Source organism: Bactrocera dorsalis, chromosome 5 (genome assembly GCF_023373825.1).
Source record: "Bactrocera dorsalis isolate Fly_Bdor chromosome 5, ASM2337382v1, whole genome shotgun sequence".
Classification (NCBI taxonomy): Eukaryota; Metazoa; Arthropoda; class Insecta; order Diptera; family Tephritidae; genus Bactrocera; species Bactrocera dorsalis.
The window spans coordinates 17,299,014-17,371,102 of NC_064307.1; the positions used below are offsets into that span (position 1 = coordinate 17,299,014).

Genomic DNA, 72,089 nt, shown 5'->3' on the forward strand with positions numbered 1-72,089 from the left:
AACAGGATAAATTAAGTTTGACACGAAGCTTGTAAGACTCAGAAATAAGCGTTGGGAATCGCTTAAAGTATACATATATTTATGTATGTATATATATCGATGATCATCGTGACGAGCTGAACCAGTTTAGCGAACTGACTGCTTGTATATACGCGAACTAGTGGCTCAGTTTTTAAGATATCGCTCTGAAATTTTACGTACGTGTTTTCCTCTTCAAACAGACGCTCATTTGTGGGAATCGCCGATATCGGATTATTATAGCGTATAGCTGTCATACAAACTGAACGAGCGGAAAGATGACCTTGTATGGAGAATTTTATAATTTGATGAGATATCTCCACGAAATTTGGTACAGATTATTGTGCAAAACAGTGGTATAATTTGTGAAGAAATTGCGTAGATCAAATAACTAGAGCATATCGCTGTCATACAAACTGAACGAACGGGAAGTAGTCTTTGTATGAAAAACTTTTTTAGTTGAGAAAATATCTGAACGAAATTTGGTATGGATTATTGCGCAAAGTAGTGGTATAATCTCCGAAGAAATAGTTTAGATCGGATTACTATAGCATATAGCTGTCATACAAATTTTATACAAATATATTTTGCAAGCTATCGCCTCGAAACTTATGTTCGAAGAATATTAAATATCTATCGAGACTAAAATCGATTACTTGCTGACAGATTTCGATAAAACTCGTACATTTTGCATCTTCGATTACTTAGAAAAGAAATTTACTAGGCAAACCGTGAAAAATAAAGACTTTCAATCAGGTTGGAAATGAAATTGGTTGCCAAAATTCTACGACCTCTGTTTATTGATATATAAAAATATGTAAATGTATTTTTAGATATTTATTAAAAATTGTAAATATTTTCCTTATCCACTTTACATATCATAAAAAAAATAATTTTTTTATTAATGAGCTTAAAAATACCGAAAACTTATATAAATAATTCTAAATATTTTTTTCCAAGGTATTTCCATAAGAAAAAACTTGCCTCTCCAAATTTTTATTAAAAAAAAATTAAAAAACTGACAAAAATATTTTTTTCTAATAATAAAGAGCTTAAAAAATCTTAAAAATAAAATATAAATATTTTTTTTAATTTTTTTGTAATTTAATTTCCAAAAAAATTTCAACAAATTCAAATTACCTCACCCAATTCAAGCAAAAGCTTCCGTACAACAAAATCTTACACTGGGCTACGCCAACATACAAACGCATACACTCACACAGCGGCGACCGAAGTGCTGACCGTAGTCACGATTGTTGGCTGCCAAAACTGCTAATGTGCAAAGGAGGATGATGCTACTTGCCCGCCAGCCAAGACCAGTTCATGCAAGCGCGCACAAGACGCGCTGCTAAAAACAATATAACAACAACAATAGCAATAACAAATCATAAAAATTAAAAATGAAGAGTTAAAAGGACGCGAGAAATCTGCAGACGATGATCGCAACGGCATGGTGGATTGGCAATTTGAACGCTTTTGTCTGGCCCAGCGGACAGCAGGAACCCTTAGCATACATAGTTACATAGTTTTCGACTTTTCGTTTTGATTGCGGTGATAAAGTGGCAACAAAGCATGAAAGAACAGATAGAAAAAGTGAAAAAAGTGAAAAAGCATGGAAAACAAATGAAAAAAAAAATAATAAAATAAAATAAACCCTTTATTTCATTGCTGGCAGCAAACTGGTTGGTAGAGATTTATGCAGCAATGTGTCTGTCTGTCTGTGTGTGTGTGTCCAGCACTTTTACTTGCTGAAGTGCTTGAGTTGTACTTGATTCTTTGTGGGACATAAAATTCTTCAGCTATGTTGTTTTTGTAATTTTTGTTGTTGTTGTTGTTGCAGGTAAAGCATGGTTCTTGGCGAGGCATATAATTCTACTTCTTTATTTTTGTTGTTGTTTTTGCTATTGTTGTTGTTGTTATTGTCTTTGTTGTTACTGTTGTTGTTGTTGCTTATGGTTCTCACGTTGTGTCGCGCTAAAATTAATGTAGCCACTTTGGCTAACTTATCGACTGGCAGCAATTTACAAGCTTCGCCAAGCGGCCGGCACATAAAGGCCAAGTTTGTGTCTTAAGTCTTTTGTTATGCTGTGCTGTGTGCTTGTAAGCATGTAAATTGCTCGGTATTTTTACACAGAATTGCGCACAATTGCTAAATTAAGCGCTGAAACCCTGTAACTGCCACTCAATCAAGCAATATGCGGCAAAACAAAAAAGTCAAGAATTCCAAAAAAAGTCAAAAATTCCAACAAAAAAAAATCAAAACACAAAAATATTTCATTTCACTTCAAATAAAGGTGAAATAAAAAATAAAATAAAAATTTGAAAAAAAAAATGTTAACAAAATTATTAGTGACTTTCGATTGTAATTTTTTGGCAAAACGTGCTGCAGCAAAATTGAACTTCCCCTCCAGCGCCGGCGTTTTGCACCGCCCCACGCGATGCGCTTTTCACGCTTGTCAGCGCTCGCGTCTAAAAACGGTCGGCAATGCTGCGGCTCTTGCTAAAAATAGCGCTTGCATTCGTTCGTACGTGAATAATTGGCAGAAGAACTTCAATCGCAACAATGAACAGCGCAAGACCATACCGAAGCTGGTCTACTTGCATAATCCCTGGAAATACTTTGTCACCAAGTTTAATTTGTTGAAGTTTCGTTTGCTATGGGATCGCAGTTTCACCGAGAAGGACTTCATACGTGGCTCGAAGCAGGTAATAGGCGAAATTCTAAACCTGAAAGTGCTGAAGGGGATTTTGGTTAGTTTTTAGTTTGGATTACTAAATTTAGTACGTATATATGCCTAAGGTTTTACTTGTGAATCCAACTCCTCTCCCAACTATGTATATGTTCTCAACTTCTATTCATCGAAAGTTGTACACTTCTACTCTCTTTCTCAAAACTCTTGTTTCTAATTTTCCTTATAATCGCTGTAACCTCCTGACCTAGGTCGAATAAAAGAAACACATTGAACTAGTTGCTCTTAGCAAGGTTCATCTTCTTATAAACGTAAGAGTTTTTATGAGTCATTGTCCCTGGGATGTCGATTGGGTCAACATTTCATATGACAAAAATTGGCAAAGTTGTATGGAGCAAGGTGCGTTAGACACATCCAAGCATTTTCTTCTCCATTATCATACTTTTGTAAGACTGAGACTGAAACATCTCGACAATCATACCTTCGGCGAACTAGGATTGAAAGCCGAAACTGATATTAGTCGCTTTAAGAAATCTGCCATAGGCTAAAAGCGCTTCATCGAATTATGTGAGCCTTTACGATCATCATATGGGAGTTTTAGGTAGCACAATGGACTGGCGTTCTTGACTATCCAATAGAGATTACAACAGGATTGGCCTTTTAATCTAATCCAGCGTAGAATCAGCGAATTCACGTTTTTTCATTTCAAATCTGGTCCTCGACCATTAACTTCGGATGAAAGCATAATAATTTTATTATCAAAATGTATGGTATCCTTCGGCTTAAAGATGGATATCGGCTTCACTGAAGTAAACTGAGTAAAATACTAGAATTTTCTAAAACTTGTTTAATGGTTGATTCAATTATAGACTATTAAGATCAAAAGATCTACGACAGTAAGGAAGAAAATAATACCAAAACTGATAAATGAGTTTTTTAGAGTCCCTAGGACCAATATTTTGGGAATAGGAAGAGACAAGCCAGGCTATCAATGAGTTCATTTCAATGTTATATCTGATTAATTCTAGCGATAATCCATCGATGCAAGAATCCTTTCTCTTTTGATCAAGTGTATTCTATTCGACTGTCAATATAATCAAAGGAATATACTCAGTTTTATTCCTTTATCAAATTGGCGAAATGGACACTCTTTATTTAAAGAAATTATTCTATAGTACCTTAAATGGAAGTGTAAATCTACGTTTCTTTGTTTTCCTACAGCTATTTCTTCAGCAATCGGGTTGTGAAGTCTGCTGGAAGTTACAGACACGCTTAATGGCGGAAAACCGAGTATTTTGGTATTTTATTAGATCCCAAAATGTGTTTTACTTACTTTATCGATAATACTCACAAATTATTCTGCACCTTTAATAGGTCTTCATGATCACTTCTCTCTGGAACCCTACCATCCCAACGTTAATATTCGTTATCAGTATTTTTTTTCGATTAACTAGCTATGGGAAACATCAAAATGGAATTTTTTGGATTGTTTTCTTGATAAATTTTACTAAGAAAGTTATGAATTATCGGTAAAAGCGTAACTTCAATAGATTCAAGCAAAAAGCTCTTTACTACAAAGCCCAACATAGTCGTGACTACGTACCTGAAACGAAGCCAGATCTACAACTGTCAACTCGGCAGCCTTTTCCCAAATGACTTGAGGTAACTTCTGCCGCTACAACGACAGCTACAAAGCCATACATATTAATAATCTTTGTTGCGATACAAAAAAACAGCATATCTGTGTTCCTGGTAGACTTTAAAGAAGCTACATCAAACATATCAATATGGAAATATATGGTTCATCTTTATATGCATTTAACTCTTTCTTGGTTGCTTTGTTTAATATTTTAATTTTCATCTACAATTACCTAATAAAATAATAATTACTGAATAATAGAATCAGACAAACGAACTTCAACGGATACTGAAAATAGTTTGACTATCAGTGAATCAATCGCCTGGTGTACAAAATTTCGCGATGTGTCGGCTATATGGTGCATGTCCATGCTTACAAGCCAAATGTCTCCGAAGAGGAGTAGGAAAATGATAATTAGCTCAGACACAAACCACTTGGATTGTGTTGAGGCTCTAAACCCACCACAAATATTAGGTGAATAAATAAAAGGTAGATTGGAGATAGCAGATATTCTTTCATGTGATATTAGCCCTTCGCAATATTTATTCATACAAGTAAATAGATCATCATTGAATTCATTCGAAGACATTGATTTTGTGGGCCATTTCTGATGAGTGATGTTGAATAATAGTGCTGAAAGTAACGATACTAATTGTAGGTTCTCAGCCCAGCCCAAGTCGGACCTTAAAAAGCCCGGAAAGTCAGTGGAAGAATGAAAAGTTTGTCGAAAAAGTTATTAGCTGGCAATAAAGCTTGTCAAGGTTACATCATTTTCAAAAAGAGAACTGCAGTTGATTCAATAACGGCACATTCATTTAAGTTGTTCTCAAATAAATTGTGTCCGCTTTTATCAAAATATAATTTATGAAAAACACCAAACTGAGCTAATGGTTAAAAAAAGCTTTTGTTCCCTCCTGTCTACTGATTGTTACTAAAAGTTACCGTCTGAGCTTCGGTTTAAAATTTCTTAGTCAATTATTATACAGAGTTGCTTCTCTTTGCCTCCATTTCAACAACCAGTAACGAAAGGCTGTCTTGTTATAGAAAGTTTGAACTAATGCGACTTGCAAGGTCAACTTGAAGGAACTCCTCTCGGTATTTAAGTGAACTTGTTGCTAATATAAAACATTCTTCAACTTTTCTGAGAATCTTAAAAGCAATTTTTTAAATTTTAATTTTTCACAGGCAGCCATTGTGCTCACCGATATCATACGCACACAGAATACCGGGAGAATTAGTAAATTCACCACACCAGTTGGATTTCAACAAATCACACGTGATATGTTGCTTTCACGAAACGATTCACGACTCAAATTGGTGAAATTCGACACGGAGCACATACGCAAGGCGATACCAATGAAAGTGGCAACGCGAAAGAATTTCGGTAAGCAAACATACAAGTTAACTTTAAGGGAAACCCACCACTGATTTCTTGAAAATCACAACATTTAGGGCGCCGTTATTGCTTCATAGATATGCTCTTTGTCGGCATGCGTAATACGAAGGACTTCGATTCGGCGGAAGAGTTAGTGGAAATAAACGATGTTTTGCGCAAGTTGGACCAAGACTTGCGCACACCCATTGAGGTTACCTCGGTGCCACATCGCATTGTCTTTGCCGAGATTTTCATGCGTTTTCGGCGCGACTACACGCGCCAAACCAAGGATTCATCGAATAATGTGCGGGATCCCGATTGGTCGGTGTCGTTTTACAAAATACTCACATTCGATGTGCTCAACTACGATCCGCGACCATGACGCTAGCAGAGAGTGGGAAGGAGTTAAATAATGAAAGGGAAATCAGCTGCATCGAAATTAAAATATGTGTATATGTATGTTTCCGATTTTTATGAAATATTATATCCGAAGCTAAGCCAAAATTACAATTAAAGTACAAATGTAGTTAAGAAAGTTCATTTGATTTTGTTGTCTCATAATTTCTTGTAAATCATTTATTATTTCAATTTGTTTTTCTTGTAGCAATCCTGCTCCTTCGGAACTAACAGCGGCGTCACTGTGAAAGTTTTCAGCATATCATCGATATTCTCTCGTTTGCTCATGAGCTTTATGAAATCCTTATATTTCTGATTCTCTTCCAATAGTTCACGTTTCTCTTTGGCTAAGAGCAGATTTTGTGTAGAAGCGAGCGCTTGACGATGCCAAAAGTTTTTCATTAAATGCATGTGCTTCGAAAGCTCCTAGGATATGATATGGAAAAATAATGAAAGTTTACTTTTTTCTTTAAAAAAACCTGCGAAAAGCTTTAAGCTTGGGTAAAAGCTTTCAAGGTTTTTTAGTTGTAGAAAGTGTAAAAATTCGACTTCAAAAGCTCCTGTAATGTTTGAAGCTTTGAGTTTTTGTGAAAGCCTTAAAAGTTTAAATTTCGGAAAATTACTTGTAAAGTTCATTAAAAAACTCACGGTTCAAAAGTTAAGGATAGCCAACATGGTAATGTCCACATCGCCGGCATAAAGCTTGGCTCTTTTCTGGATCAGTGCAGTTAAAAAGGTTTTGAAAGCAAGCACAAGTTTTAAAGAAGCTTACATAAAGAAGAAATTACTCTATGAAAGCACTGAGAAGACTGCAGGGTGTCTTCAGAACCTATTAAAGCCCTCGGCATTGAAGCTAAGAAAATTTTGTTCATGGCAAAGCCTAAAAAGAATTTTCTGCTGCCATATTAAGATTTAAAATGATTGATGGGTGATGCCCGGAATTTAGAAGCGAGAAACTTTTCCTGACATTTTCTCAAAAAAGTAGCAGCGTTCGAAAGCTTTGAAAAAACTAAAAAATTTTGAGGCAGACAGTAGCATATTGAGGAATGGATGGATACGGTAAAAGTAGATACTTACAAAAAGCTCTACGACTAGTTTGTGCTATTCCTATGAACTAGCACATCGTACAGCTTTTAAGCTTTCAATGCTTCTTCACTTTCCTCTGGCTACCAACGAACAGGGCTGCTCTATGCTAACTAGAAACTAAACTAACCTCAAACTCTAAGCAAACCCGATCTAAAAGACTTACTGAAAATTATTCATTGGTGACTCACCTCTTCGGATATATCAATATGTGCCTTCAAGTTCAAGGCTTCAAGTTGAAATGTTGCATCATCGACGGAAGCCTCATCTTCGTTCTTGGGAGCAACAACCTTTTCCGATTCTGTCTGTAATTTCCGGCAATTGGCGGCATGTGAGAGCAGCAGCTCGCCGTATTTCAGCAGTTTTTGATAATCCTGTGCCATATACAAAAACATAACCTAAAAATTATATTAAAAAGTGATTCTAACCAGAACACACCTTCAGCATGCCATAACATTCGCCAGAGAGCGTTTGCAGCTTCTCAAACGTGACATTCCGATCGTAATTAATGTTTCGTTCGATACCCTTGCGCACCTGCAAGAAATACTCCTGCTCCAGCCGCAAGTCCGCGAGCTTGCGTTGCGCCTCCACTTCATTATGCACCAAATCACGTTGCAATTCGCCGGCTGTGCGCGTCAGTCGAAATTCTATATCATTCAGACGTCGTGATTCGATGACGAAGTTTCGCTGACGGTCCATCAGCATGTGTATGTGTTCGTATTTCTTCGTGTCCAACGAGACATTCACCAATGAGTTAATAAAGTCGATGAGTTGTTTGTGTAGCGTTTTCATTTTGGCGATTACCGCGTCGCGTATGCAAAAACGCTTCTCAATCTCCGTGTTCACTTCGTTGTCTTGCTTCTCCACGAAGATCTCGTAGTCGGTAAGCATTTGATTTTCCACCACCAAATTCGTGGCGTGCATAATGTTTTCACAGTTGACTCGGAAGCCATCCTGTATCTTCTGATGTGCGTTCAATTCGTCCTTGAACTCCTCGATAAGCTGTTGGGCCTCGCTTTCGTAGAGTTGTTTGGAAACTTCGAGCAAGGTGTTGTAGCAACCTGGATTTTGGAGCGGAAATTTTATTAATTTTATATTTTAAAATATTCAGAAATAAGAAAATAGACACTAAGGTGGTTTCAGGGCTTTTTTGAAACTATATTGGATCCACAGCTCCATTGAGTCCAACAATCAAAAATTTAAATAATATTTTTAATTTGAGTTGATTCAATTGGATTGTTTCTGATTGCTGGCGAATTCCTTGTAAGCGGAAACAAATGCAATGAAAACTTTGCCTACATTTAGATGCATATTTATCAAAGTCGCAAACCTTTTTGAGTGAACACTAAGAGAAATAAGAGAAGTAAGATCGTGAGCTCTATTTAATTAGCATTTTTAAACTCTTCATCAGAGGTTTAAGGCTTAAGAGTACCATCAAGGCCCAATCCCTGAAGTGAACTAAGCTTCCACCTTATAAAATAGAAACAGATCCACCGGAACACCTCTATGACTTACTGATGGCAAAATCCAACACCTGTAAATGACGTTCAAAGTTCCGTTTGTGCAACTCCTGTGTGGACTCGATATCTGCAAGTAGGCTTTGGACTTTTTCATCTTTTTGTTGCATTACACGTTGCGTCTTCTTCGACCATTCCTGCGCAGAACCACATAATAAAGCACAAATAAAGTTTAGAGTCTTTCAATATATATATGGCTTATGCAATTATTTCTCACATACCAAAACCTCGGTTTTCAATTCCTCAATTTTAATCTCTCGACATATTTCCTCCCAATCTTCTTTACCTCTTTTCGCCGAACGCTTGGATAACTCGAGCTCGCGTTTGAGATGTTCCTAAGTAAGAAAAAGTGTATGAGCATGTCTGCAACCGAAAATGTGAGTTTCAACATACCGTTATCTCCAATTTCTTAAACTCTAGCTCTCTTTGTAGTCGCAATTCACGCTTTTGTGCTTTGGTTAGCTTCTTTTTCTTCTTTTTGACTGGCGCCACTTCTGGTTGTGGTTGCTCATCTGCATAATTCACACTTTTCAATTCTGTGGCTCTTTTCGCCATATCTATAAGCTCAGCGGGATCCATTTTTATTATATTTTTTCAAATTGTTTTGGCTTTCTAAAATGAAAATTTTCAAAAAATATATTTTCCTATTTGGTTGTCCGCTTGAAAATTAATGCGAGAAAGAATATTTTATTTCCATATTTCAAATTTTTTTTATAAATATATCAATACATTTGTTTTTTTGAAATTTGAAAAGTACAGAAGATTGAGGAGTTCTTACATTTATTTGGAATCAATGAGAGTTCTTAGAACCAAGCATTTAAAATTTCATTAAAACTCAAAGAGAAAACATAATTGAACTCTTCTAACTCGAAAATAAAATGTTCCGGGGAAGAGATTTTCAGAATATTTTTAACATTATATACTAAATCTTTATTTGATAACATTTTTCCAAGAAGTTCTGGAAATATGTATTGCTTAGGGTTTCAATTCTATTCCATTCGCGGGAATTAAACCAGCCGTGGGACCACCGCTAGAGACCTTAACTTCAAAAATAACGATATCATATTAAGACAAAGCGCACAGTAGTGCTATGAAGGTATCGGATCTCTTAGCTAAAAACGATTGAAATCGGACTTTAGCTTTTCCCCCGGATACCAAATATGAAGACCTTTCGCAAATATCTGTCAATCTGAAATATATCTTAATGAAAAAGAGTAGTCACCTTTTCCAGGTAAAAATGAAGCCTGGAGCTAAAAATTAATAGAATCAGTTTAGTACTTACACAAGACCATATATGCCTAATAAAAGAACTTTCGCACTTCCGGGTCACTATAATATCCATTGAGCGATAAAATCTCTAACATGTTGGATATACTATCTAAACTTTCGAGTTGAAAATGGGTGAAATCGGCCTTCATATACCACATTAATGACTTGGCTGGCTCGAATAAATTCCAGCCGAGATGTCCGATTTTACAGCAATTGCGGCTGGGTCTCAGCAATAAAGCATCGAATACTCGTGCTTAGGAAATTAAGTCACTTGAATGATGCAGAAGTGTTTTGGAGAGTCTACTTTTCACGAAAACATGGGCCACAGAGCGTAAAGCATTCAGTGAAGAGCAAAAAGTCATCGAAAACTTGTCTTATGTGATTCGTTCATCCATTTTTATTAATGGCGATAAAATTGAAAGAGTTAAAGAAAGAGAAAGAGATACATTTTGAGAATTTTCAACATCTCTTAGGGATCAACTCAACAAATTTCAGTTAATATTTTGGGTATAAAGGGGGTCAATGATAGATTCGTACCAAAAGCCATGAATCCTTTGCAAAAACGATCTCAGGTAAATATTGCAAACTTGATGCTTGAAAACGTAGCTGAATACCCTTCTCGTATCAAACGCACAATTTCTGGTGATGGGATGTGGATTTATGAGCATGATGTCGAAACGGTTCAACAATTTAGTGAATGGCGCCCTACAAATGAGCCGAAACCCCAACAAAAAAAAAAATCGCTGTAACCACAGAAGGCCATCCCAGCCGAGCCCTATAGCAAGTGTATGGAAAATTGTATTTGGCATGATTGTATTTGCTCAAGAGGGCGATCATAAAGAGTTTTATTAAAATACCAGAAAATGTAGTTTTTTTTGTAAATCCGGGTAAAATTTGATCAGATGGTATAACAGGTTATTTGAAAAGTCACAACCTACCATAGTAAAACACATCTTTTGGCCTTACTGAAGGCAAAGAGATCGCTAGATTTCCTGCGATCAATCTTGGGCCTCGTAGGTACATGGGCAGAGCAGGCGCCACAGCACCATTTATGTGTTAGGTCAGCACTTTTCAACTGACTAATAACATATAATAAAATGTTTGCTCAAGCTTACGTTAACTTGGCACTCAAAGTAAGGCCGGGCTGACTCTTACTCAACATTACTTGTTTAGTTATATAATACTGTATGTTCTGCTATGTCATGAATGAAATCAAGCAAATAAAGGAAATCATTACCGGATAAACTCGGATTGTTAACAAATTGTTTAGCCTAGATAACGGTTTAACTTAAGGTTATAAACTTGACTTTTCTCCTCGACGATATTTCGCCTGACATGTGAGTTCTATAAAGCAATAAATATTTTATCAAAACACACGCTGATTTGTAGCTATCACCCCATAAAAAGATATCATTAAATAGTAAAAACAGCAGGGGGTAAATATTTAGATAGATATTTACAACTCGCATGCGCCGTGTCTGCAAATGTGTGTATGTGTGTGACTTTATATGGAGCTGTTTATATGCTTATTCGTGCTTTTTATTATTATGGTAGGGATTTGAACTTCAAAATCGACACTTTCACTATCTTCATATTATCTTTATGAGATAACCAGTAATTACTTAACAACCGTATTTTTCTTTAGGAAAGTACATATATGGTCGAATACGAGCAAGGATTGATAAGGCTCATACGCCGTGGCGTTCTTAAGGCACTAAAAGTTGGCAATGCGATTGTGTTTGCATTTTTAGGTTTCTGTATTTCTATGTATGTGTGCGTTTACTACTAGTCGCCACGGTAAGTTTTGATAAGACAAGCATTAATGCCTGCTTTATTTTCCTTTATAGTGGCTTGTAAAACCAGTTGGTAGAGATTAATTACGCCAATGCCATCGTGTGCTCATAACTGAGTATCAATAAACGACACGATCAAGCGGCTGAAAGCGACTTGCGTCGAGACGCAGTCAAAAGCGTCGCCCGACTTTTGCGAAAAGAAAGTTGGAAGGTAATAGTTCGAGACGCTCGTCAGTCGCTTTTTGAGACTCGTACGCTGAAGGCGGCATAACGCGGCTGTGGCTTTGCGCACTGCACTAGTTGTTGTTGTACAAAATTACTGTATAGTAATCATAACTTCGAAGTTGTAACAACAAGTCGACTAATAATCAATTGAAAGTGCGGCTAAGAGCAAGTGAACGCAGGCGGAATTTCAAATTAAACAAAAATATTTATATATTAACGGTAACTGAGCCGCGAGTATACGAGTATACGGAACGCAGACCGACAGTTATCAGGTAATTTAGGCAAGTTGTTACTGGAAATATAATAATATGTGTGTTTGTAGCCAAGCTTGTTCGGCTTGAAATGCCTGTGGCGTTTTGACACACTATACGCTTGCATATATATATTATATATGTGTATATATATTTATATATATACCTATATACTTCCAAGTGTATATCGCGAGCGTGGCTTGCTTGGTAGCTTCGGCTCGAAGCCGACTTTTTCAGCAAACAGTGCACTTGCACAGCTGAGCCGCGACAAACGTGTTTCATTTCGGGCGTTCAGCGCGGTTCCGTCTACGCACAGCGCAAAAACGATCGCGTCCAATTTGACTCAGTGTTACAGTACCCGGTTTGGTTTGGCTTTCGTTTGTGTCGGTTTTGCGGAAAATTACCCTGCGCCCGGTTCTGCGCGTGTGCAATTCTAACTACTGTCTCAAGCGTGTGTCGCAGATAAAGGAAAATTATATTTACAAGTGAAGGTCATTAATTAATTCTTAAGTATGCAAATCTGTTTCTTTTAATCGAGAAGAAGAAGGCAATAAAAGTGTGCTTAATTTTTGTTTGTGGACTGTGAGAAAGAGTGCAAAGAGTGACTTGTTATCTTATTATTCAAAGTAAAAAATGAATTGTGCCTACATCTCCAAATTCAGTGCCGAAAAAACATTTTAAATTCACAAAATTAGTTGCACGTTACTAAATAATAATTACAGGTTTCCAAAATAGTAACAACAAAGCGTTATTACTGTTAGAGTTAGCGAAAGTTATATTAAGTGGCTTCGAATAGACTCATAAAGCCACAAGTTACGAGTATAACGAACTGAAAACAGAACGTTGATAATTGTAATTGCGTAAACTCATTAGCTTATTTTAAACTTAAGAATAATTATTTTTAACCAAGCCTGCACAGAATCTAAACTACTCTTCAGAAGTGTATAGGAAATCGTTATCTTGTGTGGTTGGCAGTAGTTTGAACTGAACATTTGTCTCGCCAATAACAATGGCTCACTTCTTTGAAGTTTGATAAGCAAACCACAGTTGTTAATGTAATGAAGTCAATAATTTTCGCCATGCCTGGACTGCATATTTACCCTTTTGATAGCAAAACAGTAAAATATGTCGAAAATGCTGTTTTCGATTTTTCAACATCTATATGGCAACAAACAGAAACTATTCCAAACAAGTAAGGAAGGGCTAAATTCGGGGTAACCGAACATTTTATACTCTCGTAACTTGCAGGAATCAAAGCCGACGAAATTCCTTTAGGTGTTGGCAATATTAGAAAATGTAGCGAAAGGGTCAGTATTGTCAGAAAAAGATTCCATCTGAATTCCAATTGTATATCCCATACATTGGCCGATATTTTCGGTCAATAGTCAACTTTAGAAACTGGAATCCACAGATTTGGTACCCAGGGGCACACTTTAAAGGAATTGTTAGTTCAAATTTGTATCCCGTTATATTTATTACTTCTTGATTTGTATATTGGAAAGTGAAGGAATCAAATGGAATTTAAAATTGTGTTATATGGAAAGTGGGCGTGGTTTCATAGGAATATAAAAGGAATGTTACGTGCCAAATTTGGTCGGAATTGGTCTGTGTCGAATTTTCCAATTTGGTGACAATTAAGTAATCAGACTGATTCCATAAAAACCATATATTTTAAAATTATTCTACAACTCTGCCATCCCCTTCGCTTCGACTGCGATGTCCGCGAGTACCCTCGTCACGGCCGCCTGGATGTCCGTAATCGACTTAAAATGGGTTCCTTTGACCACCGATTTTGTTTTAGGAAACAAAAAAAGTCACAGGGTGACATGTCGGGCGAATAAGGCGGCTGTTGCAACACGGCGATCCTTTTAGAGGCCAAATACTGGGACACGCTGAGGGCGGTGTGGCACGGCGCGTTGTCGTGATGAAGGATCCAGTTACGAGCGATGTCTGGGCGCACCCTGTTGACTCGTTTTCGCAATCTTTCGAGTACTTGGCAATAGTAGACTTGATTCACAGTTTTCCCCGGTGGAACGAATTCTTTGTGGACGATTCCACGGCTATCAAAAAAGGCAATAATCATCGTTTTCACCTTCGACTTGCTCATGCGAGCTTTTTTCGGGCGGGGGGCGCGCGGAGACAACCATTGTGACCTGGGCACGACTAAGAGCACTATCACCATACACTCTTACAATTTTAGCGTACGTTGCCGAAGCTGTTTCGCCCAATCTGGCGGAAAATTTTATCGCGACGCGTTGCTCTTGATTTTGTTTTTCCATATTCGTGACGAGCACTACAAACACACGTCTACTCAACTTGACGCAGCAGGCGAACTAAACAAGCTAACAAACCTCGTAAATCCTTCTCATACCATCTCGGAGGTAAATTTTAACATCTTTGGCGTGTAGTTGTAGTTTTACACATTTCCGATTTCAGTCATTTTTATTTTGTCGGCAGGAGTTCTTATATTATTTGGGCCCCGCGAATTTGGTTGTTGTAGCCTTAGTGGTTTAGTATATGTATATGTATGTATATATATCAAACTTATTAGAGAGCGGAGCCACGCCCACTTTTTAAAATTTCTTTGTCCACATATGCCCTTGCTACTGCGATTTTATGTGCCAAATTAGAATTTTTTAGCTTAATTTAGTGCTTAGTTATAGCACTTTATAGGTTTTCAGCTGTTCAAATATTAAACAGTAAAGCAGTTAAGTGTGAAATTGACTGGGAAAAAAATTCCACAAGATCAGTCTTTGCCATCAAACGAAATTACTTAGTAAATAAATGAGCTCACCAACTGATCCAAAGAAATTAAATTTGGAATCAGCCGAAAAGAATGCGGTCTGCAACTCTACTAACAACAAATTTTAATTATTACCCATATTTACTAAGGGAACTTGGCTGCTAAGGCCTTCGTCCCAAATGAGAATTTAAATTTCCAATACTCAAACAATCTCCAACTGACAACGAAAGCGATAAAAAGTATTTGTTTTACGTATATGTCTTGAGTATGTATATGAGTATAGTTAACCTAACTTCGGCTTCAACAAAAATTCGACTTCATTTAATTATCACACACACATATGAGTTAATTTTAAGTTTCACTTTCTTCAATTTATGTAACAAATTCAACTATTGCATTAAAGGTCTTTTTGCCTTGTAAGCATAACCTTCATTATTTTCGAACATTCACTAGGCTTGTTTTAAGTGCTTTTGATTCCGTTACTTTGCTAATTACCTTTATTCTCTGCTTTATATGACGGGAACAGCTGAGTTATTCAGTTGAACTCAATACTAGAGCGTGAGAGGATAACTCATTAGTATTTAATGAACGTTTAGCAAGCTGAGTCTACAAATTTGATTATGCCAGTCTCTTTGATTAACACCGTTTGTATATTCGATTCACAATTTGGTAAAGTTTGACAAATTGCACAATAGAGAGCTCAATATGATTGTATAGGATTTTTTAAGAAATTTAATCATAATAAATTCTAACAAAAATAACTTGAGTTAGTTTCTTACATTTTTGTGAGATGAAACTAAAGAGAATGACATGTTTTTCTAATAAATCCCTACAATTCTCTTTCTTTTATACTTCATTCATATTTTTTAAGAAAGGGAATAGGTCAACTAAGAGCTGGACTTCTTCTAACAAGTGTAAGTTGGGGGTATTTGGTATATCAGAAATACATTATCTCTGTTTTTTTTTCTTTGGAACACAAAAAAAAAATGATTTACTAATAAATTGGTCAAAAAAAATATTGGAAATATATTAGTTGTTAATTGTACAGACAAAAATTAGTAAGACTGTGTTCATTGTTTTAAAAATCTTAATCTATTGTATGCCTTCCCCCTCAAACTGGGATTAGTTGGTCTCAATACACTTATGCCAACGTTTTCTTGAACACTCGAAAGAGTTGTTAAAGTCAATTTTCCACTTGACTCAAAACGGTTTCCTCGGAGCTTTCGTTTGAATCGAATCGCTTATGATGCCGTGATGCTCTCAGTATTTAAAATACAAAAGAAAAGAAAGGTTTCCGTAAATGATAAAGTGCGAAGGATAATATGACGCTAACTAATAAGAAAAGTTTCATTTTAGAGCAATCGACATAAGAATAACGTTCCCTATTCAACTTTCTATAAGTTCAGAGATAGAAGGTAAATGATCTCACACATGTTAGAAGTAAGAGCCACGCATATCAACTGTGAAAGTTTGCGGAAAATAATTAAATGTTTATGTGTTCGAAAATGTGACAAAAAAATGTTTAAAAATGCCAAAATTACGGTGTTTTTGAAAAAATTCTAATTTATCCAAAATGTTGTTAATTTTTGCCCAAAATGTATTTTGGATGAGAAAAACTGGTATGCCATTGTTTGAGAACTGTATACAGAACACGCAGAAAAAATTTGATAGGGATCGAATCATAGCCTCCGAGTAATTGTTTTGAAATATCGATTTACAATTCTATGCCATTATTTTTGGAGGCATAACATATCGAAATAAGAAATATAAAATACATATGTATGTATATATATTTTTTTTATTCACACTGGTTAAGCGCCTGAAGCATCAGCATTCAAGCCATAGAGTCGGGTGGCTACCGGATATAAAGTGATAAAGGAGATAAAACAGAAACTGCAAAAAGAAAACCGGTTTCAACGAAATGCATTTTCAGCCTCTGATTCGGATATGGATGTATATATATAGATATCTGCATACTTCAAAATTTATTGTATTATAATTAATGGTTTTGCCTTTGGCTTAGTAAAACAAACCGAGTTACATACACATGCATGTATACCGCTTTTAAATATATTTTTATATATACTTATGAAGCTGTGTGTTATATATGTATTGTTGAAACTTTTTCCGAAGCACGAAACATGTTTAGCAAAATAATAAATCATTTTAGAATTGTTAATAAGAAATATTAGTTTTTTTGTAATGAAAATGTTTCTGAAAAAGTAAAGTATTTTGAAACAGAATTTTTGCACTTCAATAAATGATTGTTATTTCTTAGATCAAAAATGAAAACTACTTACAAATTTACCAAGAAATTTGTATTTAAATAAAAAAGTCTCACAGTGGTACTCCCTCGTAAGACAAGGCCATAATTTATCTCTTCCACTGAAGAGCTTCTCATGCAATTCTTAGAGCCTGTGTACTTTTGTTTTTATTAAAAAAATATAGTAACGATTTTCATGTTTATATAACTGCATCCAATTAACACCAAATGTGTGACGTACGCAAGTCTGTATGTATGTGTGTTTATTTGGTAGCAACAATTGCAGTTGTTGACATTTATCTTGAGGCGATGAACTTTATTGCAAGTGCATAACTGTTTGCGTATGTAAATGAATTTTTAACTTCTTTTATGTGTATATACATACATATGTAAATAAATATATATATATATATATATATATATATATTTCTTTATGTAAATGTGTTAAAAAAGCAAAAAAATATAAAATTTGAATTCTCAGAAGTAACGCGTTAAATGCAAGCAGTGCAACGAGTAATAGCAAATTTCAAGTCGAGAAATGAAAAATCCCCCTTAAACGAGTTTATTTTTCAGCAGTAGATCTATGAAATATTAAAGAGCACTGCCTATAGAAGCTTGATATTGATGGCTAGATCCCCTGAAATGATTTGCAATAAAAAATAAAATATTAACACTGACTAAAAAAATATTTCGCCTATGCATTAATCGTCATATTCCTAGAAAAAGTAATTAAAAATTAGTCAATCTGCTTTAGATTGAGCTTAGAGCTTAACTTGTCTTAACTTATTAAAAACTCTAAACATTTTGGAGCTTGAGACAGCAGACGAAGCTTTACATAAAATATACTTCAGCTCGAAATTCGTACAAAGTTCATCAATCGTCGCTGGCTTGTTGGCATAGACTTGGTCTAGCCCCACAAGAAATAGTCTAACGGCGTCAAATCGCACGACCGAGGCGGCCAATTAACTGAGCCATTTCGTAAGATAACAAGTTCACCAAATTTGGTTTTCAATAAATCGGTTGTGATACGTATATTCGCTGTGTAGCTTATGGCGCATCCTATTGGAACCACATATTGTCCAAGTCCATATCATCCAATACCAGCCAAAATTGTTGGGCTATCATTGAGCGGTAGTGATTCTAATTCACAGGAACGTGACGGACTTGATCATCGCGGAAGAAGTACGACCCAATGACGCCGCCGGCTCATAAACTGCAACGAACCTTAATTTTTTCAGGATGCAACGGTGACTCATGGAGTACGTGTGGATTGCTGTCTGACCAATAACTCATATTTTGCTTATTTACGAAGCCATTCAGCTAGAAATTAGACTCATCGTTGAAGATGAATTTTTGATGAAAATCCGGATCATTTTCAAGTTGTTTCTCAGCCCTATTCACGAACATAAGACGATTCTGGTGGTCAAGCGGTTTCAGTTCTGTGGCAATTTAATCTTGTAAGGATCTAGGCTACAATCTTTTCGCAAAATTCGCCACAACGACATCACAGAGATGCCCAACGCTTGAGAACGATGTGTGAGAGACTGATTTGGGTCTTCTGTCTTTAAATTTGGTTTAGCGAAGCTTGAACAGTCACCGCGACTTCTGGCGAGCCATTTTGACTATTGGTCTTGGTCAAAATCTTTGGTTTCACCTATCTAAAAGCAAGTAGTTCAAAACACTTTTCGCTCGCATATTTCAAGCAAGATTTATGGAGTGTTTGACTTCAAGATAATTGAAATGAAAAATGATGAAAATTATTTCAGTAGACTAATAACAGTTAATGAGAAATAGAGCCTAAAATCTTCTGTGTACATTGAGCTTTTCGTAAAAAAAGATTTGTACTGAGATTTGTTACAAATATTAACAAGGCCTTAGCATCCCTAAGACGCATGCATCGAATTTAAGTATCTCATTATTAATTTAAGTTGAATAGATTTACAATTAAAATCCACTTTTTCACACCAGAAAAATCAATAATATGTATAATGAAGGAACGATAACAAATTATAAACTTACCTCAGTTAATATTAAATACTCTGAGCTGCATCATACATCTACATCGCTATAATAAAACGTTATCAAGTCTATTTTTTATTGATAACAAAAAATTTAGTATTGAAAATAACTTAAAAATTCTTCCATGAAGCGTGCAAGAGCATACAAATTGGCACGAGTTAAATGTCGCATTGAAAAAAGTTCTAAACTTTATAAATTATCCATAAAAAAAACTCATAAATTAGCAGGTCCCTGCTTATTACTGTTATTATGTTTTTCTCATACCAATTAACTGCTCTCCACTTTATTTTCTCTATCGAACTAATTGATTTTATGGGCAGTAAATTAAAATATGTTACTTTAGACGGTAATATATTTTCGATTTCTTGTTTTGGCTTAATATGATTTATAGATTTGCTTCGCTTATTGGCCATGCGATAAGCCTATTGCATTTGATGACAGACCAAGAATTCCCACCATTTACCAACGAAAGAGTTATCAAGAGTTGTTGATAAAGTTTATGACGTTAGACGAACATGCCATTATAAACATATGATTTTACAATATATCGCTACCTAAAATTCAAAATAACGTAACATCACTTTTCATAAGTTTGCAGGCGAAGGAAAAACGATACAATAGAAGCCAGTCATATTTTGTGCTAAATTTTCAAGTTGAGCTAGGTAATAGTTGCCGAAATACAGCATTGAGAACTTGTGCATTCAAGCTTACGATACATGAAGGGTTTAATCATAACCACATCATGAAGTTGTTAAACTTTATTAAAAAGCTCGAGCATATTGAATACTTTTTAGTAAATCTGACAACTATTGAGTTAGCTTTCACTTGAAAAATTTGTTTGTTAGTTTTATGTAAGTTGCCTTCGATTCGCCAAACAAATGAAGCGAAGCGAGTCGAACAAAAAACTAGTATAAATCGCATAAACTGGCCTAAATGAATAGTCACAGATTGCTAAGAGGTTATAAAACTCTTATTTGTTATACACTTACTATCTTTGAACGAAGTCAAGCTGATAACTTTATTGTGATTTTCCCTTATAACTTTCGCCTACATAGCAGAGTTAAGACGTATCCAATATGTCTATAAGTATTATACAAGTTAAGTGAAGAAGTTGTAAAAATCGCACGTGTTACATTTCCTACAGGTAACCCGGCATTTATGATTTTATTTAGTACAATTTGACTGTGATTATATTTATTATATTTAATTTTCCAGAACACGCTACTTTTGTAGCATCACCCACTGTGTCTCTATTTGTTTTAACGGTGGTTTGATTTCATAGTTATACCCTGAATATGTTTAATGAGTTTGGCACGAAGTTTTTAACAACCAGAGGGAAGAATCGGAACTCCTACATAACTATATGAGTAGGGTAACAACTTAAGTCGATTTAGTCACACCCGTCTGTCTGTCTCTATAGTTAGTCGCATAGTTTTTGAAATGTTGCAGCGTCATTTTCTCCCTAAAAAGCAGCCTAGTTTTCGGATTTGCTGATATCGAAGCACTACTGGATATAGCTCTTATACAAACTAAACGATCGGAATCAAGTCCCTGTATGAAAAACTTTTTGATTTGAAGAGATATTTTCAAGAAATTTGGCACTGATTATTATCCTGGGCAAGGCAACAGTTTTCAAAAATATTGTTCAGATCAGACCACTATAGCATATAGCTGTCGTACAACTAACCGATATACTAACCTATATACTAACCTATATACTAACCGATAAAAATCTAGAAAATGATCCTTTCATACTCTTTTATACTACAAGAAATTAACTGTGAAGGGTATTATAGTTGCGATGCAGTCGTAGTTAACTTTTTTTTTAATAATTTTTTGTTGACATTGCATGCTGGCGCAATTTAAAGAAAAGCTGTAAAGGTTGCAAAGTGGATTAAGCAACAGATGAAAACAACTACATGCGTTACAGCTATTTCCACACACCCACACACACATTGAAATACACTTATTTGCATGCAATGCATTTCATTGATGATCCACTGTTCCGTTGTTACTGTGGTTTGCTTTTGTAGTAGTTGGCAGCCACTTAATGAAATTGCCTGCTGGCAGCGCAGGCGCGAGTTAATGACTTTGTATACGTGTGTGTAGTGTGCAATAAACTGACTGCTCTGGCGGACGTAATCGCTCACATCATTACAATATTTATCTACATTTTTGTGATTTGCAAGCGAAATGTCAATAGCAATGTCATAATTTCTAAAAAACATGCAAAGTTTCTGGCGTTTCACGTGTGCCGCCGTTTTATGGCTATTTGCTTAGTTCTGTTATTGGCTTTTTTATTGTTGTTGTTGGGTTGTTTTTATTATCTTTTGTTGCGCTTTCTTTCTGCATGATAAATTTCGTTTGTTCGCTGATAAGTGCCCGACAGATTAAGTTAATCGCAATTGACTGAGGGAAATTATTAATATGTACATATGTATATGCCTTTAGATTGACGGAAAGATTTGCGTAATTTAGAGATTTCGTAATCGACATAAGGCTTAAAGTCATACAAATATAAAAAAGTCTATATAAATATGTATGTATATACATGTTAGTGTATAAGTCCATAGACAGTTTTACAATTTTTGCTAATAGCTCTCAAGGACAGTAAAGGTTGTAAAGATTAGTCAGCGGCGCATATATAGAAAAAGATTTGGCAAAAAATACGCCTCGAAAGATTATGCTGAATATTTGGTGAGATTGGAGAGGAATCATCCACTATGAGCTGCTCCAGCCTAGTCAAACGATTGATTCTACATTTTATCGCCAACAACTGATGAGATTGAACCAATCGAAAAAAAAAATAGCCAGAACTCATCAACAGAAAGTGTTTCGTCTTCCATTAGGACAACGCTAGACCACACACATTTTTGATAACTCGGCAAAAATAGAAAGAGAGCTTGGCTGGGAAGTTTTGAAGGATCCACCTCTACCCTGATCTTACACCATCGGACTACCATTTGTTTCGGTCCCTTAATAGAGGAAAGTTTGCTTCAAGAGAAGCCTGTGAAAATTATTTGTCGCAGTTTTTCGCCGAGAAACTATAAAAATTTTACACTGATGGAATATTACCCCGGCGGAAAAATGGCAAAAAGTGGTAGACCAAAATGGTACATATTTGATTCATTGACGTTCATTATAAATATAAAAAAAATATATTGAAGTTTGATTGGAAAAACGACAAGACTCTTTCGCCTACCCAATATTATGAGATTTAATGGCTTAAAGAATTCTTCTTTACTGGCGTAGACACCGCTTACGCGATTATAGCCGAGGTAACAACAGCGTACCAGTCGTTTCTTCTTTTCGCCACGTGGCACCAATTGGATATTCCAAGCGAAGCCAGGTCCTTTTCCACTTGGTCCTTCCAACGGTACTGCGTCGAATACTTTCAGAGCTGGAGTGTTTTCGTCCATCCGGACAACATGACCTAGCTTACAGAATTACTTTATATTATAAAAGTTAAAAAAACGGGAGATTGAAGCACGACTCGTTCCCTTTGTACTGATAGCAGGGTTAGAGTACTTTCCTTGCCACCTCAACAGGTTTACAGCTGGAATTCCGCTGTGGCCTGACACGATACTAGGTCTTCGCAGAAAGTGACGCGATGCCATTGATAACGAAGTTTGGCATTCTTTAATCATCCCTGAACACCCGGTTAGTGATATCAAAGCTAGTATTTGCGCCCTGCTATCAGTGTGGAGAGTTACTTCTCTGAAGGAGGCGACAGTTAATCTACCACTACCTTAATAGAAGCATTTTTAAAACTGAAGTTGATTGAGAGTTTTTGATAATATATATATCCTTCCACCAATCTTCTCATCAAGTTTTAAACTGTCCGTACATAAGATCATTGCTCTTCACTGGCAGGTATGTAGACAGAGAAAAAACCGCCAGTGTTTCGTTTGGCGACTCTTTTTACCAAAAGATCCAGTTTGAACCCAGAGCAGGCGAAGAGTACCGAATGTTCAGACACGTGCTTGAAGAAATGCTTATACAACCTATAAATATATATTCAATGATAAAATAGTGCAATTTTAAAGACCTCATAAATCATTTAAGCGTAAATATTGACCAAGATATATAAGATAAAGTTATATATATATAACTATAGCTGTTGTTTAGGTGGTTATTATTGTAGAACGAGTTGTATCAGTATACAACAAAGGTATTCCTCCTTCAATGCACTCACCTAACTGTTTTATAAGCAAATACAATTTATACGCGATATAAAAGAGAAAATAAAGTGCCGCCCTCCCCTTTTAAGTACTTTAAAGTCCATTTATCCACACGGTTTTTGTTCAATATTTTGCAGCACGAGTTGTCACAAATAATCACCCTTTCTCTAATTTTAGATTGCATTAAAATCTATTTCTGCTCGGATTTTATTTTCATTTTCAATTACCAACTTGATCTGTAATCACACATTTATCCAGACACGCGCTTGCCAACAATCTTATAATATATGTTTATTATACAAGTTCACAAACGTCTCTAAATATTATCCAACTCAGTAGCAGTTTTTTCATAATTTTCGTGCAAATTGTGCTGGGGAAATATTTGCATTATTAATAAAAACAAATCTTTATATGTGAGTGATGAATTTGTTACCGAAAAACAGCTGTGCTAAAAAGTGGTGACACGCTTCGTAGTAACATATTAAATATTTTAAACTTATTTTAGCAAACTATTAGCAAACATATGCTTTATATAATGTAAACTTAATTGCCTGCGTCAATATAAAAACTACGAAACCTAGGCTTAGCTTAAAGGGTTACATGGCCTCATATGAAAAATTAGTATTTTTTAACAGATATCGCTGCAGTCGAATACTCATATCTCCAGTGCTACCAATCACATTGTTTCATACCGTATAGCGTTAGAAAGGTGAAATTTTAAGCTTCATTTAACCAAAAAAAGTTAAATTCGAGTAAAGTGAAGAAAAAAGTTCCAGCTGTTCAAAAAGTATTGAAAATAATGAAGAAATTGTCTATATGTATATTGTGATATTTTTGTAGAACAAAGGGAAGAATGCCACGCATGCCACCATTATATTAAAAAATTATATTAAAATGATACTAAAGCTTATCGGGAAACCAAGTTAGTCTAGAACATTCAGTGGAGAGATATACAGTAGTAACTTTGCTACCGAATTTTATAATTTTTTGACGCCTAAGGGCATTTCATACCCTGAAAAGTGTAGTAACACCCAGAAGGCAACGTCGAAGGTTCTATGATCGTTAAAATTGTACCAATAAATTTAAAAGTCCTTCCAGAAGCCTGTTCGTGAAATAAAATTCATATACATTAGACTCATGTTGAACTAAAAATATATATATTTATTTGCAATTTGTCTTTCATTACAGGAAAAGCAGTTCGTATGACTTAACCAGAACTTCAAATTTTATTCCAAATAATCGAAACGACAATCACAAAGCGGCGAATTGCTCAACAATTTCTGGTTTGCAGCGCAATTATAAAATCAGCAATACTTTTGCAATAAATCAGTCGTAAGCCACGGGGTTCGAAGCCACCAAACCGCAATGGAGGACGTTGTGAAAAGCGAAAAATTCAATGGGCATAAAATGGAAATTGCGCACCATGATCCGTAAGTCTAAGCAGCAAATGCAAAATTCGTATGCAAAGTACTTTATACCAGCAATTAGTGGCACCAATTATCGATTAACACATTATGTATAAATATATAAATGCATATGTATATAAGTTGGTATATATTATTTGTAGCTGTATGTGTCCATTTTTCATTATCTTTTGTCTACCCTCGTAAACATTTTATTATTACTTAATATCTGCATATTTGAATTCCGCCACTTCGTCATTAACTCTCCGTTTCGATGAAAAGTTGTTTGACCAGAAAGCCAAGACACTGCAGATCGCCTTCTGAATAGACAAATGTTCCGCATGTCTAATGCATAAACCGCAAGATAATAGGCACATACTTATGTGAACCAGTAAATATTGGTACATTGCTGGGTACAGTGGGTCGTATAAGAAAAATGTGTACATAAAAATCTATAGATGATGGCTTTTATCAAACAAATGTCAAATGAATGGCAGATAAGTCCTGTCAGTTTAATGATCGATGGCTATTAATAAACAGATGCCATATATAAATAGTTTCTGTCAGCTGTCAGTCACATAACTGCTGTCAAAGTTAAGTTAAATATAGTTGTCAAACGGATGTCTTATGGTCGGATAGCTCTTGTCAAAGGAATGTCAGTGAGCTGCTGTCAAAAATATGACTTATTGTTATGAAAAGTTTTCTGTCAAAAACATATTTGAATGGATGTAATACATGTGAGGAGGCATAGCATCTATCAAAGGGACCTCAGATGGTTTCTGTCATTTGGATGATTATTTTTTTTATTTGACGGAAGAATCAAGAATTTATAATTGCCGTAAAAGTCGTTTCTCCATACTGAAATCGAATATCAAGAGGATATAAAATTATTTAGGTATGTGAAAGCCTCTTTCATGATATCTTTAATGTCAGAGTACCAAGTACCAAGTTTCTCAAACACTTCTTCAATGGGCATATTTCAATATTTTATTTTAGGAGATTAACTTCATTTTTTAATGTAGTAAGCTTTTTAAAATTTTGCTCTGAATTAAATATTTCTGGTAATCTAATACTGCATTTATATAATTAAATAAAAAAATTGGAAAAGGTGGCAACACTTACAGAATTCTTTCTAATTTAGGTGTTATAAGATGTTTTAACATTTATAGTGTAATAAATTATTTATTTTATCAATTTAATTTGATATAAAATTTTGAACAGATGGTAACACTTCTTAAAAATACTTTTACTTTTAAGACTACGTAAAGAGCTTTGGAAATCAATAATAAAAAAATTTGTAGATTTCATGAAGTTAATTTAAAACAAATTTTTAAACAGCTGGCAACTCTTTTCAAAAATAATTTCAACTATAAACTTTTCAAAACACCTTTATTTGAATAATTTTATTTTATAATAAATCCTTCATCTTATTAATTTTATGGAATAAAAATTCCAAGCAGGTGGCAACTCACCAAAACTTTTAATAAGAATTTTCCAAAAAAAAATGTTTAATTTTATTAAAGATTATGACAAGTTAAACAAATACATATTTTTGCTTTGATACTTTTTTATAAAAAGATGGCAACCCTCTAAACAACTTTTTGAAAATAATTCAATTTTATAAAAAAATATTACAAAATCAATATTTTTCTACAAAAAAAAAATTTTTGTATAAACATGTGGCAACCCTCTAAACATCTTTTTCAAAAAAATTAATTTTACGGCAATTAATTTTATAAAAAATTGTTACAAAATCAATATTTTTCTACAGAAAAAAATTTTTGTATAAACATGTGGCAACACTCCTAAATTTTTAATGTCGGATTTTCAAAAAAAGATTTATATTTTTATAAATGATTGACAAAGTTGAAAATTTTTTGAGTTTTTTTCTATAAATACGTACCACTGTGCGGTATAATCTCAAACAAAAATTCGCCATACAAAAAAAATATTTGCCTCCAACAAACAATTTCAAATTGCTTGCGAGCATAAACTACATATTTTGCAATATTTCTTACTAATAACTCATTCATACTAGATATGTTAATATATAGAGCATTTATACATATACATATACATATGTATATAAGTAAATATAGAACTAAACAGTATTACAAAAAACCAATCCATGGAAACCGGTCGCTTAACTAAGCAAAAGCAACAACAATGATAACAATGCGCTAACACTTTCCTGTTCACCCGTTCATTAAACCCGCCGCCAAAGCGGGTAAACATAACCGAGTAACTTCGAGCAACATTGTTGTCTTAACGAAAGCGAAAGCTAGACAGAATTGTCTAGCAATTAGAACTGTTGACTGAAGCCCAGAATTGTCTAGTCGAGTTGTTGACTTGAGCCCAGTAATTTGTAGGTTCCGCAGGCATTCATAAGTGTGCATACAAATCTACATACATATATGTATATGATTGTAATTTGAAGGTGTGCGGCATGCAGTCGGCCTTGAATGCCGTTGCAGCTGATCAAACATGGTGGTTTTGGTATGTGTGCCACCCACAACGCTTTGTTTCTTTCAGCGACATACCACAAAATCGCTAATAATATTTACAAAGTCATTCTTTTACTCAGCTGTTTTATTAAGGGCTTTGAGCAAATTTTGCAAAAGAACATAAGTTGAAATCATGCATTTGAACAAAGATTTAGATAACATAAGTTTAAATTATTTATCTTTTGTATACAGTTATATAAAGACAGCTAATTTCTTCACCAAGTATCATAATTGTCCCTAAGTAGCCTTTTAGAAAAGATTTCGATGTAATAGTTAGGCTAAGTCAGGTCATAAGGTTGATACAAATTTAATGAATCCTTGTTTGTTCTTTGTGTTACCCATAAACTCCCGAAAGTAATCCCCTGATCCTCATAGGTGGATGATGCGTTTCGACCTTCCCCCGAAATTACTAAGGCGGTTATCAACCCCAGAAACTACGCTAGATTCGCCTAAAGATTCAATCTCAGTCTGACAAAAGCCGGTTAATAGAGAAGAAAGTGACAAGACTATTTCATATCGCTTTCATCCACACAGCTTTGGCAAAAAGCCGACAAAATATTTAGCCGCACTGTGAGCGAACCTATTGAATAGTGTTCAATCAGAACACCTATAATTACAGCGAAATTGACTTCGCTAAGATTTAGTAGTTCGAGTAACCTCTTACGATTTACTCTGAACCAGAATGATCTTTGCTGACCAGAAATTGTGGAAAGAGTGCGTTCATGTCCATCGACTTTGCAGTTTTCGGCTATAAGTAAATAATGGAAGAAACGTGAAGCTGTTGCATATGAGGAGCTTTGCCTACAATATTGGGTTCCATTTGATCTAATTAAATCAGATTTTTGAATTAGCTAACGAGTCAAAAAGGAAAAATCAAATAATAATTTAATAAGGCAATTAAGACAAATTACGATTAAATAAAGGAAAAACGGATGTGTTTGGATTTAGAATTCACTTAAATTAATTTCTTATATAATTTTGGCCTTTCTTCCTTTGTATGATTTCAGTTTTGAATTTCTCATATATAATACTCACCTTAATTTAGCAACAATTTTTGAATTATTTAACACACTCTCTCCTTCTTTCAACAGCAACGAAATAGTCGAAGCTGAACCGCTCTCATGGAAATTTTGGAAGAAGCGTCGCTATGTTGTCGTCTTCTTGGCATTCCTCGGATTCTTCAATGTTTACTCGCTGCGCGTTAACCTCAGTGTGGCCATAGTGGCAATGACTGAGAATCGCACAGTGATCGATGATGCTGGCAATATTTCGTATGAACAAGATTTTCCTTGGGATTCGAAGCAGCGGGGGCTGATATTGAGTTCATTCTTCTACGGTTACATAACAACACAATTTATTGGCGGTTTTATTGGCGCCAAAATCGGTGGCAACATTGTGAGTGAATGCACATGAGCTTCGAGTTTATGTTAACATGATTGTCAATCTTAATGTATTTCTTTTTATATTTGCTGCTTTTAGGTATTTGGCTTGGGTATCGGTACCACTGCGCTGCTGACGCTACTCACACCCTTGGCCGCTAAGCATAGCTTGGAAATGTTTCTTGCTGTGCGCATCATTGAAGGTGTTTTTGAGGTGAACTTCTAAGAATTTTTTTTTGACTACGAAGAATCGCAGAGGTTTCTTGGGGTGTGACCATGTTTGAGTACCCAAGCTTATAAAAAATTATATAATTTTTAATATCGTCCATATTTTGTAAGAAAAGCTCCAATTAGATACGTGTATAAACCTTAAAGCTCACGGACTTTAAGCGAACTCCAGAGTTTACCGACTTGAAAACTCTATCATGCTCTGTTCACTTGTTATAGATATCATCTAATACACTTAGATGAAAATTTTTGCCAGAAAGGTCGAGGTAACACCTGGGTCTACTTCATCAAAATGTTCAATTAGCGTCGAACTTTAGAGCAACCAGCTATAAAAGCTCATTTATATCAGACAAAAAAAGTCTAGGCTCCAACCGAACCATTTTTCAAATGTCTCTACCATTTCTAGAACCAAGTCCATCTCTTATTTGTGAATTACTAAACTGGTTCCCATTTCTCAAGATAGAAACCTGCCCACTCTACATTCTGAAGAATAAAGATTTTAAGATAAGCTTACCTAACTTACTTCTCATTTAAGTAGCCTGAAATTCGCAGTCTACCGATCATTAGTTCTATCAAACAAACATTAGGATTATATTACACGAGTTCTACAACCTTCTAACCTTACTAACTTCCCTCGTATTCTTTCAAGGGCGTCACCTTCCCCTGCATACACGCTGTCTGGTCGCGTTGGTCACCACCGCTGGAACGTTCGCGCATGGCCTCCATTGCCTTTGCGGGCAATTACGCCGGCACCGTTATAGCTATGCCTTCGTCGGGTCTTTTAGCCTCGGCTTACGGCTGGGAGAGTGTCTTCTACGTATTCGGCACAATAGGTTTAATATGGTTCTTCATATGGATTGTGGTGGTGCGTTCGGGTCCAGATCGTGATCGTTTCTGTTCGGACGACGAACGTGAATTTATACAAAAGAAAATCGGTTATGGCGGCAATAAGCAAATTAAACATCCCTGGAAGGCGATATTCACCTCGAAACCATTCTATGCTATTGTTGCTTCACATTTCTCCGAAAATTGGGGTTTCTACACGCTGCTCACGCAACTGCCCACATTTTTGAAAGGTTTGCGTAGATTAGTTTGATACAAATAGTTTTGTGATCGCAACTTTTCCAACATTTTAGATACACTCAACTTCAATCTGGATAAGACTGGCTTCGTTTCGGCTGTACCCTACCTGGCTATGGGCATACTGCTCGGTGTCTCCGGCTACTTGGCTGATTGGTTGCAGATTAAGAAGATCTTGACCACCACGCAAGTGCGTCGCTACTTCAATTGCGCTGCCTTCCTCGCTCAGACCATTTTTATGATACTCACGGCCTACCTCTCGGATCCAACATGGTCGGTGGTTTGCATTACCATAGCTGTGGGATTGGGTGCTTTCGCGTGGTCGGGTTTCGCGTGAGTGTCTTAAAAGTTGCTCTATTAAATTCATCAAACTCATTGAACTTTTCGTGTGTTTTAGTGTCAACCATCTGGATATCGCACCACAACACGCCAGCGTTTTGATGGGCATCGGCAACACGTTCGCCACCATTCCCGGCATTGTCAGCCCCCTGTTGACTGGCTACTTGGTCACGGAAAAAACGGCTGAAGAGTGGAAAGCGGTGTTCTTCATTTCGGCCGGTATCTATCTCATCGGTTGTATCATCTATTGGTTATGGGCTTCGGGTGAACTGCAAGAATGGGCGAAGACACCCGAACAGAAGGCGTCAGAGGCTGAGGAACGTCAACGTGCTGTGTTGGCTAAGAGCAATGGCAAGGAGGGTTATGTGAATGCCGCAGCTGAGCTCAAGGAGCAATAATTCATTTTTACATACACACGAACATACATACATACATTACCACATATATTCATAGATGTGTGTACATACGGAAAAGTTGTGATACAGAGTGTAAGAAGCAGCGTAGAGGCGAATCTTGTGCATATCCCTATAAATTTGTCCTAATGACGTAATAACTAGTTAAGTGAAAATGTTTGTAGATATACGCCTAGCTTTAGTGTAAGTGTTGAGTGAACAAATCATATTTGAACGACAATCGAAAGTAAATATATCAAGTATTTTTAAAGAAGAATGTTGACTTGTTTATTTCAAGGCCTAAAAGTATGCAATATAATAAAGTATTTCTTATAGTGCAAAGATATTGCCCCGTAGGAAATTGGAAAGCGTAGTGATTATGTAGGTTATATATGCACATATATTCCTTATTATAAATATATAACATTCTGAAATCTCACTTGCAAAAATGTAAAAAAATTACTAAACTTCAAAACAATTTGATTGATTGCTTTCTAAAAGCAGCTCTCTACTGCGTTCGAGTACACTCTCAGCTATGGCTGCTATGTCTTCTTTACTGCGTTCATTCAGTCGAATATTATCCAATAATGAATTCGAAAATTCGAAATACTGTTTTCAGAGTCACTGAAGACATTTTGTCCGAAACCGATGGACCGGTCGACCTAAAATTTTTTCACAAGCTTCTTACCTATATTTTAAGATAGTAACAGAAAGAATAAAATTTTAAAATTTTTTTTGCGGTTAATGAAGTCTAAGCAGAGACTAAACTCAAATGTTTCTCAAGTAGGGTGAAAAGGAAGGCATTAGATTTATATCAATTTACCCTGATTTATTTAGTGTGAGTCCATTTAGTCATGCCCGTCTCTTTGTTCATTTGTATGTACTATATTTCAACTAGTCCCTCTGGTTTTGTTCTCAGAGAAAATAGCATAGTGTGTCAAATTTGGTCTTAAATTCCTGACGAAAAAATATTTCACAAAGAGAGAAATGAAATGATGTCTAAAAAAACTACATAAAATCATACTGTATGATCGAAATATGCAAAACCGTAATATAACTAAGGGAAATTTTCCATGAAGTGCTTTCAAGTTACCACTTGATACCCCTACAAAACAGTTCTAAGCGCTCTACACAGCGCACTGCAGGCTCAAGCAACACTTGTTCAACATGGCCATGGTGTCTGCCGGTTTTGCGATATGCAACAGGAAACTCGAGATCACCTGCTTCTAGACTGCCCAGCCATTTGCAGAACCAGGCTCAAATCCCTAGAATCCATCTACGTGGACCAGGATCACATCACCTCAGCCGCGCCCAGTAAGCTCCAGGAATTATTCGCAGTAATGGACCTTTGTGACCATATATGATATAGAGGAAGCCACAATAGGCCATAGGTCGCAGTGCAAAACCTCAATTATTTTCTATCTATCAAGTTCTTAGGTCATTAGTGTACTCCTAATGGCAAGAACATCATAATGTCTGCTAATGAAAAAACCCAGCATTTAAAGAGTTAGCACCGGCGTTGACAAATCGGTAATTCAGTACGGCTTGACTAAACACAATGCTTGCAGACATTCTCAATATATTTAAGCCATTATAATCAATAATATATCAATAATATTGAAGAACTATCAAATCATGGAACACCTCATTTCAAAAATCCCCAAAAAAAAGTCAAAAAACCCACCAAATGGCAAACAAAAATACAAACAAAATAATTGAAAAACCTCAACAACAACAACAGCAACAATTGAAAAATCTTAACACCAGCAACAACAATAAAATTGTATAACAACAAATCACAAAGGCCAATACACTCGGTTGGCGTGAAAAATGCCACGCAAAAGAGTTCATATTTACAAATGCGCGAAAATTTAAGCGCAGCTAATAAAATACACGCACACAAACAGACACACATACATGCGCTTGAGAGTATGAAATATGCAAATCCATACGCGTGTGTGTGTGTGTTGAAATGAAAAATACTACACACCTTTATAAATACAAATGTAAGCCCAAAACAATTCACAAGATGCGGCTGAATTTGGCACACCGCCAGCCCGTAACAACAACAACACAAACACTGCAACAACAACGAGCACGAATTTTATTGAAATTAATTGGCAAATTTTTGGAATTCCAACGGAAAATGAGCGAAACTGCGAGCTGCACATCATCAGCAGAAAATGAGTTGGAACATTGGGCCGCCGGGAAGCCGTTGCCGCTGGCGGTGGCGGTGGTGTGTAAGGTGTTGAAGGCTGTTTACATTAGCATGCTACAATGTTCGTGTGTGGACTTGTGCGTGCTGTGGCTGCTGTAATAATGTATTAAGGGTCTAAACAATTTATTTTTCTGCTTAGGATTTGCGTGGGCCACTTTTGAGGGCCTTTGTGGCGATATTTTTTGTAGCCTGTTTTGGGTTTGGGTGTTTGTGCACAGAAAAAGAATTTTGGAATGTTTTTTAAATGTAAGTATGCGTATTACAATGGTATTTGTGGCATGATTTGATTTATAATAGTGAGTAGGTGTTTGCTAGATTTTATAATTTATAGTACCGAAGCCATCAGAAATCAAGGGCGAAATAAATTTATAAAATTAAGAAAAATCCGTATTCAGATATCTACATAATTTTGAAGGCTTTCAGTTCTGTGGCGGTTGTATACTTTTAAACTATAAGGCTCTTATACTTTCCATACACTAAAAACTCTTTCGCTTGCGCGTGCGTAGCACAAGAGTTGGACTTACCATGGAACGGGGATAAGAGCATTCACCACCATGACAGTATGTTGTTGTTAACATTGGCATAAAGACATGTTGTCTGAGAGTCCCGTTTGGTTAATGGGCTGTCAATACTTTCAAATGATGCAAGACACTCGGTTTTCTCGATTCCAAGTTGTATCAAAGCACTTTCCAGTTAATCTCGACTGACATGCCAATAGCTGGTCAACTGATCAGCGTATTCTGCAATAGATTGCCTTATCTGTTGTAACCTTATTTTATTTTTACAAAGTGCCTTTTCACCAACTGAGATTTTTGAGTCACATTCCAGCCAGTTCCTAATCGCCTCTTGTTATACTGCGTGAGCCATTAATTGGCGAGTTGTTTGCCAAAGTCTCTTGAATAATCTTTTATGATCCCGACTGGTTACTCAAGATAGCTTTGACGGTCACTGCAAGTGGAAGCGTAATTTCATTGCTCAATATATAGCGAAAAAACAGCGTTAAAAGCACGCTCAGAACGAAGTAGAAACTCGACTTGCACTCTTGCTTTGTGAGAGCACTCATAGGCAACTCAGTACAAGAGAACTGTGGAACGTCATTTCAAGGTCCTTACGTACAGCTGAAAACGAAACCATTAATTTTCGGAAAATGCAAAAGAACGGCTGGTATGACGAGGAGTACCGTGTTGCAGCGGAGAGAAAACGGACAACCTACCTCGCAACGTTACGATGACCACAACGCGTGAGGGATGGGTTAGATACCGAGAGTTGAAGAGGCAAACAAGACGTATTTGCAGACAGAAAAAGAGAAAAAACGTGGCGGCTCACAGAAGGTTTCAAGACCGGAGCATACTCTAGTAAAAGCCCTAGTGGTTACCTAGACCCGCGAAAAAATAATCGACACACTTCACCTCTTCGTCGATTTTAAAGCTGCTTTTGACAGCACAAAAAGGAGCTGCCTTTATGCCGCGATGTCAGAATTTGCTATCACTGCAAAACTAAAACGGTTGTGTAAACTGACGTTGACCAACACTAAAAGGTCCGTCCGGATCAAGAAGGACCTACCCGAGTCTTTGACACCAAACGAGGTTTCAGACAAGGCGACTCCCTTTCGTGCGATTTGCTGTCTCACTCGCGACTTGGCTCCCACATCACTGTTGACAGTCGTAACTTCGAAGTTGTAAATAATTTCGTATATATTGGAACCAGCGGTTTCGGTTAAATCCAACAGAATAGCCCTTACCAACAGGTGTTCCTTCGGATGGAGTTCTACGTCGACGAATAAAGACCAAACTCATATAAGTCACTCAGGTCAGGGGCATTGACGATAACAACATCATACATCATGACATAGTTCAGCGAATTAAGAGACAGCGATTATGCTGGCTAGGTCATGTTGTCCGACTGGACGAAAACACTCCAGCTCTGAAATTCTTAAGATCAGCCCACTCTAGTTTATAGCTCTAATACAAACAGCCCGAACGAAATCAAATTCTTTTATAGAAAACTTTCTTATTTGAGAAGTTATTTTTACAAAACTTGGCATGGTTTATTATTCAAAACAAGTCAACAATATCCGAAGAAATTGTACAGATCGGACTGTTAAAGCATATAGATGTCGTATAAACTGACCGATGAAAATCAAGTTCTTGTGTGAAAAGCTTTTTATTTGACGAGGTCTTTGCACGAAACTTAACTCATAAATTGTTATCTATTGCAAGGCTATAATCTCTTATTATATTTGTTTAAATTAGGCTACTATAGCATATAGCTACCATGTAAACTAACTGATAAGAATGAAGTTGAAAATGTTTTTATACGCTTTTATGCTATAAGAAAAGCACACGTGAAGGGTAGAATGGTATTGGCGCAGGCGAAGTTAAAGTTTTCTTGTCTCCTCTTCAGTTGAATAAACTAACACAATTCCTCATACGCCGTGTAGCACCGTCACCTAAGTATCTATCCTACATTGCAAACTTCAAAGAAACTGGGGACCTTTTTTTTTTAATAAAAATCTGTCGCTTTGTATATGAAGTGTAAATGTAATAAGTAGTCAAAGTAAACAAAAAATTTACAAAAATCAACACCGATGCACTCACCGCTGTCACAGACATCAACAATGTATGAACAATTTGGCCAAACTGCAACTAAGAAAGAGGCCTCAGCGCAGTAAATCATGCAAGTGGCGCCAGCTGCCACAATCGTTGCATTACCAACAGATGCGTGGCGAACACATGTGCAAACCGAAACCACACACATACACACACGCAGAGAAAACACAGCGCAACATAAGCGGAGAACCGTCATCGCGCGGCGACGCAGGGGAAGCGGCTGAAGTGTGTCACTCACGCGGAAAATGTCGCAGCAAAAGTTTAGCGCCAGTCACGCACTTTGGTTGTTGTTACACCAGTGTTGCTGTTGTTGTTGTTGTCATTATTAAAATCACCAATGCAGCCAGCACTAATGCACGAAAATGAAGCGAGTAATGGGTGTCAGCCGAGCGCTGTCACTCGCGGCGACACTGCATTGCCGCCATTGTTGTTATTATTGCTGTTGTTGCCATTAGTTTATGCCGCTTTTGTCGCCTGTGGATTGATCTGGGGAGCAGCGCCAGCAACAGTTGGCGCTTTTGAAGTCATTTTTCGAAAATGAAAATGTTTTCGCTGCTTCGTCAAATGGCTTTTGATGCGTCGTGTAGAGTTGTATTTGGGCCAAACGCTAATAGTTTGCCGTCACCCACATTTACCACTGCGAATTTCATTTGCACGCGTACGTGTGTGTGTGCGTTTGTGCGTAAAAATATTTTCCTAAATTCGTTGTAAGTGCGGAAGAATGTGAAACAACTACAACAACAACTAAGTGCAGCTGCTGTGCTGTGCCACATTCCAAGCTGTGGGAAACACGCACTCTCGGATGAAATAGAAATATTTTTACATGTTTTAGCATTATTTGTATTGACATATCCCGCAAGCATTGAGATGCCATTTTGTTGAGATTTTTTCCGCACAGTGGGGTCGTGCTCGTTAAAAAGTTATTATATTTTGGAGTATGCTATTTCTAAGCATAGTATATACATCTTTATATATATAAATAGATACAAGTACATACAAGTACTGTGATCCGTCACTTTGTACGGCAGCAAAATGCTATATAGATTCGATCAGTAGAATTTCCTCGAATATTACCTTATTGCCTTTGACAATAACGCATATCGAATTTGGTGAAGAAATATCGTAAAATGAAAAAAATTTTTTCACAAGCACTAGATTCTGAATCCTCAGTTTGTATGGCAGCTGTATGCTATAGTAGTCCGATATCGGCGATTCCGACAAATGAGCAACTCCTTGAAGAGAAAGGAGCGTATGCTAGATATTTGATCGACATCTGAAAAACTGAAGGATTAGTTCGCTTAAATACCGACAGATGGATAATCAGACGAACATGAGTTTATCAGCTCGGTTCGTCATGCTGGTAATGTATATATACTCTCTAACTCAGCGAGGATTTTCAACTTATTTTTATCTCATGACGCTAAAAATTGATAAAACCGGGACAATATTACCCTTAGCCCCCCAACAGCTTACTTAAACATTTCCGAACTTCCAGCGGACTTTCGGCTGTATGCATATTAACAAAATTACATTTACGTCTAATATTGGATACAAAATAGTTTAGTTCCGAAAAATACTACATACCCAATATAATACATACATACATTATGTATATCGATAAATTTGTGACAAATGTTAATTAAATTTTTATTATGAAAGTTATGTTAGGTTAATCAAATTACTAGTTGACACGCCTGCCTTTGTAGTGCATGTTTCGGGTCCAGAAGGTATGGTTAGCTTCGCTTTGGGCACCCATGGGATACTGCCGCAATCTACCACATCCAGCTTCGCTCCCTCCCAAAGTCTTAGAATCGTTTCGACCGCTTTCCCTGCCCATGTTAGGGTCGGGTCGTAGTTGCATTTACAGATTTTAACACCGCTAACCCATACTGGTCCATCAAATGACGCCGTGGGTGCGCTCGGTTCCCGGCTACGTCTTTGCACTTCCTTGTTTTTTGAGGGAGAATTAGGTTCGCTCTCCGTTGAGCGCTGCCTCTTTCCAGCGATGTGCTCCTCAGTGTGATTAGCATACACTGGGTCCGAGTGGGCCCGGTCGTTCTTTACCTCTTCTCAAGCCCATGTCAGCCATTTCACCTCTTCTTGCTTCACGCTGGACTTTCCATGCGCTGTAAAGCTGGTTTAGAAGTAGCACTAAAACCACCGCAACCTGCTCCCGTTGCAGTGGTGGTGTGGCCGCTGGCGACACAGTTCTTACGATCCTTGTACACGCCGTTGGTAGTAGCCTCGCCTGCCATCGACGTTGGGACCGATATGCCCTTGCGCTTCGTTCCTTTGCCGTCCTCCTTTACGAGTTATAGATTCGGGGGTCTTTTCCCCTAATACTTTAATATAATGACTCCGCCAGAAGTCAACTTGAGATCATGATATTGTAGCAGCGACACCCATTGTCAGGTCGACAAATAGATCCACCTCTTGCCACGACAATCGCTTCTACTTAAGCGAAACGAACCATGATTTTTGGTTTAAGAACCATCAAGCCAATAACATTCATCAAAAGAAACGAGTTTTTCAAATCATTTGGAATTGCTCTTCAACGTTTTTTCCTTTTCTTGAAAAACTCTGAGGCTTCTTTCGAACTCTTCAACTATTTTATTATCCAAATACGCCTTTTATTGAACTATTTATTTAATTTTCTCTAAGAGACAGCTTTCTATAGCCCTTCTCAACAGTCTCTTCCTTAGAAGATTAAAATAGAAATACATTGATTATTTCCTCCTTCCCTTTAATCATTGACACTATTTGCTGACCCACTGCCCGTCGACGACATTCCGCATGCCAAACCCAAATTTATCGAAGAGTTCGCTATTTCTGTTTCAATTGCCCATTGACTGCTACTGACTATTGACTTTGCGTGTTTCAATTTGAAAATAGGACTTCCCTTCGCCTGCTGCGCTCGCAGCAGATATAAATATTCGACACAAAGCGATTAGGCGACCTTGGAAGGCGAACACAATCCAAATAAAGATGTCTAAAAAGAGAGCAAGTTTTTGCATTTCTTTTGCTAATTGCGTACAAATTAAAAGCACTTATTTATATACAAATACACATACCTTAAAATATATATATATCGGCAACAAGCTATGTATGTATATAAGTACTATATACATATTTATAGAGTTTGTCTGCGGCCTGCTATTACGAATTAATTTGCATTTTGGCAATGATTTGCATGGCTCAGCGAAGTAATGCGGTAATCGCATTCGATTGTTGTCTAATAGTAACAACAACAATAGAAACAATACAATTTGTATGGCATAATTTGGCAAGCGCGGAAAGAGACTACATCAAAGGTTGACAAACAAATTTGAAACTATATAAATACTACGTGTGTGTGTATGCGTTGATAAAAAACATCAAACAGTTTGCTAATTTCTTTTTATGCATTACCTGTCGCTTCATCAATTGATACTCAATACTTGAGAATTTAGATAGTGAATTGATCACGTATCCGATGTCACCAGTTAAGATCAGCGAGACGATTTAATCAGAAGACCTAAAAGATGGGGAATGGCATATGCGATTTTGAGTCTGAAGAGAGGGAGAAGGCTATGCGATTTTGAGTCCGAAATCACTACAGCCAATCGTAGAGGTCGATATCTTCTAAGTACTGGTTGGGAAAGATCTTTTATAGCCTCTCTTTGCAGTTATGAAAGCCACTGGTACCCATTTTTCATAATCTGCAACAAAATTATCGAGATGTGAGAATGTTGTTTTCTCAAAAGCCACCTGCTTTTTGATTCATAATTACGCTTCAACTTTAGATATTTTTTTCTAACAAAAATGTTTCGAAATAATTTTGAAACATTTAACTCCAATGATCTTCAAAATGTAAGTGGTTAATTCTGTTTCTCGGAGAACTATATTTCTTTTTGTCGGATTGTCAAAAATAATAGAGCTCGTAAATCAACTTTGAGAAGTGAAATACCAGATCGTATTCTATAAATAAATATCTAAATCTTCTGCCCAGAATTTACATATGTCGATTATTTAGATATTTCAACAAGAGTAAATCAGGGCCCTCATAAGGCAATATTTACTTTAATATTTGGTAAACGGGCAGACCTTATTCAAATATACTAGAAGAAAATTTCGTATATCGCTTTTAGCGGAGGATTAGAGAAGCATCGATCGAAGCAATTATCGATCTACATAAATGAAATAGGAAAGGTAGGGATATACTTAGAACTTTTGCCTGAAGGAATGTGAAAGTGGTCTCCAGGCCATAATTGGATGAAATTTTTGCAGATGAAACACCACCTCCACTAGACATACAACTGGAATTTGAACACTAATTCGAAGCTAAAAGTGTCTATGTGTTTGTTGCATAGAAAAACTTTGAGAAACTTATCCTTCCGGCCCATCTTAATGTGAACAAAGCGACAAATAGTGTCTAACTCTGTGTTGTGCAAATGTGAGGCTTCAAGTACTCTATTTTCGTTCTTCGCCTCTTTTTTCGGGACCGTATAAAATCTATAGTATGGATTAAAATTCTAAACGAACTAAGAGAGAGTGAGAGGAGATGCTGCAACCGTTTATTGTTCAATTTTCATTGCTCTATATTAGCCAAGGTAAAAACATAATATTTTTCTCAGTTATTTCTCACATGACTGATGCAGTCGTAAATTTTTAAATTTTGTTTATTTTCATCAATTCACATTTATATTCGCATAACTTGCATACAATGCCTTTCAACATCATAAAAATGCACTTCAGCCATCAAAAATATTCATATCGACGGCTTATGTGTTTGTGAATGTTTCGACTGCTTGCAAAGTAGCCAACAGAAATATTTCTGGCACCAGAACCCACAACTCGCATGTTGAGTTGCAAAACACACCTGAAAAACTGCACAAGACCCAAATGCTTTTGGCAAAGAACCGATGAATGTGTGAAAAGTCGAGCGTGTTCAGAACAAAGGCATGTAAATATGGTAAAAATATTTGCATGTAAAAATAACACAAATAAACAAAACGCCAAAAAAGTAGCTACAATCTTACAACAAAAGAAAACAACACAAAAAGAATTCGCGTCACAAACACACATAGGCGCGACACGCGCTCGCGAGTACTCATACCCACAAAGTGCTGTGGAGTGGGTGGTTGTTGGCTGGCACGGTAAGTGGTGAGTTTTCTGATGCGTCACACATACTCACCAAATGAAAATAAAATAACGCAATTTTCCCACCTTTGAATACCAACGCAGCTGATTCACCGCGCCTTCACTACGACGAACAGCCGAGGTTTGCTTTTGGAGGGAAACGGTCGCCGGTGGAATTGACTTGATGACGACTGTGGTGAATCTTGCGGTGTTTTCCACCACATATGTGCCTGTGGTGTGTGTGAATGTGTAACGCAGGCATTCACCACTAACATTGGCAGCAAGCGTTGTTGTTTGTTTGAATGCATGAATGGCGAGTGCTTGAGGTAGGAAACTTGGTCTTTTGGACGGTCGTGCGGCGTCGCAAATTTAGTCAACTGGCAGTCAGCAACAGTGAAAGAAGTGTGATTCTCCTTTAAAATACACATATTTTCTTGAAATACGATATAACGTAGCAGAAGAAAAGCCAACAAAGAATTTCAAAAATACAGTGACAGCTCAAACATTTTTTTTGAAAAATATTTTCGAAATTTTTGCGTGAAAATAAAAGCGTGTTTGTTAATGTAGTTCGTAAAAATTTGGCGTTATTTATAAAATTTAATACGCTGACACATAAAAAAAAACGTCAGAAATTAATAAAAAACTACTTAAGTCATTTAAAAGACTCAAAACATTCTAAAATAAATATCAAGTAAAGATAAAATTCGAATATAATAAAACAGCTAAAACAAATTAAAGAAAAATGCAAGTTTTACTGCCGGAACAAAATTTGTCGCCGACATTAAAGAAGGCGGTGGGCGACAAGCTAAAAGTCGTCGATGAGATTCAAAGCCTGCTGGAGGCGGTTAAAGTAGGCAGCACCTGCTTGGCCAATGATGGCAATAAAGAAAATATTGAAGAACAGAAAAGTGACAACAAATCCAGAAATGCGACCAAACTTGATGACAACAATAACAACAGTGAGAGAAGCAATTTGAATGTTGGCGACAAGACGGTGGGAAGGTAATTACAGAAAACATTATTTTCACTTTATTTTCTAATTTAGCATAAAAAATGCAAAAAAAATGAATTTAAAATGATTTAAAGACAAAATTTGCGCTCGCACCGGCTAAACAAGTTTTAATTAAAAAGTTGTTGTTTTAAAATATCGTTAATTAACTTGTAATAAGGCAATAAATATGCTTAAAGTGAAAAGTGAGCTAAGTCAACTTAGGTGTAAAGCACTAAACAAAAAAAAAATTATTGCAAAAATTTAATATTTCACTTACAATTACACTTCAATTATTTGAAAAATTAATATAATTATTATAATTTATATTTTTAATTTAAAAATTTAGCAATAATTAAATAAACATTTTTCTAAATTCATAATTATCGCTTATGTTGACTTAAGCCATTTTTACTGTTTTGCCTAAAAAGAAACTGTGAATACTCATTTCATTTAATTACACTTCGATTGCGACGTAGATAGCATTTTTTTTAATTACTGATAGCAACTGACAATCTTATCTTGGGGAAATCAAGTACATAAAATTGTAGATACTGTAAACACCAATAAATTATTTCCAGAAACTACATTACTTATGGTATAAACAATTAAGTATGTCTACTTAACCTAGTTTTATTACTAAACAGAATAAAACTGAAACAGATATTTATGATTACTTTGCGATTACTAGTGTTTTAATTCCAATGCAATTATATATGACTATGATTACATTATTCTCTATAATTAATACATTACTCTTAAAGTAATGCAATATATGATTCTGAAAAATGTATTGCACTCTAAACAGTTTAATGATTACCATTACTGTAATTGTATTCGTAATTTTACAAATATGTAATTTAAATATTATTGAAATAAATACATATACTTTTCAAACCTGCATAGTAATCATAAATAATCGTAATCCTGAGAATTACAGTTTTTTCGGGTATCGACTACTTAAAAATAGGATATTTATGATTACACTACAATTTCGATTATTTTTTATAATTCTAATGTAATTACATATATGGTAATGATTACAAAATTGTGATTACTCCAATAGTAATGAAGCAACATAATAACGAAATATGCATTACATTATAAAAATGTAATGATTACCATTACTATGTATTATGATTACAATTTGTAAAATTTTAAGTCTTTTCTGATTGGAGTAATGAAATACATAATTCTTAAAATATACTCGATTCCAAAAAAAATACTTATTACCATTATAATCATATTTATTGTGATTACAATTTCAAAAATTTTATGCTAATCATATTCACTGTGATTACAATTTTAAAAATTGTTACGCAATCATCAGGAACAACTTTTAAAATTACAGAGTAATTTACCAATATTACTTTTAATGTAACGATTTTCGAAGCTACCGAACCCAACGTTTATGATGATATCGTACTTAAGTTTGATGTTATTGTAATTCTAATGAAAAAATATACGATTATTACTAAATTAATTTTGATTACTCCGATCGTAGTATTAAAATACATGATTCCTAAAAATGCATTATACCTAAAAACGTCATGATTACTGTAATTATAGTCGTAATTATTGGGATTGCAACTTCGAAAACTTTATCGCAATCATGACGAATCGTAAAATCCTGAAAATTATGAATACTTTTTCAACACTACATTCAATCCAATGATTTTCAGAGGTACTGTACGATTACATCGTATATGGCAATTTGTATATTCTACATGAAAATAACAGCACTGTCTTAGCTTTCCACAATGATTCAATCCTATTTTGGATACTCTGTTCTGATGTTAACCGTATTCTGGTGAGGGTGTTCTGCATCGACCGTAACAAAGGGTAGTAGGAAGGGACAATGCCTGTTCTATAACGTAGGTGAGCTAAAACTTCCAGCCTCTGTTTCCAAATAGTTTTCAATCGATCTTGCATCAGAAGACCAAGCCTTACCATATGATGAAAAGATATTGCCTCGTGTCTAGTCGCACACACCAAACGTTTTCCGCTCCAGTTTGATGAGTTATTGTCGGTGGCGTTTCCCATTAAAGTGTTCACCCCGTTTCAGAAGCTCAAACTACGCATCCGGCTGCTTCGAAACATCTTGAATTAAGTAGTCATTTGAGTGACTAACAAAAACTCTGCGATCTTGACATCACAAAGGATTGTACATAACAGTCTAAGTCTGATCCTTCGTCATGCCTTGGGACCAGCCATCTAACCAAACGCTACAAAATATGCTCACATTGCCACAATGATAGGCGTCCGCACTGGACTCTCTCCTATTGGCACTCACGCGCTGAGTTTAAAGATTTTGGAGGATACAACTTGTCAAAGTGGCAATGAGAAAGATGAAAACTTCTAGATACTTTCTCTTCCACTGTTCAGCTCTCTCCAGGTTAAAGTTGAAGCGTCTCAGTTGCCGTACTTTTTAGGAGTCTAGAGAATCGGCGGAAGTATGTATTTGTTAGCTGTAGGCGTCTTGCAAATATCCGACGGCCTTTTTCTTATCGAAATTTAGGAATTCTGGGCAACACAACGAGGAATCGGCTCTAGTAGTTCTCGATAAATAACCTCAACAACTTTATTGCGCATAATATATGTATTACCTAATCAGGAAAGTTAAGAAAAATGTCTAGAAAGAAAGAGCAGATAGGTGAGTGGAATTTAATTTTAACGCCGCCATCGAAAGCAAATATGAAGGGTCACTTTTCTGTGAACAACACTCAGGTTTAGCCATTGCCATAAGTGCGCCGTCAATCTAATTGACAGCCAAATGGCGCCAGCATAAACAAATTGAAACAAACACCTACACCAAAGAGTCTCTTCAATTGCCATTGAAAATTGTCGACTGGCTGGTGGGTGTGAGAATAAGCGCGACTACCTCAATATGTTCCAACATACCTTCATACATATGTTCGTGTATGAAACCAGCTTTGTTTTTGCGACGCTCCAGTAAATTCGCTGTCAAGGCCAAATGGCGTCATGCCTTGTGCCGCGACAGCTTAAACAAAAACAAAAAGAGAAAATTAATGCAAACAACAAAAACACTTTATGACTATGATCACGCGAACAAAAATGACTGCAAATACAACGCCGTTGAAAAGGTGTGGATGGCAGTGTGTGGCAAGTGTGAGTATAATTACACTTTTCCATTTACAACAAATTACGAGCGCAAATAAATACAAAGGTTGACGTTGTAAGAGTGGAAATTATAAAAGTTGCAATCAGCAAGCAATTGAGTCTAAGTGTGTACTAGTGACGCAATGCCAGAGGTCACTCGCTGGTGTGCTTAGGCTGCGCGGCGTGTGGCTTGAGGTTAGCCACGAGACTTAGACACGCCCGTGTGATTTTAATTAATGCAATTACGAGCGCGCATATCATTGCAGATAGCGGTAATTTAGCAGTTTATGTGTTTTGCGGCGAGCAACGGTAATTATATGCAGCTGATGTAATTGCTGGGTGGTGTGAACTAATTATTAGCATATGAAGTGCACATTGATAGTAAAATGTCACAAATCCAAAACAATAAAAATAAAAAATTGAGAAAATTTTTAGAAAATGTGTGGAATATTTTAAAAGCTTTTAAAAAAATATAAATATACATTTTTTTTTTCTTAGCAAACATATGCTTTTCTTCGTGTAAGAAAGTCAAAACTAACGAAAGAAATATCCATTCCCCGGAGACAGTTTTTTTTCGAAAAAAAAAATTTTCACTAAATTCATATATCATTAAATATTTTTTTTTTGTAAGACTATTCATTTATATATTACTTTAAAAAATATTCATAATTTTTTTTAATAAATTTTCATTATTATTTCTATTTATTTTTTTAATTTTTAGTTAATGAACAAAGTTTATAAAAACAAAAAAAAAGTATTTTTCCGATCGAAAAATATTTTTTTCTCCAGTTAATTAAAAAAATATAGAAAAACGTTCGGCGAAAAGAAAAACTAAAAACTAAAAGTTAGTTTCTTTATGCCCGCCACCTGCGCTCCTCTCATTGTATTGCCCTCATTTTATCTATTTTCAATTTATCGCACTTTTTTCTACTTTTTGTAAATTTGACCCATTCTCCAAGCCATCAGTCACTGCTCAATATTCTAAATATTTGCACAAAATGCTTTTAACACAAACGCACATACTTATAAATATAGATGCATCTGCGTAAATACATTGTTGCACTGGCTTGTTGCACGTTGCTGATGTGCACCAATTCAGAGACTGTGCGTTAATTTCTTTCGACTATTAGAATTCCACGAAAAGAGTGCAGTTTTTATGGCTCATTACGTTTCTGCTGGCTGCTGCAGACGGGCAGCTGTTTACCGTTACGGCTCAAATGGCCGAGGTGAAAAATTGCCGGCGACATTTATGACAACATCAATTATGGTGATGGTGAAAGTGTGTCAGTAGTTGGATGGATATGTGTGTGTGAGTTTATTTTTAAATACGGGGATGTATGTATGTACATATGTATGCTATTATTAGTCAAAGGAGCTGAGGAATGTGGGCAAATATTTTTGGAATTTTTTTTGAATTTTCAAAAATTTTATTTTTAATTTTGAAATATTAAAACTAAAATATGTTTTAAAAAAAATATTTTTATTTATTTATTTAAAATTTATTTTTAATTTTAAAACTAAACAACAAATATTTAAAATTAAAAAAAAAAAAATATTTTATATTTTACTTAAATTTATTAATAGTCTTAATTTTGAAATATTAAAAAAGTTATTAAAAAATAATTTTAATTAATTAAAAAATTTATTAAATATTTTTAATTAATTTTTTTTTAATTAAATTATTTTTTTTAATGTTTTATTTAATGCAATTTTTTTACTGTTATATAATATTATTTTTTTTTTATGTTAAAATTTTTTTTGCCTTAGAATTCCACAATTTTCCTTAAAATAAATATTTTTGTATTTATTTCAATACTAATTACCATTGACTGTTCATATAAATTATATTGTCAATATTATTGACGTAAAACGGTTGCCAAGAAATAGAAAATTTCTTAAAAATACATTCTACTCATTAATAAAAAACATATTTTTAACGGAAGTAACGCAAAATATGCAAATAAAAAAATATATCCCTAAATACCTCCTTACACATTTTCGAAAATTCTTGCCGCCTATTTGCGAAATCGCATTAAATTCCTGAAGCATACAGCCACACAACTTAAAAATAAATTCACTTAACTTGCTACAACAACAAAAATATAGCAATAAACATGTGCTTCAACTAAGAGTGGCCTCCAAAGCGACAGCGGTCTCGTGTAGCAATCACTCATACGCACCGTACGTCGCTCAACGCCATTAGAACTAAACAACTTCAACCGTTTGCATTTCTTATTTTCTCTCAGTAAATGTATTGATTTTAGTTGCCACCAGCATTAGAAAGCATTTGCAATTTTTTGTGCTTAAATGTCAGCGCTGCCACCCAGACGCTATGAGGGAGGCGTTGCCGCCGCCAACCTTGACTATGACAAAGAAATCTCATGGAAAGTAAGAGTAATGAAGAAATTCGCAATGTCAAAACCGAAAGGCCGTTAAGTGTTGGCATTCAAATTCGAAACCATACGAAAGAAATATGAAGAAGAAGAAGCACATTTGTCTGTTTTAGTTTTAGCAAATCAGCCACTTATGCAACTATTCAGCAATATGTGACCTTGTCAGTGAAAAGTCTCGCTGAAATTGCGTTAATTACATTTGATTTTTTGGCTTTGTGTTGAGTGAGCACAAAAGGCTAACTTTTTTCTTTTTTTGTGTACAAAATCTTGAGTAGAATAGTCTTTTGTGCTGTTAGGAAATATTTTTTATTTCAGGTGTGAATGAAATGTGTGAGGCGACATAAGCGCGGTGATTTGTAACTTGCTATAATTAATGAGAAAATAATGTGCGCCTTGCTCAAAGGTGGTTTTCAATTCTCTTCCTGAAATCTGTATATATGAAAAGCTATATTAGTATTATATAAGAAATCTTTCATTAAGGGAATTGTAAAATTTCATGTACTTACAAATAAAGTATATTACGGTGCTCAGAACTAATTTTTATAAAAAACAATAATTCATAATTTTTATTAAAAAAAAATATTAGAATTTTATGGCAAACTTAAAAATAAAATTTCAAGCATTCAATTAAACATTTGAAGTAAATAATACAGATTTGCAAGTTTCCAAAATTTTTATAAAAATTTTACAGTTAAATTTTCGAATTTAATAAAATTTTGATTGCAATTTTCAATTCTTTTCCAGTTTATACTAAACCAGAGTCTCTGTAAACAGCTTGCAATGAAATGTCAAAGCAAAATTTGAAAATAAATTAATTTCAAACCAGGTGGCAACCTCGCAAATATTATTTTAGCATTAATATTTGCAAAAATAGCATTACATTAATAAACATATTGCAATTTCAAAATTTTTATGCTATACTCTCACAAAAATTGTATTTGGGTGGCATCCCTATTCCAAATTATTTGTAAATTATAGCCCGTCTTATTTTAAATAGTCTTATTCTTGGTCTCATTTTAAAACTTGCAACTATATTATTTCTAAAAAATTTTTGAGGCGATATGGCAACTCCATTATATAAAAAATTTAAATAAGTCAGTAATTGTGCTTTCTAAAATGGCATTAATGTGAAAATTACTTTACAATTTCATAATTTTTATGTTACAATTTTAGAAACATTTAATTAGTGTGGCATCCCTGTTGCAAATTATTTGTAAATTTTTGCTCATATTACCTTAAAAATTATTAGTATGGCAAAACTGTTCTAATTATGTTTCAAATGTAGCTCATATCACATAAAAGATTTATTTTATTCCCGCTGTCGTTTCAAAACTTATGTATTTGTTTTAAACACTTTTTTAAAGAGAGATGGCAACTCCGTTATATATATGAATAGCTCAGTATTAGTACTTTCAGAAATGACATTAATTTAAGCACAATATTTAAATTTCACAATTTTAGTGTTATACTTTTACAAAAGTTCTATTAATATGGCATCTCTGCTTAAATTTTTTTTATACATTTCAGCTCATAATATTTTAGATAGTTTAATTTTTGCTTTTGGTTTAACACATTCAACTTATTTATTAAAAAAAAAAAATTTGCGAGATGGCAACTCCATTGTGTAGAAAATTTATGGGAACATTTTTTTTAAACATATTTTCGGGTTACTTGTATTGATTATAATTTTTTAAATAAATTTTTATGTATTTTCTTTAATATCTTTAATTTTGTTGTTAGTGGCAACTCCGTTGTATTGAAAATTTATGACAAAGTTTGTTTGAATAAATTTTTTGATATTCTTATGTTGTTAAAGTTTATAAAATAATTTTTTTATTTTATTTATTAAATTCAACTATTATTGTATCTAATTTAAAATCATGTGGCAACACTGCAGACATCAAATTGTATTAAATAATTTTTTAGTTATAATAGATCCACATAACAATTCCAAGAATTTTCCAAGAATAAGATACTCATGTTGGGTTTGTTAAGCAAAATCGGTTTCTACAGGAAAACAAATTGAAAGACAGTGACTGTCATGATAAAGTTTTCACCTATTTCAACTTTTCTGAAGAAAACTTTGAATTGGCAAGTAATTATGAAAATAATTATGAATTTAAATATAAAATTTTACAGGAATCATCTATTTTGATTTTAATTTTGACTATCGAAAAATAATGATCATATTTTTCTGATACTGTAATAAGACAGAAATAACTTAATATTTGACTTATCAGTTTTTATTGACTCTAGAATATTCCAGTATCCTTAAAATGTAAAATAGAAAACAAAAAACATTTTGGAATATCAAAAAGCTTTGTTGCCAACCCGTGAGTAAGAGATTTTGTAAACATTTTGAGTCACTTCTATATTTTTTAACAGCAGTGAGTGTAAAAGCAGCATACTTAAAGTAGATTTCTGTTAAACCCAGAAATGCTAGCCTCAACTATTTCCAGTTGGGTTCTGAGCCCGTTGTTTTTTAATCATATTTAATTCATAAAAATTTCTTTAATAGATTTTCAACAATTATTTTGAAATCGTGTTCCCTTAAACATGAATAATTAATTTCATTGCAATTTTACCGCTCACAACTGTGTGCATAGGCACACGCGTACATTTTTATCTCTTCATCATTTATTTTATTTGCTTTATCAACGAATAAATTTCGGCTAATAGCCTTAACCCTATTTCTGAAAAATGCTTGTTTTTCCTTGATATGCTTTTTGCCAAATAAATATTTCAAAAACACAATGACAATGAATTTTTTGCGACTGTTGAGAAGTCATCACGTGGTCTATATGTGTGTGTGTAATATTTGTATTTTTATGCATTTTTGTGTGTAAACAAGAAAGGATGGGCTTTTACATACATATTTATAATAAGAATGTGGTATTTTAAGAAGAATACTTTCTTTTTTTAAGAAAAAATATGGTTTTTGAAAGAGTTTAAATTATTATTAGAATTTAGGTCAGATTTGGGAATACTTTCTTATAATAAATCTCTCTTATAAAAATTTTGTTTAAATACTTAATTCATTATAATTATTTTTTAATAAATATTATATTTTCGAGGTGAGGAACCTATATACATAGGATCCACTTCCAGAAACATTCTAGACAAAAGACTGTAAACAAGTAGCATTGGTAGAAAACTGAAGGGTGCTAATCACACCGTCGTTCTCTGACCATAGAAACATCTACTTCACCATTAGATCAGAAGCAAAGATCAAGAACGAGGTTAGAAGAAATCCCAGGAATACAAACTGGGATCTTTACAGACAGATACTATTAGGCGTGTATAACTCACATGAATAGCTTGAAAAGGGCGTGACTGTGTTTACGAATGTCCTAAAAACAGCTCTTCACTATGCATGCCCTACGCTGCCACTCAAACACAAAACGAAGCTTCCTTGGTAGAACAACAAGCTTGGGTCTTGCAGTCGGGGTATAGGTATACTTCAACTGGGCCAAGTTAGCAGAAAGCGAGGACCGTTGGAACGAGTATTAAGATCAAGAAGTTGGTGAGCAGGACAATATGACAATCCTGGAAAAATTTTTGTAGTGGATTTGAGAAGACCCAGGAGGTGGAAAGACTTAGGAAACTATTCACCAAAAGCCCCGTCTCGCCCGGTTTAATTCACAAAAGTAGCGGGGAGTGGGCGGACAACTGCCAGGACTCATTGGAAGACCTAGTCAGTGTGGACTTTCTAGTATCCCGCCAATAGGCGTTGATACTACTATACAAAAATTCACAAAAAATTAATATTTATTTAAATTAAAGAATATGTCTAGTTTCACACATAAATTATATGTCAATCAACAAAACAAAGTACAAAGTGATTTTAGCTAATTAAAATTGCCACAAGGTCAAAAACACGTAATTAAAATTACGTTGAGCATTTCTCTTCCGCTATACACTTTTTGTAGTTGTTGCCAAAAATAAATAAATGAAAAAGTATTATTTTTTTGACAAAATAGCTTAAATCGATTTAAGCTTTTTTTCACAATAATTATTTCTAATAAAAATCCGACCACGTTTTTTAGCTCGGGTTTTATTATTGCTTAAGATTACCAAGCTTTGTTTAAGACCAAACATAACTTCGAGTCTCGAAATAGTTGGTTGGCAGAAGGCAAATTGTCGCCACTGACTAAAGTCGACTTAGGCTATTCAAATTAGATTATTACTAGTAAATCCACAATCTTGTATGCATAAATATTGTTTTTAAATACATTTTATATAAAAAAAAAGAAAATTTCTTAATAAATGAAATAAATTTATCAAAATGCAAGCAAAGAAATCGAAACAAATATTCAACAAACCACATGAAAAAATGCCAAAACTATCCACAACGAATTTATTCAAATAATTTTGACATTCGCTGCGCCGTTTGCGCTGTTTATTGTTGTTGTTGTAGCTGTCATCGCACGTTGTCGTCTAGTGAAAGTGTTGATGATGATTAAATTTGGCCGCAAGCCAAAGGAATTTCGCGCTTCATATTTGCTCACAAAGCACGCACAACAACAACGACGTAATTATTATTTAATATTTGTTTGTTGCTGCTGTTTTTGTAGTCATGACAAACAAATATTTGTATTTTATTGCACAGAAAATGACATGTTGCATATAAATGCTTGCTGCTACGCTGCAGTCTAGTGTTTACCGTTACGTTGCTTAGTACATATGTGTGAATGTTTGTTTGTTTGTGTTTGGTGTTTTGCTGCTCATCACTGTGAATGACAATTGCATTGGTGTGGCAGCAAAGAAAATTTCGAAATTTATTACAATCTCTTTTATTGCCGACTTGATTGAGTTGTTCATCATTTTGGTCGTTTTTGCTCGGGGAAATTGCGCTTATTACTTATTTTTATTGGTGCTACGGGGTAATGAACCGTAATTTGATGGCGTATTTACGAGAATTTATTTACATTTTGTGTGTGTTTGTGTTGTTGATGTATTTGTTTTGAAGTAAAATTTTATTATCACTTTGAAATTTATGTATTTTTGGGAGAAATTTCCATAAATTTATTTATGTTTTAATTAAAAATTTTATAAATTATTTTATTAATTTTTTATTTATTTTTTTTAACTATTATTAAATATATCTTTAAATTTTTATTTTCTTTCCTTTTTTTTGTAATAACTGATTTTTAATTAGAAATTATTATCAATTATATTTTTTAACTTTTCTTATATTTTTTTTTCTGGTCACGAAAAAAGTTTATTTTAATTTTTAATTTCATAACTTTTTTTTTAAATATATTTTTAGCCATAAATGATATTTAGTTTAAATTTTATATATATATATATATATATATATTCATTTTAATAAATATTAAATTTGTAATATTTGTATACAAAATTAGTCGTTAAAGTTTTTAACTAAGTAGATTTTTTGTTGAAAAGTTTTTTGTTGCTAACAATTTATTATTTTTAAAAAGTACATATTTTTTTCTTAAAAAAAATAATAAAACGAATTAAAAAAATAAATTAATTAATAAAATATTTTTAAAGTAATTTTTTTGTTGAAAAAAAATTTTCAGCATGTGGAAAAAGTGTGGAAAAAAATTTTTCAACAAAAAAATGTCTTAAAAAAATATATTCATTAATTTATTTTTTTAATTCTTTTTATTATTTTTTTACGAAAAAATGTGTACTTTTTAAAAATAATAAATTGTTAACTACAAATATTTTTTGTTTAATCCTATTTATATATATTTTTTTATATTTTCATATGACATTTTAATATTCGTATTTAAATATTTTTAATTTTTATTTCTTACTTACAAAAAAAAATTAATTCATTTTGAATTTTATAATTTTTTCTTATAAAATTTAAGACTTATTTTTTTTGTTTAAGGAAATTTTTATAATTTTCTTTATAATATTTTATAGAAAAATATCAGTTGAAATATATATTTTCACAATTAATTAAGACTAGTAATAGTTTTTTTTTATTTTAAATAATTTTATTAATTAATATTTAACTTTCTCAATTAATTAATTATATTTTTTGAAAAATTATTTTGAATTAAATTTTAATATTGTTATTTATTTATTTAAAAAAAAAATATAACATTTTTATTTTTTTAATTTTTCTTATAAAATTTTTACTTTACATATTTTTTGGTTTAAGCTTTTTTTTAATTTTTCCATTTTATTATGATTTGGTTTTGTAATATTTTATAGATAATTATCAATTTCAAATAATCTCTAATTTAACGAAATCGCCTTATTGACGTAAAATCCATTAAGTTTCCTAACACTTCCTGTTCGTCATAAATACCAACACATTGTAGAATTGGTACAAACAATCACACTCTTGCATAACTCGAATATTTAGGTGTACTATTTATGCTGTAACCTATTTATACTTTTATCTGATAAAAATAAAGTTGATTTGTTTGAAAAATAATATTTTTGAGAATTTGAAAACAACTTGTACCTGACAACAATTCCATAAATCTGTGAGCACTTAACCTATACTTGCTCATACTGCATAACTATATTCACCATGTGGTGAAATGAACTAGTTGACTACTTACAACTAGTGTCAGACTGGCGCGGGCTAGGCTAGTATGAGGTTCGGTTTTTTATGAAATCAAGACTTGAGAATAGATTGAGTAAGTTGCAAAATCCGATTTTTACTTCTAGATTATGATCCGATTTGGTCGATAGGTGACATTGCATTATGTATTGGACTATTCCATACGGACATATTTACATGAGAACGACAAACAACTACTGGAACAAAATGTTCCGCTCTGTGGAGCAAGTTGTCTATATATGTTATATGAAATTAATACCCATAAATTAACCCTCAGAATCAAAATAACACACTAGAATTCGGTTTGCTCTGCTATATAGCGTAAATTAAATTTTGGCGAAGAATAATTGATGAAATTTGCGAGTTCACTACACATCTATCTACTACTATCTGTTAGGATAGCTGGATATATATTTTAAAAATTCGGCAGGAAGCGCCGGAATTATATGGGACAAATAAAAATTGCTGTTAATACAGATTAAACTTTCGACCCTTGACCGATTAGCATCACTATTTTCTAGAATAGGTTTTTCATCGAGCAATCTTTGCGCTATATATTTAAAAATAAATAAAAACAGAGCCTTGGCTTTCAAACGATGTCACTTGAAGAATGACGATCCAGTATTTGACAGTGAGACCCGTTATTGGTCTATTATACCTTCATGTTATACCCAAACTACTTCTTTTAAAACCAGTCTCTGACTCCTTCGTGTGCTACTTTAAAATAGATATTACTAAAAATATTCCTGTCAAAATATATTTACCAAAAATTTGAACAAATAGCAGACGGTAAAGTCATATGTCTCACATAACTAGCTACATTTGCTTTATGCGCTGTCTGATGAGCCAGCCGTCGGCTACCGTCGGAAAAAACCTGAAGCGTAACAGATAAACAAATAATTCAATGACGTCAGTGAGGAAAAACAGCAAAAGTGAAAATATTAAAAAAAGTGATGATGGAATACCGCAAATGAACAGAAATAAAAACAGCAACTAAAAAAGTGGGCAAAGCAAATAAATAACGTTTCATTCAAAAATATTCGCAAATCAAAGGTGGCGCGAAAATTTCCGTTGAATGAATATTCAAATAAAGACAACTACAAAAAATGCGCGTAAACAACAAAAACGCATGTTGCCATATGCGCAAAAATAATAACTCACAAAGGCTGGAAATATTTCAAAAAAATTAAAAATGTTGAAAAAATACTATTTTTGGAAAATGAAATTAAAAAAGAAACAATTTTGAGAAAATAAACAAATTTTTGGTGAAATAAATCGAAATATGACGAAAAAAACATATTTTGTGATAATAATTGGTATTTTGGTGAAGTGCGTAGGTTTTCTGTTTAAACAGTTGTAGTATTTTTAATATTATAATTTCTATTTTCGAAACTTTCTTGATTTGTTTATTCAAAACCTCCTTTGCTTGCATTGTTCGCATACCAAAATCGGGTTATTTATGTTCGCCGGCCAAATAAATGCTATAAACTTTTTTTTTCTATTTAAAAAATGTTTTTTAATAGCTAATTTTATTTGTTTATATACAGTCATATAAATATCTAAATGTTACGTCATTCAAAAATGTGGTTCATTGCAGTCGCGCCTCAAAAGCACACACTCTTTAACAACGTCATTGATTATTTTTTTAATTTTTTAATTTTTTGGTCTCTTTTTCGTTTTTTATCTTTTATTTTTATTTTTTCTTATATTTTTTAACAAGACAAGACGCGTATAGCAAGTTTATAGTGTTATTGCCATATTGAACTATTTTGTTTATTTTATTTTATTTTATTAGCGTAAACAAATTTGCTACACTTCGCCCACGGCCTTGATAGTAAACACTGAGGATATTGTAATCTTATAAAAAACAGAGGAAATCAGTGCGTAGTTTCGTCTTAGTGAGGAAAAATAAAAATCCAATAAGTAGCAGTGTGTTTTTTGAAACAAAAAATACTAAAAATAAATTATAAATTTTTTTTTTGATGAGATTTAATCGTTTTATTAACTAATAAACTACTTAGAAATGCGAAATTTTCAAATATAATTTTTTTATGTTCACACTTGAGTCAATAAAATATGTAATTTTGACTATATAAATCAAAATATCAAAATGCTTATAATAAATTCAGTAAGGTTATGTTTTTGTTGCGTTAGGTAAGGTTCTGCTTGAGGCTGATCGCTCAGCATGGTGGCGAATCAGACTAGGACTGCTGTGTACAGTCCTTTGTGAAGCCAGCCAGCTATCGCCAAATTGTCCTGAACATATCACAAATCTGTTTAGGTGCTTTATTTCTGTATCCGATATTTCATCTGAATGTTTAAAACGATGAAAATCGAAGTGTTTTTGCCTTGCTCTTTCAAAACTGGGGCGTTCGAGCAGGAAGTGTTAAGTTGATTCTATCTCAAGCATCTCGAAATGGATTCTGGTAATGTTCTCAATGTTGCCACATCAATCCGTATCAGATAGTGTCCGGTTCGAGCGAAATCAAAGATTTCACTAAACCTCTTTACCATCTCTCCTCCTATTTATATGTAGCATGAAAGGTTAAAATACAAACAAAGTATGAGATCTGTGAGTTGTAAAGACTTGACAATAATTGTAGGTGTACGGAGCTCTAACTGATGTCAAAAAAAAATTTTATTGCTACAAAAAGTTTCTCAGTTTTAGTTCATGGATATTAAGTTATTTCGTATTCTTTCGAACTTCAAAAAATAACTTTCGAATCTCTAAACGAAACTATGGCAGAAATATCTATTTATGCAAAAAAATATATGTATTCCAATTGAAATATTGTATAAGTCCATCACCATCATAAAGGGTCCTGTAATTTTTTTATACAAGGTTGCAAAAGGCGCTATTAAAGGTTTATTGAAAAGAAAGTCAGTAAATATATGGCCCAAAACGGTCGAATCGAACACACGTCTGGTATAAATGAAAAAAACTGTTATAAAAAATGGGAGAAAGTAGAGTTAAATATTACATTACTTACGTTCTTGAGTTATCTACTCCCTCTCTTGCATTAAGTTAATTTTGATAACTACTGTATGTGTGGCTTTTACTTGCAAAATCTTTGATAAAGGAAGACAATGCAGACAGAGAAATTGCGAATCGAATGCGCCCAATATATGTAACAATGCCAGGTTTTAGTTAAATTTTTCCAAAAAGTTCAATTGCATTTTCTAGTAATTATCAAATTTCAAAAAATACTTTTTCAAAGCTAAAAATTTCATTTTATTTAAAAAGAAAAAACTTAGACTTGTGGTTTTCAATGAAGCAATATTTTCTATTAGTTAGCCCCTTAAAGAACTGTTAATTGATTTATACACAGTTTTCATAATAAACAGACTTAGTCTAGAACAACGTTTGCACATCCTACAAATTTATTACGAAAATAATGGTGCGATTCGCTCGCTGCGGCATCCTTAGAGATGCCGTACAGGGTGCCGTACAGGGTGCATCGAAGATGTTCCGTGGAACAGAGCATTAAGACTTTATAGAAAATTTTGCGGAAGAATGTAAGTTTACGGAATTTAACACGTGCAAGAACTGAAGCCAAACGGTTATTAAAGGCATCGCATGTTCGGTAAATGGGCCCAAAACGGGATGGTCATCGATCCCGATATTTCACAAGAAAATTTTTTTCAGCGAGATGACATTCACCTTTGATTGATTGGTACACTAATCAACAGAATTGTCGCATTTGGAGTGCTGTTAAGCCACAAGCCATTGTTGAGACTTACTCAAACAGTCAGTGCTTGGTGTGTCATAAAGGAAAAGGAAATTATTAGTCCATATTTCTTCAATAATGAAGCCGGCCATAGTGTTGCAACCAATGGGGAACGCTATAAAGCCATGAATCATAACTTTTTCGTGCTTGAGTTGGAGGAAGTTTATGTGGACTACTTCCAACAAGCGCCGCTGCATGCAATACAAGCAACAAAACTACCAATTTATTAAAGGAAACTTTCAGGGCATTGTCTTGCACTGAACTATTTTGTGGAATTATGTGAAGTCGCTGGTCTACGCAGATAGGCGCGAATTGGGCTTCGTTGAAATAGGTTTCGTTGTTGGTTACTGGTCACTTTGGTTATTTGCTTGAAAGCATTTTTATTTGCGTTTTATTTCTTCTTAAAAACCACATGTCTAGAAAAAACTGTGTCACCTCAGAAACATATATGTATAAGAAGAACTTGGGGCGCAAATAATTTCAAATATACTACGAAGTTGAAAAATTGTTACCTTGAACTTGTTTTTTCAATATTTCTATAAATAAGCATCCATATTTTTAAAAACGAACTCATATTTTTCACTCAATTTTGAGGAATTATTCTCGCTTCAGCGGGTCCATATTTAAAAACATGAAAATACAACAACGATCTATAAATAAGCGAATAAAAACACTTAGATATTTTATTAATAACATTTTTGGCAGCTAGCAAAGCGAATTGAAGTGTCGACAACAAGGTACTTAATGTGCGAAAAACGAATTAATAATATGCACTTCGGAATTTTGTTTGTAAACAGAAAGCTATAAAAATTTGGAGAAGAATGCACTGAAAATTTTCTTAAACACAATATTTTTTAGAAATATTTTCAGGGAAGTTAGTTAATGTTAACGTTAATGTTAATGTTAATGCTAATTTAGTTTAATTTTTTATAATATTTATTTTATTTTATTAAAAAAATGTAAATACTATTATAAATTCCTTCATTTCTTTCTTCGTTTACTTCCAGCTCGCTGCATACGCCCATTCACTCGCACACACCCTTCCCGGGCATCTCACAATTGACGCCGAGCCTCTACTTATGCGGCGCTGGCGTTGTCATGCCCATGATACTCGATCAGCTGCAGGTGCGTTTCATCATCAATGTCGCACCGGAGCTACCCGATACACCGCTCTCGAGCGTCACCAAGCCACTATATTTGCGCATCAACGCATACGATCGCCCTGCCACCGATCTGTCGGTGCACTTCGACGAGGTGGCCGATATGATAGAAGAGGTGCGTCAGCTCGGCGGCAAATCGCTGGTGCACTGCGTGGCCGGTGTCAGTCGTTCGGCCACACTCTGCTTGGCATACCTGATGAAGTATGGTGGCATGTCACTGCGCGCCGCCTACTTGCACGTCAAGGCCATACGTCCACAAATACGTCCGAATACTGGCTTCTTCCAGCAGTTGCGCTGCTATGAAGAACAACTGAGAGGTTCCTGCTCAGTGCAGATGGTCTACTATGAATCGTTGAACAGGGAGATACCGGATGTCTATGAGCCGGAATATCGTGCAATGGAGGAGTTCTACCAGCGACAGCGTAAAGCTCTGAAACGGCATTGAGGAGCGTTGGCTGGTGGGATGTTATGTTTGTGGGTGTTTAAAATAGACAACTTTATTCCAAAGGGTAGTTTTAACGGTATGTTTGAGTGGGTATTGGAATGATCTGTTTGTGGCATGTGTGGTTGAAAGTGTAATGTAATGTAAGTGAAGGATTTTATGGAAAAGTATTGATGTGCCTTAGGCTCGACCTATGTCTATATTCGTAAATTGTTAGTTGTGAAATTCACTGTAGTTCCTAGTGTTATGTATTTATATGGCAAGTTTTTCCCAGCCTAGTGCTTAGTATGTATTTGCACATTTTTGCTGACTTGAAAAGTTTTAGTATTTTAGAAATATTTTATTGAAAGTTTCGAAAATATATACAATAAAATTTTGAAATTATGTAAAAAATATGAAATGTGTTATTGTTTTATTTTGAACTATAAGTATGCGCTAATAAAGGTTCGCTTTTCGTTAACTGGGTTGTATGAAGCACCTTATAGGAACTCCTCTGGTCTTATGAGACTAGAAACATAGAGTAAGGAGAAAAAAGTAACATTAAAAGGACCATCACGGGACACTTACCCTCAGAAGCTCATTTTCATAAAATTAAAAAATCAAACTGAGCCAAGTGACTTATGACGGGAGCCCTGCTGAAAATCTGCTTTGAGGCATACGGTTTCTCTAATGACTTCTCTGTTCGCTGTTAAACATTTTTCTTAACAATTTAGAAAATGTGATTAAAGGCTCTGAGTAGCTGTTGAAGCTAAATGATTCAAAAACCATTATTCGCTGATCTTGCAAAAGTAAACAAAGCCACAAGCATTAAAGATGATATAAATTTAGTGGGATGTGCTTCACAGAGCCAGCGATGCGATGCCTACAGGTATATGGTACTGGTTTTGTTAAACAAAAATATTTGTAGATATTAAATATATATTTTCTTTTAGTTTTATTATATAATTATATTGCTCATTTAAAAGATATGAATATCTGGCGGCAAATAACGAGTTTGTTCCTGATTGATATCAGAAAATCGAAATTTATGTTTATCAGTCATGATCAGTTTGGTGTTTAACCTTGCTAAGAATACGCTGCCTTACACAAACGATAATTATGGTTTTGAGCTTCGATAGCAATTTTTCGTTTGTACTGTATGGAATGCGATCACTAACGTTACTTTTGCCTGCATACTTTTAGGCAAACGCTTTTGCTACTTTGCAAGTTTTTTACAGTATTTTTAATTGTAACTTCATACAATTGTCAGAACCCATAAACAAGAAATTTTGACTTTTTTTGAAAGGAATTTTTAATAACTTAAATACAAACTTTTTCGTGTCAAGTTGAAACGGCTTTTAACTCTTACCACATTGAGTTTCCATCCAAAAAAATACAGTTGGTACTTTCTAACAAAAATAATTCAATCAGTTTGAAATTCTGTGTTTCCAGTACAATTGCAACGCGGAATTATTGAAATGATGAATTATTATTGAAATAATGAAATGAAAAGCCAAGAATTTGAGCCTCACACCTTCTACCACTAAATCTACAGTGACCATATTCACCAACTGAACGAAGAAGTACACACTGAACCTTAACATCAGAATCGTTAAAATTCCGACTGTCAACAATCCTAAGTCTTTACGCTTTAAACTTAACAGCTTGCGCTCCTTCACCACTTACTCACGCGAATACGCTTTAAGTCGTTTGCTGGCAGCTCCAAGGAAAACCATGTTATTATGGTCGCCTGGATGTAGTGAAGCGCAGACGAAAAAGCTTCAGACGTGTCAAAATACTCTTACCATTACAGAGTACCTCCTCGTGTCTCCAAAAGATCCAACCCCGTCGAAATAGCACGTTTTCTGGTTGTCATCGAAATCATCTAACAGAGATTCTAAACCTGACAGTGATTCTTAACCGCTTTTTTGATATTTTAATTTAGATAAAAGGACTTTCAATTCTTGTTATAGAAGAATATTTGTGAAGAGGTCATATCTAACGTCATTGTCATTACTCAGTTGCCTTTTTTGATGGGGGTTCTCTGATTTTTACTGCTTCGAAACTTTAGTACTTAGTATTTCATCGAGGGATCTTTGATAGAAAAAAATACTACAACAACTAAAGGCGATCAGAAGGTAAAACGATCTGAAGGTAACGTTATCTGAAGGAAGATGAGGTCATAGAGGGTACTGCATATATATATTCATAATATCATATACCAATATTTGGAAAGCTCTGTGCAAAGTGAGTCCCGCGCAGAGCATACTTTTGAACAAAACCAACGAAGAATTGATGATTCGGACCACTGTTTGAAGATGATAAAGCTCAGTAAATTAGAGTTTTTGCATCGTTATGTGACAATGGCTGAAACATGGCTTCGTGATTTCACTCCAAATTCCAATCAACAATCAATCGAATTGCTTCCGCATCCACCATATTCTACAGATCTGGCCCCCAGTGACTATATCTGGTTCTTAGATCTCAAAAGAATGCTCACTGGGAATAAAGATTACTCGCATGAAGATGTGATCGCCAAAACTGAGGCCTATTTTGGAGAAAAGGAGAAATCGTATTACAAAAATTGTATCGAAAAGTTGAAAAGTTGGATCCCTATAGCCAGTGTATCACCCTGTAAGGGAAGTACCTACTTTAGTATTTTCTTATATATTTTCAAGAGCTTTTCAAATTATCATATCTAGGCTTAATATTTTCAAAAGCCAAACTAAACAAATTATTGGTGAAATAATAATTAAAATTCAATAATAAAAATGCGCTCATATTTCTCTATTCTACATATTTGGTTACTCATATTTGTATTTAGCTAACTATTAGCCTGTGTATGCCTAAAATGAGCAGCTAATTTAGATCGACGAACTGCATACCTCAGTCACTCAATTTTTTCACTAGAATTACAGGTAAAGGTCAGCGTGCCATGGCCATGACCATGACCGTGGTTACGACCGTTGAGATCAAATGATTTCTATAGAGATTAAATCATCAGAAATCCTAAAAAGAATACAACAAAAACATGTAAGCTAGGCAGTCCACCAAAAATAACTTCTAATCAAATTGTCTTCTATGGGCAAGACGGACAATGAACTAATAGAACTACACACACACGCACACATTCAACGTGTCATACCTCATAAGCGAGCCATCAAACGAGGCATCAAGTTGAGTAATAGTCACGCTGTCGAAGCACAAAAACAACGACAACTGAATTTTATTATGCGCGTCCAAGTGAAATCGTGAATTTACTTTTGCGTTTTGCGTACCCTTCACCTACATCCCCACCCCTGCAGCTTCGGCGTATGTACGCGTGCGCACGCACTTTCAATCTCAGGCGTTCTGCTCCGCAATTCCGTCGTGCTGCGTGGTTCAACGCCCGCGCGCTTGTGTGCAGATTAGTTTTTACTTGTAGACAGGAATTAGCATAATGAAAATTGATTCATTTCGCATTGATTCTTGGCTTTCGTTTCGTTTAGACACCAACGAAATTTGAAATATTCTCATGTGTACTTGTGTGTGTGTGTTTATGTGTGTAGATCATGTGTATAGATCAATAACTCATAGTTTGATGATAGGTGCGTATTCACGAATAGCTTAACCAGAGTGTTTCTTTGCTTTTGTTGCTTTTCTTGCGATTCTTCTTTCTTTTGAAGCCTGCGAAAGTGTTTTTGTTGGCTTTTTTTGCGAGTTGGCTCTGACCTTCAACTTGGATGGCAGTTTCAAAGGTTTATTGTCTTAATAGTTAGCTAAATACACACATACATACGCGTATATGCATGGCCAACCTATCATCAGTCAAATATGATTAATGATTTATTGGAAAAGTTATTTGTAATGATTAAAAATATTTTAATTAAATGACGAGTTGGCTTTTTTTTGAATGGCAGCTTTTAAAATTCTTTCTTATGCCTCTGGAATCAATAAAACTTGGGATTTTCGGGCTAAGTTATTATCATTCGTGGGAAATTAAACGGAATGAATAAAGTAAGTAAATATGAAGGAGCTAAGTTTGGGCATGAGATCATCAAAGATACTCAGGTATTTGGGGGGAAAATATTATATTTATAAACTGATTTCGATTCGTCCTACATAAGAGAGTGGTAAATCGAAGGCATTATACCAGAAACACACGCAGGTGCATTTATATTTCGCTTCACACCTTGGTGGATAAATAGTTCTTTCCACATCTAAGAATATTTTTATAATTCATCCAACTCATTTTCTCTAAATAATCACATTTCATTTCACACAATATTTTTCGGTATATATATATGTATTACATCTGTAAAAAAGAAATTAAGAATATTTTTTTATTTACTAGGGTAGTTTTCATACCGAAGGCAGGTAGAAACAATAAAACTTTCTCAAAAGAGTTTGAGCCCAGAAGCTTAACTTACTTCCTGCTGAAAACGCTGGAAAAAATCCTTGACGTACACAGGCCGCAGCGTCTCCTAGAAGCTTGTTCAAAGGAAAGTAAGCATATACGAAGGGTACATCAGTAGAGGCTGCACTCCATACATTGGTATTTAATATGGAAAGGGCTCTTGAGTATAAGTAGTACGATGTTGGAGCATTCCTGGACATTTCTGGAGCGTTCAACAACGTCTCTACGGAATCTGTTCTAAATAGTATCCAGTCAATAAATGTTGATCGTGCTATAAACGCTGGATCAGAAGCCTTCTGACCTCTAGAAGAATAAGAGCAGAATGAAACGACAATAGAATGACCAAGAAAGTCGGCAGAGGTACTCAGAAAGGTGGAGTGGGGAATAAACTGCCAAGGGACTTGGTCGGCAAAGCCGCTAAGATAGTGGCATATACGAACGGCATTGCAATCTGATTAACGGATAGATGTCAGCAGACCATTAGCAGTATTTTGACCATCATTCTTAATAAAAACCAGAATTGGGCATCATAAGCGGGTCTGGGGGCGAGCCTGTTCAAAACGGATCTGCTTGTGTTCACAAGAAAGTATAAAATTCCTTCATGTTGGGTCCCTTTGATAAATGGGGCACAACTCTCCCCTAAGGACCGCACCAAGTTACCTTTGGCCAGTCTTGGACAGCAAACCGCTGTGGTAGCACAACGTGGAAGATAGAATTGAGAAAAGCAACGCTTTACAAATGTGTAGGCAGATGTTCGACATAATCTAGAGGCTCTCTTCCTCCCTTATGCACTGATGCTACATAGCCATAGTAAGGCCAATTCTGCTCTACGTTGCAGTAGTATGGTGGTCTGGCGTACGGAAATCAACTTACCGGAAGCCAATAGAGCACATTCAGATGGTCGCTGCGGTGTGCATAACGGGAGCTTTAAGAACAACTCTGCCATCTATAAATATAGAAAGAGATAGTTGTCGTATAGGTATGTTAGCTGCGCGCGGTAAACATTTATACGGATGGCTAGAAAATGGACGATGGAGTTGGTGCGGGTTTAAGCATATGACGATGATCTAGATAGAAACATGGTAAAGAAAATCAAAATCCATTGGAACGAGCTACCTAAGTGCTAATCTGCAAAAGTCATGTACAAAACGGTAGATCGGAAGTACACAAAATTCCTATTGGCACTCGTTAGAAGAAACTGTAGGAATATGATCGGAATACTAATTGTACCGGACTGTTTAGTGCCGACATACGTCCGGATTAAAACTGTTCGCAAACTCTATCGCAGAAATCCCGGTAGAAAGCATAAAATTAGGTCAAGATGCTTATATCGTCCAGAACAATGTCAAACCTTATGCGAGATTATTTCTACATCAAAGCCTACCATCGGGTAGTTGGACATCTCCTTATACAACGTTTGAATCACATTAGGCTAAAGAGATGCAAGCGGCTTCTATAGTGGAAAACGATCAACGGCCATGATGAAAGCATACTTTTACAGTTGAAAAAATCTTCTATCACACCGTTAGTGGAGGAATGTAAAGTCTAAGGCCTACACGGATAGTCCCGATTCGATTTCGGCTTTGGAGAAAAGCATCACGCCAGTCAAAATGCTCAAACGAGTCATCGAAAATTGGATTCAAAAGAAAAAAATGTACATTCAATTATTAAACATTTATATATTTACTAATAATAACCACTCTCGCATATATGTATATTTTTTAACTTATTTAAATAAATATATATAAATTATAAAAGTGCGTGTGTTAACAAATAAAAAGCCAGCTACTAATTCCTTTAATCTCAAAGCTTAATAGATTTTAACATTTGATAGATATACTCAGCAAACTAAGAATTAAAGAATTCTCACAAAAGCTTTGAAGGTCAAACAAGTTTAATTGCACACGGAGTCCTCCGGGAATAATGACCACTTAATGGGTCTTTATGCCTCATTTACATAACAAATGTAGCCACAAAGAATGCCTGCCTCTACGCTGCTGCATACCGAAGTAGAAACTTTCTAATTGTCAGTTGGAGATTCAAAATTCACAACAACAAGCAAAAAACAAAGAAACCTAAAAGGTAAACTTTTAAAACCTTTCAATGTCATAACTTTTTGCGCATTATGAAATGTGAATGGAAGGAAAAGGAAGGCGAATCAAAGAAAGCGAAAGAATCGCAAAGGGAAAGGTGAGATAATTTCATAACAACGCAAAACAACACTTTTTCTTTTCTTCAGTTTCGGTTCTTGTGCCCAACCATTTTTGTAGAAAAGTTCAATAAACGCATTTATTCAAGCAAATGTTACAAAAACACCAAAAAATACAAAAAACTAAACAAAGCAACTAATAGCAAAGCGCTAATGTAGCAAAATATATGAAAAAAACGCAACTAAAACAACAACAACAATGAAAAGCGCAAAGAGCACGCTAGAGCTGGCGGGCATTCAACTATTTTCGGCAGTTTTCGACCATTATTTAGCTAGAAGTTGATAGACAGCCACTGGCGTTAATTGTGGTAGCTACTCAGCGAGGCGTAGAAGCTCCAGCGCAAAAAGGGAAAATAAACTACTAAGCATTTCACAACTAACTTGGGTACATACATTTCTATTTTTTTACGCAACTAAATAATATGCGCATCCGAAATGATGTAATGCCCAAAAACTAGCAGAGCAATATACATACAATGGAGAACAGAGAAATGCGCGCACATAGAAAATGCAAATCGGAATTAAAATAAACTTTAATTTTCAAATTTGCATTCATGCTGGTGGCTTTAATATTAACGAGTAAGGGAGCGCTAAGTTCAAAAATTGTATACCCTTGCAACTTGCGGGAATCAAAGGCAAAGAAATTCCTACCTTCAGGTGTTGGCAATATTAGAAAATGTAGTGAAAGTGTTGAATACATTAGGGAAGACTCAATCCGTTTTTGAGTCACAGGATTCTCCGGTTAAATGATGTTTTAAAAAAATATTGCTAGGTTGGTAGAACTGTCGTTAATTATTTTGCCAAATTTGAGCGCGATCTGTTAACCAGCTTGTTTACAGCAGCTGCTTAAGTCGATATGGAACAAAGAATTTGTCTTGAATTTTGGATTTCTAACCAAATTTCGTATGCCGAACCGTTGCGGATGTTGGAAAAGGCTTGTGCTGATTCAGTTTTATCAAAAACACCGGCCTACGAGTGAAGACATGTCTCGTTCTGCACAACGTTCGATCTCTTCAACTGATCAAAATATTAAAAAAAGTGAAAGATATGAGACCATTCGAATGATTTTGGTGGACATTGGATATAAAATGAGTTCTTGCTCGACTCGTCTCGATAAAACTGATTTTTTTTTTCAAAAAGAATACCGCGAACAGGTCTCTTTTGACATGCTATCGTTTGAATTATGATCCCACATTCATGGAGAGCCGATGAGATATAGATTTAAAGATTTTTCGTTTTACATAGTTTTGGTCATAAGAGGGTACACTTCAAAGGCGTTATTCATACAAAGTTTTACTCCGTTACTTTAATTTATTATCGATTTGTGTACTGGAATGTGACCGAATCAGATAAAATTTCAAATTATGTTACATGGAAAGTAGGCGTGGTTGTAGTCCGATTACCTCTTTCAAAGTATGGCATAGGACTATCAGTAGATACCGAATTTGGTTGATATCGGTCGTGTTGGTTTCGAGGTGTGAATTTTCACCAGCCCAAAGATTTGCTAACGGCTCTCGTAAAGTCTTTTTGTACGATCTAGGGTGTAAAATTCTATGTCAGTGGCGTATTTAGTTACTGTTTTATCGTTTTAGTAGTTCCCTTGAAACGATAAGTGAGCAGTGTTATGATCCGATTTCATTAATTTTTTATTCTATAGGATTTATCTTGGGGAAATCTAATATACTTGTATGAAGTAATTTCGGTCGTTAAACCTATTGTTAGGTGAGCCCACGCCCAATTTTTAGACCCAAGGAGCATCTTGCTTTTCTTAATTTAGTGGTTTTTTATGTTATTTTACAGATTTTTTTTGGGTATGTCAGTGGTTCGATTACGCCCATCTACGCAGTCGTCTTCTGACTTGAAACATCATTTGGGCCTAAGAATAGTGAAAGCACGTTTGATTCCAAATTCACTTATTTTTTTCGAAAAACAGCGTCGCATTAACGACTTCCAGGATGCCATGAAATGTATTATTACTCTCAATGAGTCTTGGGTATATGCTTACGATCTGGAAACAGACGATGAAGAGATCCAAATCAAGCAAGGGTTTGCCGAAGCCGAAAACCCACGTCAAAGTAGGGCAAACGTGAAGGTTATGTTTACAGTATTCTTCGATTATCGAGGAGTGGTGCACTTCGAATTCTTTCCGACCGGCCAACTGTCAACATGGAATACTATTTGAGTATTATGCGTCGTTTGCCAAGCTGGCCAAGCGGTGGCTTTAACAACAGTTTCGAGGATTGGAGAAAACGTTGGCACAAATGTATTGTGGATTACTTTGAGGGGACGACATAGATTTTGAAAAATAAATTAAGAATTTTACAATTATGAACAAAGTCTGATAATATTTGGGGTACTCACAACCTGTCGTAAAGCATCGTAAAATCGTAAAATTATAAATTTTTTACACTTGTTTAAAAAAATTGTTGTTGGATTTCATACAAAAATGAGTTTACACATTTACAATTTTCAATGCTATGTTTTCGAATCGTTATAACTTACAACTTTATGAGACTTGTGAATTGCACAATTATATAACAGAAGTATTTATTTTCGTGCAAGTACTGGAAACTATGGTGGCATCATGTAGTTCCCTTAACAACAAACTTATATAATTAATATATAGGCGTTTACGCATTATCTTAAGTGTTAATGACCAGCTCTACCAGCAACAACAACAGCAGCTTCAACAATAACTCTTGGCACTTGCTCTTTGTTACTAACAGCAAAATAATTACAATTTTATGCAATTCACCGGCAATCCTATAACTAGGCACGCACAATCGCACATCTACTGATATACATAAACACAGATAATTACACACATGAAGGTACATTTGTTGTTGTACCGCATCATTTGACTTTCGACTTCATTGCTAACAACAGCAAAGAAACAACTTCACTTCACGCCACTCATTTGTCTGCGTCTGCGCCCGCTCGCTCTCTCTCCCGCCTCCTTTGTCTCGACCGCTTGACCAGCGAAGCAAATTATGACATAATCACTTGACTTGTTGCCACTCAGGCCGGCCATGTGAAAGTTACGTGCGAGTACGTACCTCGAAAAAATGTTTTAATATCCTCATTACTTATTTTTTGAGCTGCTTAAGAAAAAATTAAAAAGTAAAAATAAATAAAATGAATTGACAACAAAACTGCGTTATTTTATAAATATTTCTGCGAGCTTGTGGGACTTTTGCGCGTTGACTGATGCGCTAAGTTTAAAAATATTTGTAAATATAAATGTTTGTGTGTGTATGGGTATAAATCTGACTGCTGTAGGCGTATGATGTGTGTTAATTTAAGATTTCGTTTAAAAATTGCGTGTGACTTTTGCTTTGGGGTGTGGCTGACATGTTCAGCTGATTCATTATGCGAGCATTTAGAATTCCTGGAACACTTGTTCGTTGTAACTGAAGAGAATCCCCAAATGACGCATTTGCGGTGCGAATTTCATTATTTTTGTGAAAGAACATTAAAATTGTATCAAATTATAAATATTAATTGCTTCGTCCTAGGAGTAAGTATGTATAATTGAGCAATGAATGTATCTTTGGTATTGCGGTGGGGCAATTCAGCTTCCACAAGTCAAACTTGAACAACGGCCTGCGGCTTGTCGACTCCACCATCGCTTGAAACATGGTTGGCTGTGGCACCACACTTCTCAACGGCGATATTCATTAGGTTTCATGGGTATCTCCTTGACTGTCAAAAAAAAAGAAACTCAGGCTGATCATTTCGTGAACGACGACTGTTTCCAGGGTACTACACGTGTGTATGTTTCGTGGTTCAAATATCGACTGGGAACACTATAATTAAGACTTAAAACCGGCAATAACGCATGGCTTAGCGCACAGAGGAAGCTCGACGTCGCAAAGTTGCGATCAAAGAAGACAGCTGATCCTCTTACTTCTCAGCTCTCTGAAGCTCACGCCCAAATGATGCTGACAGACACTGTTGCCACATTTCCTACTTCCTATATGCTATTGCTAAAAGCGTACTTGGCCGTAAGGTCTACATCGCAAAGCTGTGATTCCAGCAAACAGCCGATGCCCTTACTTCTCAACTCTCTGACTGGAGAATCAAATCTCTAGACAAGATAATACTAACGGACACTGTTGCCACATTTCCTACTTCTAATACGCTATTGCTGTATGCCTCTCAATGAAATCAAAGTTATTGTTACAAGTGTCGTATAGTCACTAACGTTATCAGGGAAATGAGTTCGGAAGAACAAGAAAAGTGTGTCCCGAGGGCAAACATCATTGCGATCTGGTAACAGATCACTGGGGGGAAATTAAAAATCCAGAATGAAGGTATTGATGTACCGAAGAATTTTACATATAAGGAAGAACGATAGACCATATGCAACCATATGGACGAAAAAGAACTAAGTATTTAATAATAATGATGAGAATAAACCTCTTTCTTCTCTATTTTGCTTTAAGGTATGATTTGATCACGATTTCCGGAGCTCTCATAGGAATAACTTTCTGAATATTCACTCTACCAGTCTTAAGCGGCTTTTCATAAAGGATTCATTAACTATGGTTCATGACAATATATTGATTACAAACGCTTAAAAAAGTCAATACTTGCTTCAACAGTTTCTGCCACACAACATTTTTGACTTCACAAGCAATGAGATTTATCTCCAAGCGCTGTTGGCCGCAGTCAATGAACTCTAAACTTTCGACAAAAATTCGATTTGTCACACGCCTTTCTTTTTTTCATCGATTTGTTTGGTTTTCTCAGAACAAATGAACCTTTCCCAACAAAGCCAGTGACAGTGCAACAACAACAGCAGCAGAGCAACAAAAGTGCCGGCTAATGCAGCGGTGCGCTATGAACGGGAATTTAATTCAACAAACGGCTGGAGACACGAGAGAAAATGATCAAATGAAGATCAGCTGATCGAATGACGAAACCGATGAACGCACCAAAGCAACAAAATTCAAACCGAAAAAAGTAAATGAAAACACAAATGCAACAACAAAACGGTGATGGAACAAAATTCGTTGTATATGTGTATGTGATCTGGCTGTAAGTGTGTTTGTGTGTGTGTGTGAGCATCAACAAGTGAAAGAGGCCAATGAACTTTTCTGGTCAATATGGGATGAAAAGTAAAATGAAATGTATCGCTTGCTGCGGCAAGCAATGCCAAAAGTGCATTTTGAGCGTGTGTGTGTGTGTGTGTGAGAAATCAAAAGCGAATGCGGAAGCGTGTGTGCTTGTAAGTGAGTATGTAGAGCGCATGCGTAATGTTGACATAAATAAAATCGATGCCAAGCAGACACGAAAAAATCAAATAAATTCGTTGAAACTTTTGAGATGAAGAGAACATTTTTGGAGGTATGTTGTAAGAGAGCTGGTTAAATGATGAGTAGCTTGGCTGGAGATAGACAAGTGGTAAATGGAGTAGAGTGTGTGGCTTAAATATTTACAAAAGCGGAAGTATTTTGAGTTGGCCAAAAGCAAAGAACAGCGTGCAATGACCTTTTGGATTGTGGAAAGGTAAAAAGTGGTATTTATAACATAAAGAAGATGATTTAGTGTTTAATTGTGTTTGGATGACAGAATAAAGCACTTAACTTGAGTTCAGTGAAAATTGACTTGACTTTGTTTTAATGGTAGACGGGTTGTGAAACGCGGAAAAAATGGTTTTTGCAAGTAAATATATAAATTTTAGCGATTCAGGGTATTGAATACCCATATAATGCCATATAATAGCCTCGCTTTCATACAAAAAATAATAATAAAAATTTTAATAATTTTTTAAGAAACTACGATTTTTCTGAGGAGAAACTTGCTAAAGTCAGGAAATCCTTCAATAATAACGAAGTTTCCATACAAAACTTAATTTTAACAGGTCACTTTACATGGCAGCTATATGTTATTGTAGTCCGATCTAAATAAGTTCTTCGTAAAATATACCGTTGCTACAGATAATAATCCATGCCAACTTTCGTAAAGATATCTTGTCAAACAAAAAAGTTTTCAGTACAAGGACTTCATTTTGACAGGTCAGTTTATATGGCAGCTATATGCTATTGTAGTTCGATCTGAAAATTTTCTCCGTAAAATATACCGCTGCTACAGGTAATAATCCATGCCAAATTTCGTAAAGATATCTTGTCAAACAAAAAAGTTTTCGGTACAAGGACTTCATTTTGACAGGTCAGTTTATAGAGCAGCTATATGCTATATTGGTCCGATATCGACGGTTCCGATAAATAAATATTTGAATAAGAATAAAAGTGTGTGTGTAAAGTTTCAGATAGATATCTCTACCTCTTCAGGGTATAATATGATACAAATATTATGAGAAAAGTCAATAGAAGATATGAAATAAGACAAAGTTGGTTATAAAAATGGTAAAATAATGTAGAAAACTGTCA

General features: G+C 35.0%; 4 protein-coding genes across 6 annotated transcripts; 3 read left to right on the forward strand and 1 right to left on the reverse strand.

Annotated features, from left to right (window-relative positions):
- The first annotated feature begins 2,246 nt into the window (after positions 1-2,246).
- LOC105233001 (uncharacterized) lies at positions 2,247-6,248 on the forward strand. Its single transcript, XM_011214922.4, has 3 exons — positions 2,247-2,724; positions 5,533-5,731; positions 5,800-6,248. Exons 1-3 carry the CDS (start codon positions 2,350-2,352, stop codon positions 6,102-6,104), a joined length of 879 nt encoding a protein of 292 aa, XP_011213224.3. The 5' UTR covers positions 2,247-2,349; the 3' UTR covers positions 6,105-6,248.
- Positions 6,164-9,413, reverse strand: LOC105233002 (interaptin). Its single transcript, XM_011214923.4, has 6 exons — positions 9,112-9,413; positions 8,940-9,053; positions 8,717-8,855; positions 7,640-8,262; positions 7,393-7,575; positions 6,164-6,544 (listed from the first exon to the last, which is right to left on the reverse strand). The coding sequence occupies exons 1-6, from the start codon at positions 9,295-9,297 to the stop codon at positions 6,302-6,304; spliced, it is 1,488 nt and encodes a 495-aa protein (XP_011213225.2). The 5' UTR covers positions 9,298-9,413; the 3' UTR covers positions 6,164-6,301.
- Positions 9,414-12,014: 2,601 nt separating this feature from the next.
- LOC105233004 (sialin) lies at positions 12,015-31,064 on the forward strand. 3 transcript variants are annotated; one of them, XM_011214924.4, is made up of 7 exons: positions 12,015-12,747; positions 24,651-24,892; positions 28,461-28,764; positions 28,849-28,962; positions 29,626-30,052; positions 30,113-30,389; positions 30,454-31,064. In XM_011214924.4, the coding sequence occupies exons 2-7, from the start codon at positions 24,828-24,830 to the stop codon at positions 30,791-30,793; spliced, it is 1,527 nt and encodes a 508-aa protein (XP_011213226.2). In that variant the 5' UTR covers positions 12,015-12,747; positions 24,651-24,827; the 3' UTR covers positions 30,794-31,064. The 3 variants fall into 3 exon arrangements, with proteins under 3 accessions (XP_011213226.2, XP_011213227.2, XP_049313286.1); XM_011214925.3 differs by having other exon boundaries at positions 12,015-12,277; XM_049457329.1 differs by having other exon boundaries at positions 12,478-12,766.
- Positions 31,065-41,091: 10,027 nt separating this feature from the next.
- Positions 41,092-59,510, forward strand: LOC105223318 (dual specificity protein phosphatase 18). The gene is made up of 2 exons (XM_011201024.4): positions 41,092-41,734; positions 58,516-59,510. The coding sequence occupies exons 1-2, from the start codon at positions 41,475-41,477 to the stop codon at positions 59,111-59,113; spliced, it is 858 nt and encodes a 285-aa protein (XP_011199326.2). The 5' UTR covers positions 41,092-41,474; the 3' UTR covers positions 59,114-59,510.
- Positions 59,511-72,089: the final 12,579 nt, after the last annotated feature.

Coding starts and splice junctions, on each gene's coding strand:
- LOC105233004 (XM_011214924.4), top strand. CDS start 24,828: ATGGAGGACGTTGTGAAAAGCGAAAAATTCAATGGGCATAAAATGGAA. Junction 24,893..28,460: donor GAAATTGCGCACCATGATCC/GTAAGTCTAAGC, acceptor TTCTTTCAACAG/CAACGAAATAGTCGAAGCTG. Junction 28,963..29,625: donor TCATTGAAGGTGTTTTTGAG/GTGAACTTCTAA, acceptor TATTCTTTCAAG/GGCGTCACCTTCCCCTGCAT.
- LOC105223318 (XM_011201024.4), top strand. CDS start 41,475: ATGCAAGTTTTACTGCCGGAACAAAATTTGTCGCCGACATTAAAGAAG. Junction 41,735..58,515: donor GGCGACAAGACGGTGGGAAG/GTAATTACAGAA, acceptor GTTTACTTCCAG/CTCGCTGCATACGCCCATTC.
- LOC105233002 (XM_011214923.4), bottom strand. CDS start 9,297: ATGGATCCCGCTGAGCTTATAGATATGGCGAAAAGAGCCACAGAATTG. Junction 8,856..8,939: donor AATTGAAAACCGAGGTTTTG/GTATGTGAGAAA, acceptor GGTTCTGCGCAG/GAATGGTCGAAGAAGACGCA. Junction 7,576..7,639: donor AATGTTATGGCATGCTGAAG/GTGTGTTCTGGT, acceptor TATATGGCACAG/GATTATCAAAAACTGCTGAA.
- LOC105233001 (XM_011214922.4), top strand. CDS start 2,350: ATGTTAACAAAATTATTAGTGACTTTCGATTGTAATTTTTTGGCAAAA. Junction 2,725..5,532: donor TCATACGTGGCTCGAAGCAG/GTAATAGGCGAA, acceptor AATTTTTCACAG/GCAGCCATTGTGCTCACCGA. Junction 5,732..5,799: donor GGCAACGCGAAAGAATTTCG/GTAAGCAAACAT, acceptor CACAACATTTAG/GGCGCCGTTATTGCTTCATA.